The following is a 69670-nucleotide window of genomic DNA, read 5'->3' on the forward strand; positions in this document are numbered from 1 at the left end:
ATCAATAATTTTTTAATATGAAATATCTTTTTCAAATTAGATACTCTATCAATTATTGTAACTTTAACTATTTTCTTCTATACAAAGTATTTATTTATACTTCATCTTTACTGTTATCTTGATTATTTTAATTAACATTTTAAATATTTTTAAATTTCTCTTTTAGTATAATGCTTTTGTAATACATTATATATGTTCATTGTTTTTATGAAAATTAATGTAGGTTTAATACTCTTGTAATACATTATGTCTTCAACAAATTATTGATATAGGATTTGGAAAATTCTATATAAAAAGTTAAGATAAAAATATTTAATTCAAAAGGTAGTTCTAATAATATTATTGTGTTTTAAAAAGATAAAAATATTACATATAACATAAAAATTAAGTAAATTTATTTTTTTAATTAAAAAACTTCTTTATACAAAAGAAAATTATATTTTGTTTTAGTTTTCCTAGTTATAATATTTTGCGGTATTTATCGTTGTTGCTCTTGTTCATATGAATGATGTGAGATCCACCTTAAAATTTTTCCTTTCTGCCCTAAATCTTAAGGGCCTATCTTAATCTGTTGGGCCTAAGGGTTGGCCCATAGGGTACCAAGGCCCCTAAAACAGCTAGGAGCCCTCATTTGGCTCTCATTTGCAAACTGTCCTCTCTCATACACTCACTCTTCCTTTCAGAACGCTCTGTTAAGGTTACTCACAGCTCTTCGTCAAGCTAGCTCTAAGCTCAACCCTTCTTCACGTAAGTTAAACCTCAACCCCTATTGGTTCTTTTCAAAGTTTCCTTTTTGTATTTTTCCGCTAGAGGTTCACTTTAGTAACCTCGTCCCTTTTCTGTGTCACTGTTCCAGTTCATAGATCTGCTCTTGGAGCTACTGGTTTTGTTGGTTTAAGAGTCGAAGTCCGATATTAGCTCCTTTCCAGGTAAGGGAAGCTAGGGTTCACTTGTCTAGTTCATTTTCTGCTTGCTCTACTTCTATTGTATGATTTTATGGTTTATATGCTACTGTGAGCTAATGAAAATGTCATTTTAGTCGTTAGGATTGCGTTTGTGTGACTGTTGCATGAGACAACAGTGGTGAGCACTGGTTTTCTCGCCCAAGCAAGCTGGTTTCGCCTAGGCAAGATTAACAGAGGCTCACCCAGGCCATTTCATGCGAGTTGTCACTCAGGTGACTAACCATGTTTTGAGTGAGCGAATGTCTCGCTCAGGCGAGGGAAGTCTCGCCTAAGCGAGAAAGAGCTGAAGGCCACTTTTCTTGATGTCGAGCTCTCGCCTAGGTGAAAGGAGCTCGCTTGAGCGAGAGTCCCTCTCGCCTGAGCGAGACCTTTCTGCTTGAGCGAGAAGTTGGGCGAGAACGTGACTTGCTCTGTTGCTTCTTTGTTCTCCAATGTTGGCTCTATGTTTGTATTGATCTTGCTTTTAAAGTATGAATTGGGTGATTATGTATGAATGAGATAGTCTATGGTTTATGATGAATGAGTTTAACATGATTTGGATATGCTACCTGCATGATTGTTCCCATGGTTTGAGGATGATGAGTTGGTATGGATTTGACATGGAATATGAATGAGGGTTGGTTATAAAGGTTGGCATGAGTCTTATAAACATGACAAGTATTACTCAGTTGGTTGAATATGAATTGTGTACGGTTAGGACATAATTCCTTGAATCTTTAGGTGAGATTTCAGGGTGGTGCCTCAGTTGGTTGGGACGTAATTCCATGACCCATGTTAGTGGGAGTTCATGGTAGTGCCCCATCTATATAATTTAGTAAGGATTCAAGGTAAGGTTGCATCCTAACGCTCTAAGGAGTCAGTTAGTCTCACATAGAGCGGACTGACTCTTGTGGTGAAAGTAGCAGAAGGCCTGAAACTCATTAAGGGCTAACCTTAAGTGTGTGGGATTGAGACATTGTAACACTTAGCTCAGGGGTGAGCAGCTTGGGGGTGAGCAAGGAATTCCACCACAAGTGCAAGCATCCGTTGAATCCGACTAAATTATACGTATTAGGATGAGTCGTGTCGAGTCTTAGTGTATTGTTTGGAAGGTCATAAGATGCTTGGGTGATATATGTATAATTGACTGTGAAAGTGTATACGATTGCATGATAAAACTATTTCTTGGCTCTAGCTTACCCTTTTGTTGTTTGTTGTATGTCCTGTATGTGTGGTTTTCTCTTTTTGCGATGATCATCAATTTATTGGTTTGAGCGAAAGCGAGAAACACCCGTGGTGTATCTTGTTTACTATTGAGCCTTGTATCTTGTTTGTTTTGGCATTGTGGTGTACCTCGAATATTGTAAGGAGTAATGTTTATGCTCCAAGATCGTGCTACTATGTTATCCTGTGTGACATTTCCTTTAATTAGGTTTATTGATTAAATTGGACGTTACATTTATGGTATCAGAGCGGTCTTTCCTTAGGTTTGTGGATTGGAGGTCCGCTTAGCTTTCTCTGTGTCATTTTTAGTGTCCTCAGTTAAGTTGTGTCTTATCTGGTCTAACTTTTGACTTTCTGTGTGCCAGTGACTATGGCACTACTTGTAGGAACTCTCAATCCTCTCAAGGCGATGTACTTGATATCGCCAGGGCAATAGAAGCAATGGTGGCTGCCATGACGCAACAGAGTACAACCATGATGTAGCAACATGAGGTATCAATGCAGCGACAGGCAGCGTCGCTAGAACAACAACAGTTGGTGATGCAGCAGATGGAGGCTGCAAGAGTGGCTATTGAGCATGCTCACCGACAACATATGGAAGCCTGATAACGCTGTCGTTGACGCGATCAAATTAATACTACTTATCTATAACAACTTCAGTATTATTAAGAAAGTAGTCAACAAAATAGAAAGGGTAAAGTAACCCAAAGTCGTCTCCCAACGAACACGGAATTGATTTTTAACAAATTAGTTCTTATAAATTCTATACAAAAGAGTTAGTCAAATAAAATAATAAAAATATGGGGATTAAGATAAACACAGATAGAAATAAAATTTAAAAGATAAAAAGAAATAAAAACAATAGTAAAGAAAATAGATTGATTCCATTGCTTTTTCAAAATAGATTCATCATCGGTTATCTAAAGATTATTGCTCAATTAATTATTGTTATAGATTTACAAATTAATCAATGTAAAGTCTCAATTAATTTGTTGGCGTTCTCACTTTTAACCAAAGTACAGTCTCAATCAAAAGTGAGAACTTTTAGATTATCCACAGTAAATTCAACCAAAGTACAGTCTCAATCAAATTTTACTATGCCTAATCATGTCTATTCTTTTATCTCCTCACCAAATAAAAAGCTTAACTAATCAAAGTAAAGTCTCAATTAATTGTAATTAGAGTAAATACCTTTAACCAAAGTAAAGTCTCAATTATTGGTAAAAACTCATTTAATCATATGAAAGTTTCTAAATAAAATCAAAGTAAAGTCTCAATTAAATTTAAAAACCCTTGGACTCATATGACCATCATGCATATAGATTTAAAATCATTACTTCTTAGTGATTCAAAGATAAAAGACATAGATGAATGAAAACCTCAACAATAATAAAAAGAACAAAGAAATTAATTGATTCTAACCTCAGAATCCATAATGAAATTACAATGGAATCAACGAAAGAAGTTTAGCAATCCATGGAATACAAAATAAGAATAAAAGAAGAATAAAGAGAAGAAAAGAGAGAGAAAGGAAATGAAATTAGGCACCCCTAAGGGTTCCAAAACTCCGAAGTCCCGAGCTTGTCTTCTGCTTCTCCCTTGGTCTCTTTATATAGGAATTGGACTGGGCTTTTCTGTTGCTAAAATCTCTCAAATATCTTTTAAAATAAAGATAAATATAAATATTTAAAAATATTTAGAGAGATATATACTATTTGACAAATATAGTTGGTTGATAATATCAATATCTAATATAATTAAATTAATTAATTACTTAAAGATATATGATAAATTATCACTAATTAATATTTGAATTAATTTTCCAAATCAACCCTTTGCAATCTCCTCAAATTATCTTCTAAATCATCCAATATCTTCAAGATATATTTGTTTGTTGTGGATCTAAAAAGATTCCAGAAGATCTTGTCATATTTAAAAAGATTTGGTAGTTAATATCTTTTAATATTTTGATATAATTAAATAAGATAATTATTTAAAAATATCAAATAAAATATCTAAAGATATATTTTTCCCAAATTATCTTCTATCATAAAGATAAAGAAAATCGCAAGGTCCAATTTTTTTGTTCCTCTCTTCTTGGTTTAGCCAAACTTCTTCACTTTTTCAAGTTTTTCTTGCCGTCTTCATGCAATGCTTGGCTTGAATTTTTGTGCTTTTGATAATTTCTTATTCTTGGATTTATCTTTAAGGTGTCATGAAGCTTTAATCAATATATTTCCACACCTCCATGAGCTCAACTTAGCTGCAGCTGCACTAACACACCTCAAAATATCCAACGAACATTTATGCAACTAAAAAGCTATTTTTAACATGTTTTTGTATCTCAAGCTCAATAAACCCAATTATAGGAAATCCCAATTAAATCAATCTTTAAACACACAAATTCAATTAAATACCCATAATTAAACATTAAATGACAGGCAGCGTCGCTAGAACAACAACAGTTGGTGATGCAGCAGATGGAGGCTGCAAGAGTGGCTATTGAGGATGCTCACCGACAACATATGGAAGCCCTCCGCCAATTGGAGGAGAACAAGGTAGTTGGCCCTGAATTTGGTCCCGAGCCAAGACCTATAGTCAGGAAGTGGAGCTTGAAAGACTTTTTGAAGCACCACCTAGTGAAATTCAACGGGAAGACTAGCCCTGATGCAGCAGACCAGTGGCTGAAAGACCTTGAGAGAATCTTTGATGGAAAAATGTGCCCCACGGAGAACAAATTAGCCTTCACAGTATACATGCTCATCGGGGAAGCTGAGCATTGGTGGATCAGCAAGAAATTCATCATGGAGGAACAAGAGAAACCAGTGACTTGGGAGGCATTCAGGGGAAATTCCTCTCTGATTACTTTCTAGACAGTGTGAGGTATGACAAGGAGGTGGAATTCCTCCAGTTGACACAGCGGAGCAAGACTGTGACAAAGTACGCTGAGAAGTTCAAGTATCTCAGTCATTTCTACACCTTGCCACTCGATGATGAGTGGAGATATTGGAAATTTAAGAACGGTCTTAGGGGAGACATCCGCTTGATGGTAGCCCCTCTATCCATCAAGGATTTTGCTGCACTAGTAGAGAAGGCACGAGTAATGGAAAAGATGAAGAATGAGGTAGAAGGTCAGTGCCTATCACAACAACAACAAAGGTTTATTGGACCATCTGAGTCCAAACGAGACATGAGGAGCAGAGAAAACCATATGACAGACCCCACCATCAGTCTTAAAGGTCTAGGAGCTTTCTTTCCTAGTAGGGCCGAGTGTAGTGTTTCATATGTGGAGGCCCTCATTTAAGGAATGTCTGCCCACGCATGGAGGGCTATCGTAGGTGCAACAACTGTGGCAAGGAAGGCCACTTTGCCAAGGACTGTCCCACTCTTGCTAGGGCAAGCCAGACTCCTACCAAGCACTAGTAGAGGAACATAGGCAACATACCTAAAGCGACGGGCAAGGTTTACGCCATGACTATAGTAGAGGCTACAAGTGCAGGTAATCTTGTTATGGTTCGATGCATGATTACTGGTGAATCTTTGTGTGTGCTGTATGATTCTGGAGCGACATACTCTTGTGTCAGATGCATGTGTGAAAAGATTGAGTCTGTCAGTGTGTGAGCTGCAGTGTGAACTTGTAGTATCTACTCTAGCATCGGGTTTGGTCAGGACATCGTCCTTATGCGCTAGATGTCCGGTGGAGGTGGAAGGGCCCATATACAAGGTGAATCTGATATGCCTGCCTCTACAAGAGTTGTAGGTGATCTTAGGGATGGATTGGCTCTCTGCCAACCGCATTCTTATAGATTGACGAGAGAAAAGGTTGCTATTTTTCGACTTAGAGGAGCCTGAGTTGGTGTCTTCTCAAGGGGTTGTGAAGGAGTTACAAGACGACGCACAATGCTATATAATTTTTTCACATCTAGAGGTAGAGAAGGAAGGAGCGACGTTAGTGATACCGGTGGTGCACGAGTTTGAGGATGTATTTCCAGAGGAAGTGCCACGGTTGCCACCTAGTAGAGAGGTGGAGTTCTCTATTGACTTGGTACCAGGAATCGGGCCGGTGTCGATGGCCCCATATCGTATGGCCCCGGCAGAATTGGTAGAGCTCAAGAAGCAGATAGAGGAGTTATTGGGAAAACATTTCATATGACCTAGTACTTCACCTTGGGGAGCACTAGTGTTATTGGTGAAGAAAAAGGATGGGAGTTCACACTTGTGTGTGGACTACAGGCAACTGAACAAGATGACGATCAAGAACAAAAATGCCCTTCCGAGAATTGACGACTTGATGGATTAGTTGTATGAATCGTCGGTGTTCTTGAAGATCGATTTGAGGTCGGGATACCATCAAATCCTAGTGAAGGCAGATGATGTGCAGAAGACAGCCTTCAGGTCCCGGTATGGACACTACGAGTATGTGGTTATGTCTTTTGGTGTGACCAATGCTCCAGCGGTGTTCATGGACTACATGAACAAAATTTTCAGGCCTTTCTTAGATAAGTTTGTCGTAGTCTTCATAGACGACATCCTCATCTACTCTAAAACTCAGGAGGAACATGCAAAACACTTGAGGTTGGTACTTAGTGTCCTGAGGGAGAAGCAACTATATGCCAAGTTATCCAAGTGTGAATTGTTGATGAATGAGGTGCAATTTTTGGGGCACATGATATCTGCACAAGGAATAGCGGTGGATTCAGCAAAGGTTGAGGTAGTGGTAAAGTGGGAAAGTCCCAAGTTAGCAATAGAGATTAGAAGCTTTGTGGGGTTAGCTAGCTACTACAGGAGATTCATAGAAGGATTCTCCGAAATAGTGGCGCCTTTGACACAGCTTACCCGAAAGGATCAACCTTTCACCTGAACGGATACGTGTGAGGAAAGCTTTCAAGAGCTTAAGCTGAGGTTGACGAGTGCTCCCATATTGGTCATCCCGGATGTTGGGAAACCTTTTGAAGTCTATTGTGATGCCTCTCACTTAGGGCTGGGTTGTGTGTTGATGCAAAAAAAGAAGGCGGTGGCCTATGCTTCAAGGAAACTTAAGGTGCATGAGAGGAACTACCCCACTCATGACCTGGAGTTGGCGATCATTGTGTTTGCCCTGAAGATTTGGAGGCACTATCTCTATGGTGCTCAATTTTGTGTGTTCAGCGATCATAAGAGTCTCAAGTATCTATTCGACCAAAAGGAACTGAACATGAGACAAAGAAGGTGGATGGAATTCTTGAAGATTACAACTTTTAGCTACTATATCACCCGGGGAAGGTAAATGTGGTAACAGATGCCTTGAGTAGGAAGTGGAGTTATTGGAGAAATTCAGAGACATGAAGTTACAAGTGGAGTTGGGGTCTGAATTCATTAGGTGTAGTACTCTGACTATATCTAGTGACTTCTTGGACTCAATTAGGGAGAGGCAGTTGTTAGATGCCAGTTTGAACAGAGTGAGAGAACAGCTTGGGTTAGATGAAGCGAGGGATTTTTCCTTGGGTAATGATGGTATATTGAGATTTCAGGGCAGGGTGTGTGTACCCGATGACGTGGAGGTAAAGAGGTTAATACTTGTGGAAGGGCACAAAAGTCATCTTAGCTTACATCCTGGCATGACTAAGATGTATCAGGACCTCAAGGAAACCTTCTGGTGGCAGGGAATGAAGAAAGATGTGGCTTAGTTTGTAACAACCTATCTAACATGTCAGAATGCAAAGGTGGAGCATTAGAGACCTGGTGGAATCCTACAACCTTTGGAAATACCAGTGTGGAAATGAGATAACATCTCCATGGATTTTGTGACCCATTGCCACGAACTTTTAGGAGGCATGATCTGGGTTATAGTGGATCGACTGACCAATAGTGCTCATTTCTTGGCGATGAACTTGAGGATGTCCATGGCCAAGTTGGCCTAGTTGTAAATTAAAGAGATAGTGAGGTTGCATGGAGTACCTTCGAGCATAGTTTCAGACAGGATCCACGGTTTACTTCGCGGTTTTGGCAGACCTTGCAGACTGCCCTAGGTAGTAAATTGATCATGAGTTCAGCATACCATCCCAAACCAATGGTCAGTCAGAGAGGACGACTCAGTCACTTGAGGATTTTTTGAGGACATGTGTACTGGATCATCTAGGTGCTTGGGATGAAGTCCTACCTTTGATAAAGTTCACCTACAACAACAATTTTCATGGGAGCATTGGCATGGCGCCATATGAGGCTCTATACGTCAGGAAGTGTAAGATATATGTTGGAACCGTGGAGATATTAATTAGATGTTTGTAGCTAGAGATATATATTACTCATTATTGTTTGTTTGAATTTCCTAAGAGTATGATTAGTAATGAATGCTTAAGTATACTTAAGTGTTGGTATGGCCTTGATTGGTGAATGTATGTGTGTGTGCATGTGTGTGTGTGTGTGTATATATATATATATATATATATATATATATATATATATATATATACATATATGTGTGTGTGTGTGTGATGAGTATGTTTTTGGTAGTACTTGTTGAGCCCTGTTGAATATATAAATCTATATATGTTAGCTCGAATGTATGATGTTATAAGTGTTAAAAAGGTCACCATTGATGATATCATTATGACCGAGTGTTGCATGATCATGATGGGTTTTGGACAAGTATGGAAACATGATAATCATGCTTTAAATGTAATGGGATTGTGGGGGCATGCAGCATAAGTATATTGCTTTTATTGTGTCTTAAGTGGTGTATGAGTTGTGTAATTGTGCAATTGTATCAATTCGAGTATATGTAAGTTTAAATGACTAAGTGTTAATGTTAATCTTAATTTGACATAAGGAATTGGTAAAAAGGGGGTTCTTGTAGTTACTGATTGAGGTAAGAGTTATGCTTTGTATAAATAAATGAGTTATGTGCTTGCTGCCTTATTATTTCATAATTTTATATGAGCATGGTGATGAGTGCGTATTTTTGCCCTCATTTAATGTTTAATTCTGGGTATTTAATTGAATTTGTGTGCTTAAAGAGTGATTTAATTGATAATTCTGATAATTAGGTTGTTTGAGCTTGTGTGATAAAAATGTCTTAAAAAGTGATTTTTAGCTGCATAAATTATTTTTGGATATTTTAACGTTTGTTGATGCAGCTAAAGTTAAGTTTTAAGCTCATTTAGAGGTGTGGAAATAAATTGATTAAAGCTTCCTGACACCTTAAAGATAAATCAAAGAATAAGAAATTATCAAAAGCACAAAAAATTCAGGCCAAGCATTGCATGAAGACGACAAGAAAAACTTGAAAAAGTGAAGAAGTTTGGCTAAACCAAGAAGAGAGGAATAACAAAATTGGACCTTGCGGTTTTCTTTATCTTTATGATAGAAGATAATTTGGGAAAATATAACTTTAGATATTTTATTTGATATTTTTAAATAATTATCTTATTTAATTATATCATAAAATATTAAAAGATAATAACTACCAAATCTTTTTAAATATGACAAGATCTTCTTGAATCTTTTTAGTTTCACAACAAACAAATATATCTTGAAGATATTGGATTATTTAGAAGATAATTTAAGGAGATTGCAAAGGGTTGATTTGGAAAATTAATACAAATACTAATTGGTGATATTTTATCATATATCTTTAATTAATTAATTAATTTAATTATATTAGATATTGATATTATCAACCAATTATATTTGTCAAATAGTTTATATCTCTCTAAATATTTTTAAATATTTATCTTTATCTTTATTTTAAAAGATATTTGAGAGATTTTAGCAACAGAAAAGCCCAGTCCAATTCCTATATAAAGAGACCAAGGGAGAAGCAGAAAAAAGACAAGCTCGGCACTTCGGAATTTAGGAACCCTTAGGGGGACCTAATTTCTTTCTCTCTTTTCTTCTCTCCATTCTTCTATTTTTATTTTGTATTTCATGGATTGCTAAACTTCTTGGGTTGATTCCATTGTAATTTCATTATGGATTCTGAGGTTAGAATGAATTAATTTCTTTGTTCTTTTTATTATTGTTGAGGTTTTAATTCATCTATGTCTTTTATCTTTGAATCACGTAAAAAGTAATGATTTTAAATCTATATACATGTTGATCATATGAGTTCAAGGGTTTTTAAATTGAATTGAGACTTTACTTTGATTTTATTTAGAAACTTTCATATGATTAAATGAGTTTTTACCAATAATTGAGACTTTACTTTGGTTAAAGGTATTTACTCTAACTACAATTAATTGAGACTTTACTTTGATTAATTAAGCTTTTTATTTGGTGAGGAGATAAAAGAATAGACATGATTAGGCATAGTAAATTTGATTGAGACTGTACTTTGGTTAAAAGTGAGAACGCCAACAAATTAATTGAGACTTTACATTGATTAATTTGTAAATCTATAACAATAATTAATTGAGCAATAATCTTTAGATAACCGATGATGAATCTATTTTGAAAAAGCAATGGAATCAATCTATTTTCTTTACTATTATTTTTATTTCTTTTTATCTTTTAAATTTTATTTCTATCTTTGTTTATCTTAATCCCTATATTTTTTATAATTTTATTTGACTAACTCTTGTATAGTTTTATAAGAACTAATTTGTTAAAAATTAATTCCGTGTTCGTTGGGAGACGACTTAGGGTTACTTTACCCTTTCTATTTTCTTGACTACTATCTTAGCAATACTGAAGTTGCTATAGTTTAGTAGTATTAATTTGATTGCGTCAACGATAGCATTATCAAATTTGGCGCCGTTGCCGGGGAACACGGTTAGAATTTTTGTCATTTTAGTTCTTATTTTTATTTTTTATTCTTTTGATTTTATTTTTTATTTTTTATTTTTTGTTTATCACTAACATTTTCTTTTCTCAATTTTTGTTGTAACATTTTTTATTTTATTTTCTTTAGTTATTTTATTTTATTTTATTTAGTTATTTTTTTTAAGCATAATTTTTGTTTAAGGATTTTTGTTGGGAAATTTGTGAAACTAGTTGGAAAAAACTTTGGCTAAGGAAAGATAAGGTACTTAAGTTGTCCATTGAGACGCACCTCTCTTTCTTGGAAGTCTACTCAACAAGCTTTCAACTTATTTCTTTTCAGAAAACCTCTTTCAAAAATGCAAAATAATTTTTCATATGAAAATAATCAACAGTGTGATTTTCAAGTGAATTATGATTACTATCCACAACAACGATGTGATTCATATGATTATCAACAACAAATTGTCACACCTACTTCTGCACCTGATATAAGTGGATTAACTTTACGACAATTTAATGACTTATATCCTAGATCATCTTTTTTGGGACATGAGCAACAACCATATTCTGAGTGTCCACCTCAGCAATCATATGTTCCAAATAGTTTTCAGCAAAAATATGTACCACCACAACAATTTGAAGCAACCAATGGACCATCCTACAAAGAAGTTATGATACTAATGGGTGAAGTTATAGAGAAATTAGAGTCCATGGATTAAAGGTTGCGAGTTGATCAAAGATGCAGAAATATTGAGCAAGAGTGGTATGAAAATAAGCAAATATTGTCTGATATGTTGAGGGATGCAAGTAAGAACAACTTCATAGAATTACTTGTAACTGTTAATACCACCCCTTAACCCCATCAGAGATTTCCTGAAAATCCAGATTTTAATGCACTTCGTCATGAAAATCCAGAATTACTTGAATGCTTACTAAATGACTTTTATTTTTCAAGAATTATGATCATCCCAATTACTGAATCAAATCCTAAAAATCCAATGTCAATATGTTTTATTGAAAGCAGGGAAATATTTTTTGTGGATTTCTTATGAGACATTGTTTAAAAGTTTCACTTAGTAAGAAGTTAATACTTTCACAATTTTCTCAAAAAGAAATCACAATTTTTTTCTTTTTTAAATGAAAACAAAAACAAAAAATTGAAAAACAGAAAAAAGAAAAATCCTACCTACAGTTTGTCTCCCCCACACTTATTTCAAAAAAAAAATGTCCTTGACGGGCTTATTTTGGGGAGGAAATGAAAAATTTTATGACTTTTGGCTCAATCTGGCCATATGTCAAAATTTATTTTCTTTAATTTTACAAAGTACAAATCAGCTTGTACAATTTTATTAAAGAAAACAAAAAAAAAATATTTTTGAATTTTCTTTTAATATTTTTAAAATTAAAAACATAAACAAAAAACAAACATGCATGCAAATTAACTTTTTTATCAACAATGTTTTCAAAAGAATATGAATCTAAGCTTTTTACCTGTTGCAGCAACCTTTCTTCTTTTTCTACAGCCATGTCAACAAAGATAACCACTGAAAACTTATTTGCATATTTCACATCAACAAACTTGATGTGTGGAGTGTGTGGCTTCAACTCAACTTGAGCATCATTAGGTGCATTCGGATGGTTAAGCGGATCATCAGTAATCCTCATAATCTCATCTTCTGAGTAAATATTTTCACCTAATGTTGTTGACTCTACTGCTTCATCATTAACCAAGTCAGTTGCAATAGTAGATGCTTCAGCTGCATCTTCGAAAATTGTTGGCTCTTCAATTGCAGTTGGTTCCTCCATTGTATTGTTCTCACAACTTTGCTCTTGAAAATGATCATTTGTACTCATATCCTCATCAACGGGTACAACTTTATATTCACATTGAGCATCATCAACATATCCATCAGTAGATATGTTTATGTGAGAATCTTTAATTTCTTCATCAGCAACATCTTTAGAAAAATTGATATGTCCATCAGTATACATATTACTATGAGCATCATTATATCTATCAGTAGATATATCAGTGTGATGTGATTTCGCTATCAATTTTTCAGATTGATTCTGCAAGCTTTGTGTGGCGGCATTCATCATCTCTTTCTGATCTGTCTGATTCATCTTCATCACATGGTTTACTCTTGTGTTCAAATTGAATGTTGGCATTGATTTAAGATGTGAGCATATATGAATTTATAAATGGATAGATGTGTGCTTATTATTGAATGGTGCATATGAGTTATGATGTTGTAAATTTTAGTATATGAAGTGTATGAATGTGTATTTTGGTTTCTGAATGTTTGAGAATTGAATTGTTGGATGCTAGGGATATGTCACATTATTGGATGTGTCACATTACTGGTGTAGCAGAGTGAACCGCCAGGCGATAGCAGGAAATAGGGAAGCCCTGTGTGTCATGGCGGTCAGCGATGTTTTGGAATCGCTAAGCGGTCTACACTGCCATTTCGCCAGGCGGCGTTTAAGTTGTGCTGGGCGATAGTGCAATTGGCAAGGTGTGTTTATGATGCGTTTTGCATGGCTTGTTGTGTTAGGTCTGGTTTGAGATATGCTTGACCGTATCACGAGCGTGTAGGTTTGTCATTGGTGTTGGAACGCATGATTAATATGAGCGGGGAAGGTCATATTAATGATGCTCTCGTGTGAGGATACGAGCGGGGAGGTTCGTATGTTCTGTGCTCAAACTTGAGGGGTGTTGCAAGTGTGGAGGTTTGTAATTGGATGGATCATGCATGTTGGACTATGGGCGGGGAGGTTCGTAGAGTTGGACTACGAGCGGGGAGGTTCGTAGAAGTTGGACCACGAACGGACAGGTTCGTGGAAGCATGATATATCCTGGGTCCATGGTCAAGTAATTGTATGGGTAAATGGATTAGTAGTTTCATTTGTATAATAAGACGATGATTTGAAATCCTTGGGTATCGAGTGTTAAGATTAAGCAATTTAGATGAAATAAAGTAGTTTAGGGTTAATCTCTATTTTGTTAATTGTATATTTGTATTGTTATCAGCTTACCCTTTCTGTGTGTGTTTGACGATAATCGTGTGACTTGTCACACGAGAGTAGTTGATGTTCTAGGTGATGTTGGGGATACATAGAGATGGAGAAAGGGCTTTCTTAAGAGTTTTATTATGAATTGTTTATAGTTATGTTATTTACCTTCAGTTAGTTTTTGGAACTTGTAATATAATTCATGGATATGTTCATTTGAATTTATGCGTGTCGAACAAATTTTAAAGATTCCTGTGTTTTGGGAAGAGTATTTTATGTTATATATTATTTCTTTTATTAAAGTAATTTCCAGCTAGGACGTTACACACAACGCTTTTGCTATAGTTGAAATTTTAGCTATATATGACATAAACATAATTAAAACTAGATAGCCTTCAATATAAGATTAATGCTCATTATTTTTTTGACTCAGACTTACTTAACTTGTAACAATTAGGTGTGATTTCAAACCAACCAATTTATGAATCAGTGGTGTTACATATATACTATAACTGTGTGAATTTGAAAATCACATTTCAAATCAAGAATAAGGTTAGTGAATTAGAGACTACTTTGAAGTTGTGTGATGGAATATGGAGTCTCACCAAATATAAATGTGTCTAAGTTGCTATATGGCATGTATGCATAAAGTAAGATTTTTTCATTCCCTTTTACGCAGTATCCCCTCAATCTTACAAGGTTTTGATGTTGAAGTTTGGCAATCAAAATAACCTCTTTCTTAAATTCTTGCAGCCTTTAAGTGGAAACACTTGAAAGTATCTTTACAACTATTTCTTGTCCTCTAGGAAATGTTCCCTGAATAAAAAGTTTCGATATATCATGAGAAGATTTTGCATGAATTCAATGCTTGATAGGTAATAAAGTTCAATGAACTGAACAGGATTAGACGATAAGGACTTTAATGATTTGAATGTGGATTCACCTCCATTAAGCTAGAGAACTAGATGCGTTGAAGCAGGGTTGCTTTGTCTTCAACAAAATGGTAAAAAAGAACTCTATGACTAGTGTGTCCCTCTCTTTTATGTTATAAGGACACATACATTGGATTTTCAGATTTTTTATTTGCATACTATATAGTCAAGTCAATACCTACAGTAAAAAAAGCTTGGGAGAACAGAGGAGTAACATATGGAAATGATAAAGTCATCAGCCATGAATTGTAGTGAACAAAAAAATTATGAATAAACTTTCTATTTTCATGTTAGTATTGAGCTGAACTCTTTCTTCACCAAAATTGAAACAAAAATTTATATCTGAATGGTACTGGAACCAAATCTGCTTCCCTAAATTATTGAACCATAACAACTATCAAGGCTATACTCTAACAATTAGAGACTAAGTAGTTTTTTAGCTTCATGTGGTGTTCTACCCTTATGCTCACGGTTACCTCTATCTTAAGCAATTCCTTTCTTACCAAAAAAGGAAATTATAGTGTCATAGGAGTACAAATTTACATGAGAATGATCCTGTTAGTTTTGAAATGGTTGAAATGCCAAGAAAGGGGGTTGAATTGACTAGTTAAAAATTTAGGTTATCTTTGAAAGCTAAAAACCACCTTTAATTGAATCAATTAGATCACCAAGTTAGGATGCAAACAATACTGAACTGTACACTTTCAATTGGTCAAAAATAGAGTTAATCAATTGATTTTACTAAACAAATTTTGTTCTGGTATAATCAACCGATTGAAACAGGAAAAGAGTCGACTGAAATACTGGGAAAAATGCAGAAATGCAGATTTGAGTTTTAAACTAGAAACAATGCACAAGAATGATCAAGACAGGTTCTAAATGATTATGCAAACATGCTCAATACTACAAATGTCATGAAAACGTGCAAGAACATGAAAAAGATGATTAAAATACAAGTTCTTGAAACTTTAAAATGAAAATGCAAGAGAGAAAGGTTAGAGAATTGAGGAGACCACGAGATTTTTATACTGGTTCACTCAAACATGAGCTACATCCAGTTTGTCAAGGCAACCTGAGCTTGACTTTGCACTATTTCAAAAGATTTAAAAAGTATCCACCCTTACTTTCAAAATATGCAAAAACACCACAAAAGACTCTTGAATCACACAAGAATCACACCAGCCCAACAAGAACCCTCTTGTAGACCTAGAAAACCACCAGGCACACACACAAAGCTTGAGAAAGATCAAACATTAGTGGTAGCACAACCCAGCCTACCACAAACCACTTTCTCCAAGCTTCAAACCAAGCTAAAAGCTCTAAGAATTGATCCAAGATCAATCTTCAACTGTTGCAAACTGTATGATCACGAAGGAGAGAGTTTCCACAAGTTTCCAGAATAAATTCGCGCTCTAAAATGATCAATAGACCTCTCTTTCGAAAATCACAGCTTTTATAATCAAACTGTTACGAAATTCAACAGGTTGATTTCCAAATCAATCGATTGATTTCACTTGACTTAAGTGAAATCAGTCGATTAAAAAATAAATCAACTGATTGAATTTGTTGCAGTTTAAGACTACTGCAGCGAACATTTTAACCTTTTAAAAAACCATTCAACAGATTAAAAGAGACATTTTAACTTGTTGAAAGACCATTCAACAGATTAAAAGACACACCTAAGACCAAATACATCTAATTAATGCTACAAGGTCTATAACATGAATTACAAACTTAAAATACAGTTTCTAAATGATGTAACTATGTAGTGAGCACACATTCCAGCCTTGATCAACATGCATATCATCAAATCTTCTTTCGTTCATCAATGTACGCTTCATTCCAATGGTAATGACTTCAAGATAGTTCAAATGAGCTTCATTAAATCTTCATCAAATCTTCAAGAAGCATACCACCTTGGCTTCTCATGTCAACAGATCTTAGACTATGTCCTTGTGAAAAGCATAAACAAAATTTACTGAAAGAAAATCACTCTCACATGATAAAGGCCATGAAACCAGAGGGGAAAAACTCTATATCTAATTAATTGGGGAAGAGGAGGAGTGTATAAACATTACACCTAGTGATTAACGTAAGCACTACAATAATATATATATATATATATATATATATGTCAATGCTAATGTATTCACAAATAAATGATAACACAAAATAAAATACCTTTCAAGCTTATCATTTCATATCAACACTGTCTATATGAAAAATGAATCATAATTTGACAATATTCTATCTTGATATGCATGAGTTATGATTATAGAACTCTTACCACAAAATGCATCTGGAAGTTTATCAATGAGATAGGGTTTCCAGCCCTCTGAGATTTTTTTGGAACCATTATACGATCATCAACATTTTTCTCTATTAAATTTCCAGACTCATGGTCAATTATTGTAACCTCATTTTCTTTGGCCACAACTTCCATAGTTGGGTTAGCTCCCACAACATATAGTATCCCTACAATCAGTCAATTAATCTATAATATTAATATTAATAAAGACACATTTAACTCAACAATTTTATATCATAAAACTACAAAAGCACACTTACAACACTTGAAGCATGATAGCTAGGCTCTACAGACTTAAAAAGAAATCTTGAGCCTCTCGATCATATAAAGAATTTGTAAATCCTTGATTTTTCATAGCAAAATCAATTATTCAATATATTTATAGGAATGCAAATTGAAGAATAATTTAAAGCTTCAAACGACAATTACTTAAGTAAAAGTAAAAATAAAGCCCATTAAGAAAACAAAAGCATTGAGTAAAACCGTAAGCTCCTCTTTTGTTTCCTTGTTTTGTCAATTTCAATCGTATTCCCTTGATGTCTCTCTAAGTAATCAAACAAACAAATGAAATGAACTAAGAGTTGCAATTCACACAGAATAGATTACCATATGGTGGAAAACCCCATTGAAATCAACAAAATCAAAACAAATTAAACCAAAGGTACACACCGATCTAAAACCAAATAAAATCAAAGAAAAAGTGAAAACCTAAACTGAATGAAAGCAAAACAAGAACAACAAAATCCTAACTATATAACATTGAGATCCAAATGCCAGTTGAGAATCATACCGACAACGATATGGCAAGAGTGAGCGAGAACGAGAGAGGGCAAGAGCGATTGAGATCCAAATGCTAGTTGAAAGCCCTATTGACATCGAAATGGCAAGAGTGAGTGAGAATAAGAGAGAGAGACCAAAAGAGTGAAAACAAGATAAAGAACGAGAGATCGAAAGAGCGTTACTGATTGAGAGTGCGAAAGAAAGATTCAGTGAGAGTTTTGGGTTTGATAAATTCAAATTGAGAAAAAAATCGTTGCTTAATCTTCTTTTTCCTGCAAAAATAGTTCTTAGAAAAGAGGTATGTATTTATATAGTTAATAATTGTAGATAATTTCGCAAGTATTAAAAATATTTTTTTACTGATAAATTTACACAACAAAATTTGCATGGATTTATAGTGGAATTCCTTTTAAAATGTATTCCGTAAATATTTCTTGCGAAAAAATATTTTACATGAAAAACTTCATGTTTTTTGCCAAAATTTTTCAGAAATAAAATTTGCATGTAATAAGTAATTTTCTAGTAGTGTTAAGCCAAAAGATAAAAGTTGTGCTGTCAAACTTTCCAATTGGCTTCCACAGGCCACTTTATTGTTTCTTAAATGTTAAGCTTCAACATTAGAAACAAGGAAAGCATAACCAAAATGAAAGGCCCTTTTAGTCTTTTAAGTTAACAACTTTTATAATTTTTATACTCTAAAATTCTAAAGAGTTTATATTATATCTTGAGACAATTTAATTAATAAAGACTTAGCATTAGTTAAATGTATTTAGTAGAAAATAAACTATTTTATGTTGTCGAAAATAAGTATCATGAACAACTTTTATTCCCTTCCTAAAGAATGTGGTATATTCTCATGGGAAAGGGGAAGTTACTCTTTAACCTCTATTATGACTTCCAACTTTTTTATTTTTTCTTTCTACATTTTATCTAGAATTTAAATGAGTTGTTGCTAAGTTGGTTGCATTCCTTATTTCAGGTAGTCATTAATTGCAGGAAAACTTCCAAGAAAGACTACTAATGATGTGAAAAATTATTGAAAATGTTATCTGAGCAAAAAACTGAATGCTCAAGAAGTAAAAGATAAAGGTGGAAAGGAGTGAAGGGAGTCTCCAACAAAGAATACAGTTGAGCAAAAAAGTAGTTAAGCGTCCTTGTTTTAGTTCACTTTAAAGTGTGGAAATGAAAATTCCTTTTTAAATAAAATGTCTTGTTTTTGTGTTAATTTTTTTGAGATGTAATTGTGAAGATGGTCAATATAGAATTATGTGACCTTTATTTTTTTTAGAATGTTGAAAGTAAATAGACCAATTTATTTTGTTGTTGTATTTATAAAATTATTCTATATATATATATATATATAATATTTAAATTATTTACAAAAATTTTTATAAATATGTTACTCACTAAAATTTTCGTAGGTATGTTATCTACAAAATAGTTCGTAGATAACTTAAATACTGGTTTTTGACAAATATTTTCAAACATAATTATGAACGTTCCGATTTCGTAGATAATAATCGTAGATAAATTACCTATGAAATATATGTTTGTAGATAAAATTACTTAACAACATATTATTTACAAAATTTACTTTGTAGATAAATGAAAATTACCTACAAAAAATAGTTATTATCTACAAAATATTGACGTAAATAATAATCATATTTCTTGTAGTGTCATTATTTTTTGTGATTCTCAAAATCTATTTTCTCATTCAATTTGTACTCATATACTTGTTTATAATATTTGTTTACTATTTTCATACCTTAAATCAAATTACGAATCAGATTTTTTTGAAGTAGTTAATTTTGGATAGTTAGGTAGCTTTAAAATCTTGTACAAGACATAACCTGCACACTTGATTCCAGATTTGCATGTTAAATTAGACTTTCATAATCAATTTTAGAAGTTAGATTTTCTACATAGGTAGTTTGACTATTTTTTGGATTTTTTTTACACCTATTCTTTTGTAGTAATTCTCTGTTTAGGAGTTAGGTTTTCAATTTGGAGAGTTTTTCTATTTTAGTTTCTTTGTTTAGTTTTCTCTTTTATTCTAAATATTATTCACATATTTTCCAAATGAATAGTCAAAATAATAACTACTTAAAATTTTTCCTTGGATAGATACCTTTTAAGGCTTCCTTGGATATATACATACTATACCACATAAGAAGGATTTTGAACATTTGTTTCAATGTTATGCAACTATACGATTCAACAAATTACATTTTATTGTTTGTTTTTCTTTTGATTTTCTAATTTAATGGAGTTCTTTCGTACCGACAAAATTTTATAATTTTATATTTAATTTTATAAATTCATAATTTCATTACAAAGATTCAAACAATTTCAATTTTAGTTGCAAAGCACATTCATTAGGATAGCCACAAACTAAAAGATTTTTTTTTTCAATAGCACGTTTCCCAAACAGAAGTCTAGATCCTCTAGAACTCGAATCTGGACACAAGTAACTGTTATGGTATTGTAGCATGCGGAAGCACATGATCGTGACAATTGGAAATTAAAGAGAAGTAAGTAAAAGAGCAAGAGAAATAACACACAAGGATTTACGTGGAAAACCTCTTTTGAATGTAAGAGAAAAAACCATAGGACGATAAAGAACAAAGTTCCACTATGAAAAGAAGAGTACAAACCTCTTGAATGGGAACAAGAATCCTCACCAAAATACACTCAGGTGTATATTACAAAATGTGTCTCTCTAAATGTTTTTCTATATATTTTTCAAGTCATGGAGATGTTATTTATAGGCTTCAAAGTTAAATCAGTCAATAAGCCATATGAAGAGTCTTCAGAAACTGCACTAGTAAATAGGCCATATAAAGAGTCTTCAAAACTGAACCAGTAAATAGGCCATATGAAGAGTCTTCAAAACTTAAGCAGTAACTAATTAATAATTAGTGTTTAAGTAACGTGTGGTATTAGGAATTGAATGGGAACCACATATTCTAACAATCTCCACCTTGGTTCGAATTCTACAAGTGTTCATCGTCCGATAAAGCCCCAAAGGGCATTCAAGTGTTGTATAGACCAACCAAGTCAAAACAATGTTCAAACTTGGTAATTGGAAGCGACTTGGTAAGCATGTCTGCTGGATTCTCAGAAGTGCGAATCTTTTCAACAATAATTTCTCCAACAACAACAACATCTCTAATAAAGTGATGTTTTATATTGATGTGTTTGGTCTTGTCCTGATAACTATTATTCTTGGTTAAATGAATAACACTTTGGCTATCACAAAACACAGTAAGAACTTTCTGTGTTAGACCAAGTTCATTTACCAAACCTCGGAGCCAAATAGCCTTCTTCACTCCCTCTGTGGCTGAAATATACTCTGCTTCGGTTGTAGATAGTGCAACAATGGATTGAAGTGTAGCTTTCCAACTGATAACACTATTACAGAGGGTAAAGATGTAACCTGAGAGAGATCTTCTTCGATCAAGATCACCAGCATAATCTGAGTCAACATATCTTACAACATTATCAGTTGTAGCCATTTTTTTTGTCAAATACCAAGCCAACATGAGAAGTACCTTTTAGATACCGAAAAATCTATTTTACAGCACTCCAGTGTTTCTTTCCAGGATTATGCATATATCGGCTTACCATGCTAACAGCATATGCAAGGTCTGGCCTGGTGCATATCATGGCATACATAAGACTGCCAATAAAATTAGCATAAGGAACATGTGACATGTACTCCATATCTTCCTTTGTATATGGGCAAAGATCTGAGGATAACTTGAAATGTGCAGCAAGTGGAGTAGAAACAGGTTTACAATCATTCATATTAATCCTATCAAGTACTTTCTCAATATACCTTTGTTGAGATAAAAACAATTTACCAACTTGACGGTCCCTGCGAATCTCCATACCAAGAATTTTCTTTGCTGCACCTAATTCTTTCATTTCAAACTCATTGCTTAGTTGAGTTTTTAATTTCCTGATAGAAAACTTGTCACGTGATGCAATTAACATATCATCAACATATAGTAACAAGTATATGAAAGATCCATCTTGGAATGTTTGAAAATAAATACAGTCATCAAATTGACTCTTGTAGTAACCTTGCCCAATCATGAAAGAATCAAACCTCTTGTACCATTGCCTGGGTGCTTGCTTGAGGCCATCTAAAGATTTCTTCAAACGACAAACGAAATGCTCCTTTCCAGGAACAATAAATCCCTCTGGTTGTTCCATGTAAATTTCTTCTTCCAGCTCTCCATGTAAAAATGTTGTCTTTACATCTAGTTGCTCTAACTCCAAATCAAACAAAGCAACAAAAGCAAGCAAAACACGAATGGAAGTATGACGAACAACAGGTGAGAATATCTCATTAAAGTTAATACCTTCCTTTTGATTAAAACCTTTAACGACTAGTCGTGCTTTGCATCTTGCATTTTCAACCCCGGGAATGTCATCTTTTTTCTTATAGATCCATTTACACTTTAATGGCCGTTTGTCTTTAGGAAGTTCTGTCAGAGTCCAAGTATTGTTTTTATAAAGACTCTGAATTTCTTCATTCATAGCCCCTAGCCACTGAGAAGACTCAACACAAGAAACAACTTCAGTGTAGCTGACAGGCTCAACACCATCATTTACCTCTTGTGCAATTGATAATGCATAGGCAGTTAAATAATCATTAGAGTATCTGGCTGGCTTTCTGATTTGTCTTCTAGCTCTATCCCGAGCAATAGAATAATCATCTCCTATTTTTTGAATAGGAGAAATGGTTCTATCATCACATTCACCATCATCATGATGATCGTCAATATTGGATTCATTTGTAGAGGAAGATGGGACATCAATACCAGGAACTGCAGATTTTAATTCAAACTCCACCTTCTCATTAGTACCCTGTATAGTACTTGTATTGGTAGAAGAAGACACAAAAGACAGTTTTCCAGAAGATAATAATGCATCCTTATTAAAAATTACATCTCTACTAAGAATTAGCTTTTGAGACTTTGATTCAGAGCACCATAAACGATACCCTTTAGATTCAGATGCGTAACCTAGAAATATGCACTCAATAGCTCTTGGAGCTAATTTGCCATTATTAATATATGCATATGCAGGACATCCGAAAATTCTTAAATTAGAATAATCAACAGGATTACCTGACCAAATCTCTTCTGGAACTTTGAAGTCAAGTGCTAAATGTGGAGAACGGTTGACCAAATAGCATGCAGTAGATATTGCCTCGGTCCAAAGATCATGTCGATCCTATACAACGAGCTCTCTCAAGTAGAGTCTTGTTCATTCGTTCTGCAACACCATTTTGTTGGGGATTCCTTGGAATGGTTTTGTGTCTAGCAATACCATGATTTGTGCAGAACTCATTAAAGTCACCACTACAAAACTCTAATCCATTATTTGTTCTGAGCTTCTTTAGTTTCTTCCCTGTCTGAGTTTCAACAAGAGTTTTCCATTTCTTGAATGTCGGGAAAGTCTCATTTTTATGTCGCAAAAAATAGACCCAGACCTTACGAGAAAAGTCATCAATGATAGTCATCATATAACGACGTCCTCCATATGAAGGAACTTTAGAAGGCCCCCAAAGATCAGAGTGAATATAATCAAGAATACCATTTGTATTATGAGTTGCTGTAGAGAAACTAACCTTTTTTTGTTTCCCAAAAGCACAATGTTTGCAAAACTCCAACTTACCAATGACATGCTTACCAAGATATCCTTGCTTGCTTAGAAGATGCATGCCTTTTTCACTCATATGGCCTAGGCGCATGTGCCATAATTTAGTGACATCATTTTTAGCCACAGAAGATGATACAGCTACTGAACCTGTCACATTAGTCCCTTGCAGGACATATAAGCTTCCAATTCGGTTAGCTTTCAAGAGAACAAGAGAACCTTTTGATACCTTTAAAACTCCACCTTCAGCTAAGTACTTGCACCTGAGAGATTCAAGAGTGCCAAGTGAAATTAAGTTTCGCTTTAATTTGGGTATATAGCGAACATCAGACAAAGTCCTAACGACACCATCATCAGTCTTCATTTGAATTGTACCTATTCCTACAATCTTGCATTGGGCATCATTACCCATCAAGACAACACCACAATCAACAAATTCAAGAGTAGTGAATAAGTCCTTATAGGGACACATATGAAAAGTACATCCAGAATCAAGGATCCATTCTGTTTTACTCCTCTTATTAGAAGAGATAATAGACAAAGTAATGTCACCGTCAGAGTCAGCTTCAATATTGGCAGCTTCAGGGGATTGTGTGGCTTTTCCTTTTTCTTGTTTTTCTTGTTTTTTCTTCAAGATAAAATAATCAGAAATCTCGTGTCCAGGTTTCTTGCAATAACGACAAAATTTGTAGGATTTGCGTCCCCTAGACTTGGATCTGAACTTTTTGTCACTTGTACTCCTTCTTTCTTGAGTTCTATTTCTAACACTTAAACCCTCACCCTTGTCCACATAATGAACTTCAAGATCAAATTTTTCTTTGGACAATAAATTAGATTTAACATCTTCAAAGGATAAGGTATCATTATTTCCATACAACATAATTTCTTTAAAGTGGTTATAGGTAAAAGGTAGAGAGACAACCAACAAAACAACTTTATCTTAATCATCAATTTTAATATCAATATTTTCAAGATCCAAGAGAATAGAATTAAACTCATTAAGATGAGATTGAATAGGAGTACCTTCAACCATTCGAATGGTATATAAGCGTTCTTTAAGACGAAGCTTGTTTGCAAGGCTCTTGGTCATGTATAAAGACTCTAACTTTAGCCATAATTCAGCAGTGGTTGTTTCGTTTGCTATTTCACGGAGAAACTCCTTTGATAAGGAGAGTTGGATTGATGATAGCGCCTTTTCATCCAACTCCTCCCACTGCTCATCAGTCATGGAAGTTGGCTTATTTTGTATTCCATCTAAAGCCTTCATTAATCCACTCTGGGTTAGAACGACCCTCATTTAGACTCGCCAAATAGAAAAACTAATCTTGTCGTCAAACTTCTCAATGTCAAATTTTGCAGACATTTTGGAATTTCCAACTAAGAGCTCTTATACCACTTGTTATGGTATCGTAGCATTCGGAAGCAAGGGATCGTGACAATTGGAAATTAAAGAGAAGTAAGTAAAAGAGCAAGAGAAATAACACACAAGGATTTACGTGGAAAAACCACAGGACGATAAAGAACAAAGTTCCACTATGAAAAGAAGAGTACAAAACTCTTGAATAGGAACAAGAATCCTCACCAAAATACACTCAGATGTATATTACAAAATGTGTCTCTCTAAATGTTTTTCTATATTTTTTTCAAGTCATGGAGATGTTATTTATAGGCTTCAAAGTTGAACCAGTCAATAAGCCATATGAAGAGTCTTCAGAAATTGCACTAGTAAATAGGCCATATGAAGAGTCTTCAAAACTGAACCAGTAAATAGGCCATATGAAGAGTCTTCAAAACTTAAGCAGTAACTAATTAATAATTAGTGCTTAAGTAACGTGTGGTATTAGGAATTGAATGAGAACCACATATTCTAACAGTAACAATCTACAGTTGTGATAGAGTTTTACAGGATAATTGAAGATAAAATGAGAAATTAAATAGATATTTAGATAAACTTGTAAACTGTAGAGGAAATATGAGATGTACTTATGTAGTTTTGTTCGAAAAAAATTTGATGGAAACAAATTTACCTTGGATGGACATGTACAAACATAATTCATTACCAATTTCATAGCATCGTCTGACTTGCCTTTGGCTTCGTGATACTTATGAAATACAACGAGGAGATAACGTAACACCTTCTTTAACTAATAAAGCTAATTAAAGGAAGCGTCACACAGAATAAAGTAAAAACGCGGTCCAGGAGTTTAAACCTTACTCCTTACAAATATTCGAGGCACACCACGATGCCAAAACATAACAGAATACAAGGTTCAACAGTAAACTAAAGTAATGTAAAGGCCAAGCAATACATGGGCCACAACCCTATAATAAAACCCAAAGCAGGAGAATCAGTCCAGGCATACTATGCAACGGGATCATCCCTTCCCTATTGACCACGAGTGCCTCTTGCATTTGCTCACATCAATAAATTGATGATCATCGCAAAAGAAGAAGAACCACATACAAGACAACCAACAAGCAAACAGGGTAAGCTAGAGTAGAAATAGTTCATCAAGCAGTCACATGCTATTTCGCAATACAAGCAGTACATATATCATCCAAACATGTTATGACTTCTCAAACAATACACTAGACTCTGACTCGACTCATCTAGATACATATAGTCTAGTCGGATTCAACGGATGCTTGCACTTGTAGTGGATTACCCTGCTCTTCCTGAGCTAAGTGTTACAAGTGTTACAATGTTTCAATCCTCCACACACAAGGTTAGCCCTTAAATGAGTTTCAGGCCTCCTGCTACTCTCACAACAAAAGTCAGTCCGCTCTAAGTGAGACTAACTCACTCCTTAGAGTGTGAGGATACAACCTTATCTTGAATCCTTACCAGACCATATAGATGGGGCACCACCATGGACTGCCACTAACAGGGGCCATGGAATTATGTCCCGACCACTGAAGCACAACCCTGAAATTCCACCTAGAGATCTCAAGGAATTATGCACTGACCACCGACCAATCATGCTCAATCAATCAAGTAATATTTATCATGTAGATAATCTCATGCCAACCTTTATAAACCAGCCTCATTCATATCCAAATGTCGAATCAATATCAACTCATCCCTCCGAAACCATGAATATCGATTTGTGTTTCATATCATTACCATGTCTCTTTGATACCAACCATCTCATTTAAATCACATGCCAAGTTCATACCAAAACCCATCATTCACAATCCATGAATCACATTGCTCATGCATAATCATTTGTCTCATGCTTTTAACACAATAACTAAATTCAAGCAAGTAGTAACCCTTCAAGATCGAAGAAACAACCAAACAACACACTACCCCCGCCCAGCTCCTCGCTCTGACTGAATGGTCTCGCTCAAGCGAGAGACTCTCGCTTAGGCGAGGGCTCAAAGAGGGGAACTATGGCGTTGTCACGCACTCTCGCTTAGGCGAGACCTCCTCGCTTGAGCGAGATGTGCTCTCACTCAAAACTAGAGCTCGTCGTCTGTCGCGTAGGCAGGATGATCAAGTTACTGCTGATCTCGCCTAGGAGAGACACACTCGCTTGGGCGAGAAAACCAAAACCCTCCACTGTTCACGCAGGCAAACACCAATATTGAACCGAAATAATGCCAAGTACATGTTCATGTTATTTTAAACAGCATACAATCACCAAGAGCACTAAACAGAACTGAAATCAAACCATACACATTAAAACTTGAAACCCTAGCTTCCCTTACCTAGAAAGGGGTTAGTAGAGGACTTCGACACCATAACAGTGAGCACAACAGCTCCAAGAACAGTTTAGAGAGCTGGAAAACAGCGAAACAGACCTTAAATTGAGCTGCCAACAGAACCCTAGTTGGGAAAATACGAAAATATGCTAAGGAAAAGATGGTACGAGAAGAAGGATAACTTACTTTGAGCATGAAGGAGCTTGAGCGAACTTGACAGTGGTGAGGAATAAAACCCTAGTAGAGAGTGCAGCTCCTCAAGGAGGCAATGAGAGACTGTTTTTTGAAAGTGGGGGAAAATGGAAACGTTAGGGCAGATTAGGGTCTGGTTTTACTCTTTGGGCCAACCCTTAGGCCCATTAGATTAAAGGCAGCCCTTAAAACATTAGGGCTTAAAACTGGGCCTTACATTCTCCCCAACAACGAAAATTTTCGACCTCGAAAATGAAAACTTACCAGGTAAAGAGATGCGGGTGTGATTTCCTCATATCCTCCTCTAACTCCCACCTAGAGTCACCTGTCCTCCGATCCCATATGACTTTGACTAGACGGACGATACTTCTATGGTAAGATCTTCCCTGATCTGCACATCCTTAGCTTCTAACACATGAGAGGGATCAAAGACATACTTCCTCAACTGTGACACGTGAAACACCAGATGAAGATTTTCCAACTAAGGAGGCAAGGCGATCTCATAAGCCACTTGCCCAATCCTCCTCGATATCTGATAAGGGCCAAGAAACTTAGGAGAAAGTTTCCTAGAGCGGAGAGCCCTTCCCACACCAGTGGTTCGGGTCACCCACAAGAACACATGATCCCCAGCTGCGAATTCTAAAGGTCTTCTCATGCAGTCTGCATAACCCTTCTACCTACTCTGAGAAGCCTGCATTATGTCTCTCACCATTCTCACCTTCTCAGTGGTCTGTTCTAACAACTCTGGTCCAACCAACACTACTTCCCCATCCTGATACCAACACAGAGGGATTCTACATTTCCTACCATAAAGAGCCTCACACAGTGCCATGCCAATGCTCGCATGAAAACTATTGTTGTAAGTGAACTCAATCAACAGTAACACTTAATCCCAAACACCCAAGTGATCCAGTATGCATGTCTGTAACAAGTCCTCAAGTGACTGGATCGTCCTCTCAAACTGACCATCTGTCTGAGGATGATAGGCTGAACTCATCGTGAGCTTGTTTCCCAGAACACTCTCCAAGGTTTGGCAAAACCGAGACGTGAACCGTGGATCCCTGTCTGAAACTATGCTCGAAGGCACTCCATGCAACCTCACAATCTCCTTAATGTACAACTGGGCCAACTTGACCATGGACATCCTTAAGTTCATCGCCAAGAAGTGAACACTCTTGGTCAGTCAATCCAATATAACCCAGATGGTGTCATGCCCTCTAAAAGTTCATGGCAAATGGGTCACAAAGTCCATGGAGATGCTATCCCATTTCCACACTGGTATTTCCAAGGGCTGTAGGATCCCATCGGGTCTCTGATGCTCGACCTTTGCCTTTTGACAAGTTAGACATGCTGATACAAACTGAGCCACATCTTTCTTCATCCCCTACCACCAGAAGGTTTCCTTGAGATCCTTGTACATCTTAGTCATGCCGGGGTGCAGACTAAGGCGACTCTTATGTCCTCCCTGAAGGATTAACTTCCTCACCTCTGCATCGTCAAGTACACAGATCCTACCCTGAAACTTCAGTATACCATCATTACCCAAGGTAAAATCCCTCGCTTCATCTGACCCAAGCTATTCTCGCACCTGGTTCAAGCTGGCATCTAACAATTGTCTCTCCCTAACTAAATCCAAGAAATCACTAGATATAGTTAAGGTACTACACCTAATGGACTCAGATCCAAACTTGATGAAGGATTATCTTGTTCCTTTTTAAGATTATTGAATATAGTGTGAGTTGATTAAGAAAGCTAAGTGACATCCCACTGGACATTAAGATAGCAAGCTATCTAGATGTGAAGGTTCCTTTCACAAAGCTTAAGAGAAGAAGATGATGGATTGATTCAAAATGAAAAGGAAATGGAAAGCACATAAATCATAGAAAACCAAGAACAATTAAAGGTAGAAGAAAACATAAAATGGAAAGGAAAGAAATGGTAAAAATATGAGAAGCACGCCACTACAAGGCTAGGCTAGAAGTCATGGCAACCTTGAAGATGAGTGGATGTGTGCCGCCACTTGCTATGCAAGATAAGGCTTAAAGTATTCACTCCTAAGGGAGGAAACTCTCACAATTGGTTGAGACATAAGAGTGTTTTTACTTCAAAATGTTCAACCATTTTACATGTCTAGGAGCACCCCTTACATAGAAGAGTTTAGGGGCTTCTAAGCAAATAAAAGATACCTAAGGATGTCTCTACAAAAACCTAACCCTAGCTTCTAGAAACTAGGTCAAATAAGGTTACAAAAAATGAGAGACAAAAGAGCTAATAACTATGGTGTGTGCAAGGCTAATTTCGTTCTAACACAAAAGGAGACAGAATGTGTCTCATATGTCTCCAAAAAGTGGCCAAAGTGTGCTAAAATCAAAGGAGACCAAAGGTACATAGGTACACATGATGTATGCCTTTTTCTTTATGCTTTATGCCTTTACTTTACTCTCTCCTCCACATCATTTATGCTCCCCAATCACCATGCGCCACCTAGCATTGCTTTCTTACTCCTAATTAACCTACAAAGCAAATAAACATAGATTAGCATGTTGGCTTAAGTCAAGTCAACTATAGTCAACAAGTCAAACCTAGTCAAAGGTCAACAAGTCAACTAAAGTTGATTCAACTAAATCAACTTAGGGAATAAAAAATAACAAACACAAATGAAAGGGATGAAGGATTAGTGAACTTCCTTTCTAAACATGCTTAGTCTTCTTAAGCATGTGCCTCCATCCTTAGTTGGGGTCAATCCTTCATCACAACTCCACCTGCAGCTTCATATCCCTGAACTGCTCTAGTAGTTCCACCTCCTTTATCATAAGATGCGCGGCGTGCACTGTCTTCCTACTCAAGGCATCTGCTACCACGTTTGCCTTCCCCGGATGATATAAGAGCTCAAAGTCATAATCTTTCAGGAACTCCATCCACCTCCTCTACCTCATGTTCAACTCCTTCTGATCAAATAAGTACTTGAGGCTCTTGTGATCACTGAACACACGAAACTGAGCACCATAAAGATAGTGTCTCTAAATCTTTAGGGCAAACACTATGGCTGCCAACTCTAAGTCATGAGTGGGGTAGTTTCTCTCATGCACCTTGAGTTGCCTCGAAGCATAGGCCACCGTCTTCTTTTCTTGCATTAATACACAACCGAGTCCAAGGTGAGAGGCATCACAATAAACCTCAAAGGGTTTTCCAACATCAGGAATCACCGGGATTGGGGAACTCATCAACCTTCTCTTCAGTTCCTGGAAGGTTTCCTCACACTTATCCGTCCAAGTGAAGGGTTAGTCCTTCCGGGTAAGCTGCGTCAATGACGCCACTATTTTGGAGAATCCCTTTATGAATCTCCTATAGTATCTAACCAACCCCACAAAGCTTCTGATCGCGGTTGTTGACTTGGGACACTCCCACTTTATCACCGACTCAACTTTTACCGGATCCACTGCAATCCCCTGAGCGGATATCACATGCCCCAAAAACTATACTTCATCCATCCAGAATTCGCACTTGGATAGCTTGGCATATAGTTGCTTCTCTCTCAGAACACCAAGCACTAGCCTCAAGTGCTCGGCATGCTCCTCTCGAGTCCTGGAATAGATAAGGATGTCGTCTATGAAAACTACAACTTATCTAGGAACGATATGAATATCCGGTTCATGTAGTCCATGAACATCGTCGGGGCATTGGTCACACCAAAAGGCATAACCACATACTCGTAGTGTCCATATCGAGATCGGAAGGCTGTCTTCTGCACATCATCAGCCTTTCCAAAAATCTAATGGTACCCTGACCGCAAATCTATCTTTGAGAGCACTGACGACCCATGCAGTTGATCCATCAAATCGTCAATTCTCGGGAGAGGATACTTGTTCTTGATGGTCATCTAGTTTAGCTGCCTGTAATCCATACACAGGCGTGAACTTCCATCCTTCTTCTTCACCAACAACACTGGCGCTCCCCAAGGCGAAGTACTGGGTCGGATGAACTGTTTCCCCAGTAGCTCCTCAATTTGACTATTTAGCTCCACCAGTTCTGCTGAAGCTATACGGTATGGATAGAGGTCGTACCCCACCAAATTAAAACAGATAAAATGCAGTATATGAAAGTGAATCAAGTCGTCTCCCAACGACCAATATTTTTGTCCAAAGCTTCAATTTCCAGATTCAAACACAACACAATAACACAGGGGGGGTTTGGCAGATTCCGATTCATAACAAACTTCAATTCGCAGATAAATTTAACAGTTATATGAAAACGCAATGATTCCTTTATTCAATTGAAAGTCCACCAATCACATATTACCAAATAATTGTTCTATTCGAATTTACTCTCATGAATCCTAAGTAATCAACTAAGCGAAAATTACCATGGACTCATTGTCATTAAGCACAACAAATTTCAGGCAGTTAACACCCACATATTGAAGCAAGCTGTGACAGAACTCATAAACATTAAGCATGAATACGAGCCACTAATGTGCACACACGAATTTGAGATTAAGCATGCATCAAAAACGTGTTTATCATCTAAACACAACTTGAAACAGAGGCAATTTTAAATGGAATCCCAAAAACGACCAATAATCTCATGGTTTCATTTCAATTTCGTCAAGGAATCAATGCAATGGGGTTAGCTAGACATCAAAATGGAACAATCAAGCACTTCAAATTTGAAATAGAACATCAAAAATACAAAACCCTAACTTATGAATTCTTAAAATGCAAATCAAGAGCAAAAGAGAGATTTCAAGGCTTCAATGGAATGTAAAACGGTGTTGTGATATATAAATACGAAAACCCCTTCAATGGATGTTGTTCCAATGGATGTTGTTCCAAGTCAATAAATTCCAAAAAATGAGCTGCCCAAGCTAGAAACAAATTCAAAACGTAAAACCCTCATTGGGAGTTGTCAAATGTGCAAAAAAACAATAAAAACTATGCAAAAACGTGCAAAATCGCAAGGAGCACCTCCATGGAAGCTTGGAGAACGAAAATGGAGGCTGGAGAACAAAAATGGAGGTTGGAGAGGAAGAAGGTGCGGCTGTTCTCATGCATCCAGACCTAATCCTCGTGGTCCCATCACCCCTTGCCATAGTATTTACAAAAATGTCATTCTGCCACTCAAAATTACAAAAATGCCACTATTGGGCCTCAAATGTTGGCCCATTCACTAAGATGACATGGAAATGATGTGGCAATGATGTGGCAAGTCTCTTCAACTAAATATTAATGTCCAAGTTCCAAAATTGTCTCACTCAAATACCTAAAAATAATTAAAAACGAAAATTAGGCCAAATAACACGAAATTAACCCAAATTAGGAATAATGGCCCAATAAAGCCCAACAGATGAAAACACACTAAAGGTGAACAATTAAGCACTGAACAACTGTCAAATGGGTACACAAAGACTAGTGGAATGGAGGAAAATAATGACTCATCATCCATCAATATCGGACATGTTCCTAGCACCAGGTCAATTGTGAACTCGACCTCTCTATTGGGAGGCGACCCTGGTACTTCATCTGGGAATACGTCTTCAAACTCATGCACCACAGGTATGACTGATGTCCCCTCCTTCTCCTCTATCTCCATACGAGCGAAGATTATGAAGCATTGCGCGCCACTTTGAACCCCATTCACAACTCTATGAGTAGATATCAATTCAGCCTCCTCTAAGTCGGGAAATAACAACCTCTTCTCCCGACAGTCTATAAGAATGCGATTGGCAAAGAGCCAATCCATCCCTAAAATTACCTCTAACTCTCGTAGAGGTAGGCATATTAGATTTACCTTGTATCTACGCCCTTCTACCTCCACCGGACATCTAGCACACAAGGATGATGTCCTGACTAAACTCGATGCCGGAGTGGATACCACAAGCTCACACACTAGCGGACCCAGACGTTTCACACAAGCATCTGACACAAAGAAGTGTGTCGCTCTAGAATCATACAATACACAACACCTCATTCCAGCAATCACACAATAACCAATAACAAGGTTACTTGAGCTTGCAGCCTCTGCTCCTGTCATAGCGTAAACTTTGCCCGTCGCCTGAGGCCTGTTGCCTCTATTCCTCTGCTGGTGCTGGGTAAGAGTCTATACTAGAGGTCGCACCACTGCTCTAGTAAGGGTGGGGCAGTCTTTTCCAAAGTGGCCTTCCTTGCCACAATTGTTGCATCGGCGCTAGCCCTTCATGCGCGGGCAAAGATTCCTCAGATGAGGGCCTCCGCATATGTAACACTATACTCGGCCTTGTTGGGGAGGAAAGCTCCTAGACCCTTGAGACTAGTGGTGGGGTCTATCATAAGGCTTCCTCTTCTCCTCCTGTCTCGGCTTGGACACAGATGGTCCATCGATCCTCTGTTGTTGTGGGAGGCGTGACCTTGTACCTCATTTTTCATTTTCTCCATTACTTTGGCCTTCTCCACCAAAGCTGCAAAATCCTTGATGGACAGAGGGGCAACCATCAGACGGATGTCCCCATGGAGACCATTTTCAAACTTCCTGCATCGCCACTCTTCATCAAGTGGCATGGTGTAGAAACGATTGAGGTCTTTGAATTTCTCAGCGTACTCTGTCACTGACTTCCCTCCCTGGGTCAATTGGAGGAACTCCACTTCCTTGGCATACCGGATAATATTTGGGAAATATTCAGAGAGGAATTTCCCCCTGAATGCCTTCCAAGTCACGGACTCGTCTCTCTTCTCCATGATGGATTTGGTGCTGATCCACCAATGCTCAGTCTCACCAGTGAGCATATACATCGTAAATGCCAATCGGTTATCTGCCGGGCACATCTTCGCATCGAAGATTCTCTCCATGTCCTTTAGTCATTGGTCTGCAGCATCAGGACTGGTCTTGCCGTTAAACTTCACCGGATTGTGTTTCAGAAAGTCTTCCAAACTCCACTCCCTGACTAGTGGTCATGGCTCAAGGCCAAAGACAGGTGCAACTATCCTGTTCTCCTCCAACTGGCGGAGGGCTTCCATATGTTGTCGGTGAGGATCCTCAGCAGCCACTCTTACAGCCTCCATCTGCTGCATCACCAACAGCTACTGCTCAAACGACGCTGCTTGTCGCTACATGGATGCTTCGTGTTGCTGCATCATAGCTATACTTTGTTGAGTCATAGTAGCTATAATTGCTTCAATTGCCCTGGCGATATCAGGTACATTGCCCTGGGAGGATTGCTGAGTCCTACGAGGAGGTGCCATAATTCACTAGCACAAAAAAAATCACTTGGTTAGGCTTGATAAGACAGGAATTTAACTAAGAATACTAAAAAAAACACAAAAAAAGTTAAGCGGACATCGAAGTCCACAGACCTAAGGAATGACCGCTCTGACACCATAAATGTAACACCCCATTTAATTAATAAAGCTAGTTAAAGGAAGCGTCACACAGAATAAAGTAGAAACGCGGTCCAGGAGTTTAAACCTTACTCCTTACAAATATTCGAGGCACACCACGATGCCAAAACATAACAGAATACAAGGTTCAATAGTAAACTAAATTAAATGTAAAGGCCAAGCTATACATGGGCCACAACCCTATAATAAAACCCAAAGCCGGAGAATCAGTCCAAGCATATTACGCAGCGAGATCATCCATTCCCTGTTGACCTCGAGTGCCTCTTGCATCTGCTCACATCAATAAATTGATGATCATCGCAAAAGAAGAAGAACCACATACAAGACAACCAACAAGCAAACAGGGTAAGCTAGAGTGGAAATAGTTCATCAAGCAGTCACATGCTATTTCGCAATCCAAGCAGTACATATATCATGCAAACATGTTATCACTTCTCAAACAATACATAGACTCTGACTTGACTCATCCGGATACATATAGTCTAGTCGGATTCAGCGGATGCTTGGACTTGTGATGGATTACCCTGCTCACCCCTGAGCTGCTCACCCCCGAGCTAAGTGTTACAAGTGTTACCATGTTTCAATCCCCCACACACAAGGTTAGCCCTTAAATGAGTTTCAGGCCTCCTGCTACTCTCACAACAAGAGTCAGTCCGCTCTAAGTGAGACTAACTGCCTCCTTAGAGTGTGAGGATGCAACCTTACCTTGAATCTTTACCAGACTATATAGATGGGGCACCACCATGGATTCCCACTAACAGGAGTCATGGAATTACGTCCCGACCATTGAAGCACGACCCTGAAATCCCACCTAGAGATCTCAAGGAATTACACACTGACCACCGACCAATCATGCTCAATCAATCAAGTAATATTTATCATGCAGATAATCTCATGCCAACCTTTATAAATCAACCTCATTCATATCCAAATGTGAAATCAATATCAACTTATCCCTCCGAAACCATGAATATCGATTTGTATTTCATATCATTACCATGTCTCTTTGATACCAACCATCTCATTTCACATGCCAAGTTCATACCAAAACCCATCATGCACAATCCATGAATCACACCGCTCATGCATAATCATTTGTCCCATGCTTTTAACATAATAACTAAATTCAAGCAAGTAGTAACCATTCAAGATCGAAGAAACAACCAAACAACACACTACCCTCGCCTAGCTCCTCGCTCAAACTGAAGGGTCTCGCTTAGGCGAGGGCTCGAAGAGGGGAATAGTGGCGCTGTCACGCACTCTCGTTGAGGCGAGACCTCCTCGCCTGAGCGGGAAGTGCTCTCGCTCAAAACTAGAACTCATCGCCTGAGCGACAGCTCGTGCAGGCAGGATGGTCGAGTTACTGCTGATCTCGCCTAGGCGAGACATGCTCGCTTGAGTTAGAAAACCATAACCCTCCACTGTATACGCAGGCAAACACCAGTATTCAACCAAAATAATGCACATAACATGTTCATGTTATTTTAAACAGCATACAATCACCAGGAGCAGTAAACAGAATTGAAATCAAACCATACACATTAAAACTCGAAACCCTAGCTTCCCTTACCTGGAAAGGGGTTAGTAGAGGACTTCGACACCACAACAGTGAGCACAACAGCTCCAAGAACGGTTTAGGGAGTTGGAAAAACAGCGAAATAGACCTTAAAATGAGCTCCCTATAAAACCCTAGTTGGGAAAACACAAAAATATGCTAAGGAAGGGATGGTACGAGATGAAGGATAACTTACTTTGAGCATGAAGGAGCTTGAGCGAACTTGACAGTGGTGAGGAATCAAACCCTAACATAGAGTGCAGCTCCTCAAGGAGGCAAGGAGAGATTGTTTTCTGAAAGTGAGGGAAAATGAAAAAGTTAGGGCAAATTAGAGTCTGGTTTTTCTCTTTGGGTCAGCCCTTAGGCCCATTAAATTAAAGGTAGCCCTTAAAACATTAGGGGCAGAAAACTGGGTCTTACATATATAAATAAGTTAATTTTTTATAGTTTAATTATGTCTTGAGTTCTCAATAAATTTAAATTTTTTTAATTAATTTCTTATTAAATTTTTTTTTAGTATAGTGAGTTTTCAAAATATCAAAATTCTTTTATTGAGTCTTGCCGATAAATTTTATTGTTAACCACTGTCATTTTGCTTAAATGTTTTAAATAATACTAAAACACTTTAATGGATTGGGATTTTCCTCCATGATTACTATATTTAAAAAAGATTATTTTAAAAGAAAATTAAAATTATAAAATTGAAAGATAAAAAAATTATAAAATTATAAAATATGAAATTAAATAATAATAGAATTATGAAATTATTTAATGTAAAATAAAAAAATATAGTTTTATAATTTTAGTTTCATAATTTTTTTAATTATTTAATTTTACAATTCATATTTTTATATTTTTTAATTTTGTCATTTTATAATATTCTAATATCATAATTTCAAAATTTAAAATTTTTAATTTTTAATTTTTAATTTTATATTTTTTTAATTTTATTATTTTTCCAATTTCACAATTTCCTAATTATATAATTTTATAATTTTTAAAAATTTATAATAGCTTAATTATAGAATATAAAAATATTAACGGTAAAATTAGATAATTAAAATAATTATAAAGTTATGAAATTAACATTATAAAATCATATTTTTTATTTTTTATTTTTTATTTAATAATTTAATAATTTTATTATTATCTAATTATCTAATTTTATATTTTATAATTTAATATATTTCTAATCTTTTAATTTTATATTTTCTAATTTTTTAATTTTCATTTCTCTTAAGAATAATTTTCAATAAATACAGTAAACTCTTAAAGAAGATCCTCATTATTAAAATCTCTTGTAATAAAAGTAACGGACATAAAAGAAATAGAAATATATGAAGTCAAAACTTAACAATTACTCAATGATCACACTTTTTATTAATAATTTTATTTTGATTACTTGATTTAAAAACAAATATTCGTTGAATACCATCATATCGCACCCATCAATATTCATACCCATTATTCCATCCACGCATATCTATTAAAGACATTTAAGACATCTTATTTAATATGCATAACTAATTTTATCCGATATCCAATTTACCGATCATCATCAAAATCCACGAGATGAGATGCATCATTTCATACTATCATTCAATCATATAGAATGCGATTTTTTATTGGTAAATCGGAGAAGAAAACTAAAATTATGTAGAGTTTCGCCAATTACTATTACTAACAAATGAATAAGACACACAAAATAGTGTAGTTGAAAGCTTAGAAGCCCGTTTCCACCGTTAGACCCTATTCATGCGCTCTCTTCTTCCATTCCTTTCTTAGTCTACACATAATGACATAATAACCACAACTACGACAATACACTAATATCTTTCCTTTCTTTTCTTTTTTTTCTTCTTGTTATTGTTATGAGTCAATGTGAGATTTGCAATGGTGAGATGTTAAGCTTGGTGGATCTCCTTTCAATTGGGTTTCAAATAACAGGCACAATGTTTATTATCATATAGTAAGCATTCAACATGTTTATGGTTGATAATTTCAATGAATGATCTTTAAAACTATTCACTTGCCGGGGTTCATATTGAATTGATGTGTATGATCATCCTTCTTTGCCTTTGTGGTGTTTGTACAATTTCCCTCAAGCCGTTGCAAATTTAACGATGGTTGTTATGATTGTGTTAAATAGAGGAGGGCACAGCGGTGTGAAGTGCTGAAATAGTGGTGAATAATGGCTGAGAGAAATGGGCCTTCTTCGTTCAAGGTTGGTTTTAGAAAGTCATTGTTTTCGTTCTTTACAATGACATCGCTTCTGTTCGTGTTGTCCTGGTTCTTTGTTATGCAATCCACGTATCGTCCTAATCCCATGGAGTACAATCTGATGCCCAATTCAAAGCATTTATCTGCATTAGATGAATCAGAGTACGAGATGCTGAAGCAAAATGTTCAATCCTCATTTGGGAACATAAAACTAGTGAAACATGGAGGGAAATGCCACCAAAATGATGAACTTGTTATCAAGGTTTACATGTATGATTTACCCCCAGAGTTCCATTTTGGACTCTTGGATTGGAAACCAAATGGGAGTAGTGTGTGGCCTGATGTTAGAAATAATATACCTGGTTACCCTGGGGGCTTGAATTTGCAACATAGTATCGAGTTTTGGCTTACATTGGATATTCTTGCATCAGAATTCCCTCAAGCTCCTAAGGCTAGGACTGTAATCAGAGTTAAAAACTCGAGTGAAGCTGATATTATATATGTACCATTCTTTTCATCTTTGAGCTATAACCGCTACTCCAAAGGTAAGAAGAAAGAAAAGAAAAATGGGAACAAGATACTGCAGGAAAAGTTAGTGAAACATTTGACAACTCAAGAGCAATGGAAAAGATCAGGGGGAAAGGACCATTTGATTTTAGCACACCATCCCAACAGTATGTTAGAAGCAAGAATGAAGTTGTGGCCTGCTACATTCATTCTTTCAGACTTTGGGAGATATCCTCCAAATATAGCCAATGTGGAAAAGGATGTGATAGCACCTTATAAACATTTAATCCCTTCCTATTTAAATGACAACTCCACCTTTGATAGTCGTCCAACATTACTTTACTTCCAAGGAGCAATATATAGAAAAGATGTATGGCCTTCTTGCTCTTTAATATTTTGGTTGCTCTGGCCTTTTTTTGCTTTTCAGAGAAGATACTTTTCATTGACATCAATGTAATTTAGGAGGCAGAAAATGGAAGAAGCTAATGTTTTAGAGATGGTCTTTTGTTTATGAGGCAACACTTGGCACATCAATATGAATTCTTTGCTGTTATGTTTTTAAAGTACACTGACATATACTAATTTTGATGGTATAAAGTATATTAAAAAAAAAAAAAATTTAGTGTATGAACATCAATGTATTTTGAAGGTCAAGCAAGTGCAGGTACAATACCAAAAGAATAAGCAGAAAATTTGGACTTGTTGACACATGCTACCGTGCATTTATGCTTGAACCCAAGAAAAAGTTGATGACCTATCCCAATTATCCTCAAAGTGACAAAAGGGAACAATATCTCCTAAATATAATAAAAATATATAGAATCTCATGCAGATAGAGTTCTTTTATAAGAATGTCTGATAAAAGAAGTTCAACATTTAGCTAACTCAGCATTATTTCCTTCTCTTGCTATTGCATTATAAGTGTATGTTTTCCTTATGATCAGGGAGGTTTAGCAAGACAAGAGCTATTCTATCTTCTGAAAAATGAAAAGGATGTGCATTTTTCCTTTGGGAGTATTCAGAAAGATGGAATAAAGAAAGCAACAGAAGGCATGCGTGCTTCCAAGTTCTGCCTCAACATTGCTGGTGACACCCCTTCATCAAACCGTTTGTTTGATGCCATTGCCAGTCACTGTGTCCCTGTCATCATCAGTGATGCAATTGAGCTACCATATGAAGACGTGATTGACTACTCTGAGTTCTGCATATTTGTCCCTACTGTTGATGCCATCAAAGAAAATTTTCTTATAAACTTCATCCGGGGTATTAGCAAACAAGAGTGGACCCGGATGTGGAACATGTTGAAAGAGATTGAACATTTTTTTGAATTTCACTTCCCTTCTAAGGAAAATGATGCTGTCCAAATGATTTGGCAGGCCGTCGCACGCAAGGTTCCTGCCATCAGATTAAAGCTAAATCGGCATGGAAGGTTTTCTAGGTCCCCTCCAAGTACAGACAAAGGACTTATGTCAATACCAACACCAAGGAATTTTTGGTGATCAAATTAATATTCAACAGGATATGACAAACGTGGTAGTTATATTTAGGCTTATAACAATTTTTTACTTTTATATTTATTCATAGTAAGATGTAATGATTTTCCTCTATTTATTTATTTCTGACTTAATGTGATTTTTATATATTTTTTAAAAGATTTAATGTTGTCGCTCTTATATTTTGTTTTTGGATGTAAAAAGATTGGATGATTGTATCATCTGATACAACCCAACGTACTCTAAATAACATTAAACAACGTTAATGTCGATTTAACACATGAAATCATATCGAGTCTTCTTCAGATTATATGAGTAAAAATTAAATAGAGAAAAAAATATTAAATTATTGTTATAAATGTTGGGACCAAAAGTACAATTAAGCTTTATATTTACTATCTTGACAACTCTCTTGTAAATTTAAATGTTTCTTTAATTCTTCGTCTCGGTTCATCTATTCTTCATCCAAGCTACCTACGTGTAGTAACTCCTCTCACACCATGTTTGCTCCTTTCAGGAATAGTCAGGTTCTTCGTTTTCTCTTTGGCTTACTTCGCTTTCACTTTGTCTATGACCGACTTGTACTTCACTTTCACTGTGACCAACTTGTTCTCTACTCTCTTAGTAGCCGACTTGTCCTTTGCATTCTCGTTGGCAGACTTGTTCTTCTCTTTGGCTGATGATGAAGGATTGACCCCAAGTAAGGATGAAGGCACATGCTTAAGAAGACTAAGCATGTCTACAAAGGAAGTTCACTAATCCTTCATCCCTTTCATTTGTGTTTCTTATTTTTGATTCCCTAAGTTGACTTAGTTGAATCAACTTTAGTTGACTTGTTGACCTTTGACTAGGTTTGACTTGTTGACTATAGTTGACTTGACTTAAGCCAACATGCTAATCTATGTTTATTTGCTTTGTAGGTTAATTAGGAGTAAGAAAGCAATGCTAGGTGGCGCATGGTGATTGGGGAGCATAAATGATGTGGATGAGAGAGTAAAGCAAAGGCATAAAGCATAAAGTAAAAGGCATAAAACAAGTGTACCTATGTACCTTTGGTCTCCTTTGTTTATAGCACACTTTGGCCACTTTTTGGAGACATATGAGACACATTCTTTGTCTCCTTTTGTGCTCGAACGAAATTAGCCTTGCACACACCATAGTTGGCTCTTTTGTCTCTCATTTTTGTAACCTTATTTGACCTAGTTTCTAGAAGCTAGGGTTAGGTTTTTGTAGAGACATCCTTAGGTATCTTTTATTTGCTTAGAGGCCCCTAAACTCTTCTATATAAGGGGTGCTCCTAGACATGTAAAAGGTTTGAACATTTTGAAGTAAAAACACTCTTGTGTCTCAACCATTTGTGAGAGTTTCCTCCCTTGGGAGTGAATACTTTTAAGCCTTATCTTGCATAGCAAGTGGCGGCACACATCCACTCATCTTCAAGGTTGCCATGGCTTCTAGCCTAGCCTTGTAGTGGCGTGCTTCTCACATTTTTACCATTTCTTTCCTTTCCATTTTATGTTTTCTTCTTCCTTTACTTGTTCTTGGTTTTCTATGGTTTATGTGTTTTCCATTTCCTTTTTGTTTTGAATCAATCCATCATCTTCTTCTCTTGAGCTTTGTGAAAGGAACCTTCACATCTAGATAGTTTGCTATCTTAATGTCCAGTAGGGATTTCGCTTAGCTTTCTTAATCAGCTCACACCATATTCAATAATCTTAAAAAGGAACAAATTAATCCTTCATCAGCTGACTTGTTACATACCAGGTTTTTGTCAATAGACCGAATCCTTTTTGAGAGATCGAACTACTCCCACGTATTGTTGCACTCAATTGCACCTATCTCCTCATCCATTTCAAATATCCATTTCTTGTCCTGCACCTCCTGATGACTTGGGCCCAAGCCCATCAAGCCCAACACAGGGTCTAAGCCCATTTGGCTTAATCACTAGAAGAATGCTTAAGAGAATTCAAGAAACTGGTGAATCTCAAAACCTCTTGATGTCCAAAGCTAATCAATTGTTATTGAAATGGGCCAAGGAAGACATCAAGATTTAGATAGCTAATTTTGATTAGTTTGTATTTCAGCCAATGTAATTGGGCCATCTTTTAATAATGTGTGCATTAGCATAGAATGGATCCAAATTCACCAAGACTAAGTTCAAGTGGGCTCTCGGCCTTATTAAGCTTAGCTTTGGCCGAATGGCAAGTGTAGGTCCTCCCACACTTAAACACATTTAGCATATGCTACAATGTGTAAAGTGTGAAGTGCCACATGTCCTTTTATCCACCAAATAAGGGGATCTAGATCTAGATCTAGAATATTTCTGCACATGCTTAATTAGTGTGGTTGGCCGAAATACTTGGCTATATAAGCAAAACTCCACATTCTTTGTAAGGTTACTCTTGAATTTAGTGCAAAGCTACATGTTGAAATTACTCCATGACCTTGCCTTTGAGAGTCCAAATTGCTAGAGCATTCACTTAGTGTTCTCCTTTAGCCCTCCTCCCTAAGTTGGCCTAACCTTTTAGGAACCTTCTCTAAACCATTTTCGCTACCAATCATCAATTCATCTTCGGTGCATCTTCACTCACCTTGCAAGGAGCTTCATTCATTTATCAAAATGCATCCATGGAGCTTCATTACCTCTTATGCAACTCTAAAATTCTTCTCAACCTTTAACTGTTCTTACAATCTTGAAACATCTTGTTCTAGTTCCAAGTGTCTCTTATGCAATACCTGCTTTCTTCTCTCTAAGCTTGCATGTATAATTTCATTAGCTTTAACATCCTTCTCAATTCCATGTTTCAAATCAGATTTTGCAAGCTCCAACCTTTCGTACATGTCTAAGTTATCCGAGTTGTACAAATGTTCCATTGAGCTTTCCAGATGCCTCACCAAGCTCTCAGAGCTTTCTAATTGCTTCACCAACATATCTGAGCTATCTACATGCTCCATCAAGCTACCTGGACTCACCCCGAACTTTCTAAGTTGTTCACTCGCTCCATCGAGCTATTCGGGTTGTTCACCTGCTCATTGACTTATCTGATCTTTTTGAGCTCTCCATGCCTTTGGCCAAGCTTTTTGCACTCTTCATGCACCTTACCAGGGTATCCAAATGCACCATTGATCTATCAGGATGTATTACCGACTTGTTGACACTACTCGATTGTCTTGTCGAGTTCTTCATGTAATTTGACTTTCTTGTTGAATTCTCCACACTACTCGACCTTCTTGTTGAGTTATCCTCTCGCTTGTACTCTACCTCCAAGCTACGTGCCACAATTAACATCGCTTATTCTTCAACTTCTTCTACAAGGTTGGTTGTCTCTTATCTTTCATTCTTAAACCGACAATTAAATGACTGACCTTACCACAACTGAAACACTTGTTTGAGTAACAATTCTTTGGATAATGGCCATACTTGCCACACTTGAGGAACTCAACATTTGAGTTGCTCAACCAACCTCCTCTCTATGGACCTCGTCCTCTTCTATGACAATTTTGTTGACATGACTATTCTTTCTCTTCTTCTTATCCTCGACTTCTACTAATTTTGTTGACATGACAATTTTGTTGACATGACTAAGTATCTTCCTCTACCTTGAGTTTTCTGAGTCTCTCTCCCTTCATTTGGAGTAGTTGATTAATTAAGTTGCTTTGCCTTATTCTTCTTCTTCTTCTTCCGCTACCCATACCCATCAAGGGACTCGACAAGCTCTTTAACTGTGAGCGTTGACAAGTCCTTGGACTATTCAATCGTGCACACCATGTTCTCAAAGTCACTGGTCAATGACCTCAAAATCTTCTCCACAATTCGGTTAACAGGCAACATCTCTTCATTTCTAGCAAGTTAGTTCGCCACAATTTTAACCTAAGTTATGTACTTGACTACTCCTTTTGTCTCCTTGATCTTCATGCTCTTGAACTCGTCGCTAAGTGTTTTAAGCTGCATCTTTTTTACTCGGTCATCTCCTTTATACGTCTTCTCCATAATGTCCCAAACTTATTTTGAAGAATTTACACTAGCAATCTTCTCAAAGCTAGACTTGTCAGTAGCTCGGTACAATATGTATGATAAACCTCTTGTCGCATAGACATTTAATCAAAACTTGATTTTCTCACTAATACTATTATACAAACTCTACTCTATTAGTTCATTGTTTATTTTAGAAATGCAAAGTTAGAAAAAATTATCATTTTTCCGATTAGGATCGTATAAGGTATTATTTAAATCTTTAGTGTATTAATATATATTTTATACTATAATGAATGTTAGTAATTATGATTAATTTTTATGTTAGGTGTTTGATCAATGGAACATTCTTAATGAAGAAACAAATGATTCAGATCAAGATAGATAATTGAATAATGTTATTAGACTTTCATTACGTTTGAAAATTGATAATCCGTTAAGAAAAAACAAATCGTGAATAACTAGAAATGTCAAAAATAACATCAGTTAAAAGTTATTTATCCAGAAGTAATTGAACAAGTTACATGTTTATATCATTCATTTTCCGTTGTTATTAATAAAAATGTTTGCATCACCTTTGATTGACTAGATAAATTGTGTTAATAAACCTTTTGAAGGTTTTCTCGTATGGAGTTCGTACTACTTGATTGTCCTAATGGATATATTAGTTGTCGTTTCACATAATACACTCCTACTTATATTGTATTTGAGTTTATGAAACTTACGTTGTCTTCTTCCATAATTACATATTATAATTTTTTAACATGTTTAAAGAAATAAAAGGTCTAAAAGGTTTAAACTAATCATAACTTAAACAAAAAGAATTATAGGTAGATATAAATAGTATATACAGTAGAAAAAATATATAATATTCATTCAATTTTATCATCAACATAAAGAAACTAAAATGAAGATAACAAGTGAAGTCTTCGCGAAGCGAATATAACATGCATTTGCAAAGAAAAACATTACTTCATGAAGAATTTTCGCTTTACAAAAGGAAATTATTGGGGAGTACAAATTTAGATTAAAAGAATCTCAAAAGTAACATTGTATGACTCAAAATAAGTACTTTGTTATACCAATAAATACTTGAATCCTCTCATTGAATCCTGAACAAGATAACAAAGTTGGAATGTTTAGCTTTGATAATCACCATGGTGTAAATGAACAAATAAGATAGTGAATTATTCATTTTTAAAGGAAAACGTATGAAATTAAAACTTAACGATTTCAAACTAGAGAGTTAAAAAGAAATAAAAAAATCCAGAAGTTGAACTACTTATTTTCAAAAAGTGACTCTATCTAAAATCTTAAAACTAGAGAGATAGTAAAGAAAACAGTATGAACATTAAGAGGCATGTATTTTTTGAAACCTTTGTCACGGAAATTAAAAAAAAAAAAATACCTAAAATATTTATTCTGTGATATTACAACATAATATTTTATTTGAATCGAAAGTAATCTTTGAGATACTTGGGTTCTGAAACCCTTCTCTTGGGCCTTTCACTGCATTCAACTGGCTCATCTGCGAAATCTTCAATTTCACCAGTTTCTCCATTTTCCATGACAGTTAATTCATGCTTCTGTGGTGATGAAGGAACGACCATTACCTTCCCAAACAGCTTAAAAACAACACCATTTGTGGGTGCTATTTCTGAATCTGACGAACCAGGCCCATCAGTTTGTTCAATGTTTTGAGGCAAATCACTTGCTGTTGAACTGCTACTACAGCAAATATCCGCTTTCACTTGTCTTTCAAACGGTTCCTCCAATGAAATCCCAGGATTATGAAGTTTATCACTGTCATCTTGAGGTTGTAGAGTTGTTATCTCTTCCTGAACTGAAGTAGCAATGGTATTTTCAGAAACCAACATATCCTCCTCAGCAGCAGAATGAGTCTGGCTAGGTTCTACTGTTTCAGAACTAAACACCAACTTTGTAACCTCATCTTCCAATTCCACGCTATTTTGCATAATTATACACTCGTTACAATCCATGCTTATAGTTTCTGTTGTTTCTGACACATGTTCCACAGCTTGAGATTCCTCATGTTTCAGATTACTTTCTTCTTCATTTTTATTGGAGTGTGACTTTGCATTTGCATCCCTATCAACATTAACCTCATTCATTGCAAATTCAACTGTCTCAGAAGCACTGACTTTTTCTCCCTTTTCCACGATATCTTGCATAATTACATAATCACTAGAAACAGTGCTTATTATTTCTGTTGATTCTGGAACATTCTTATCTTCCACGGGTTGGAATCCATCATGATTTGTAACATTTACCTCCATTTCATTGGTGTCTGACTTTGCCTCCACAACATTTACCTCATCACTTGGATCATTTACTTCATTCACTAGAGATTCAGTGACCTTATCTCCCTCCTCCATGATATTCTGCGAAATTGTACCATCACCAGATACAATGTTTATTATTTCCGTTGATTCTGACACATTTCCGTCTTCCTTAGTTTGGAATTCATCATGGTTCTGATTTCTTTGATTGTCTATTTCATTGGTGTCTGCTTCTGCCTCCACAACATTTACCTCATTCACCGGAGATTCTACTATCACAGAAGTAGGCACAAACTTTGTGGCCTCATCCCCCTCGTCCATGGTATCCTGCATAACTACACATTTATCATAAACCACACTCACAATTTGCATTGCTTCTGAAACTTCCCCTTCTTCATTAAGTTGGGATTCATCAAGGGTCAAATTCCTTTGATCCCCTACCAACTTTTCCTCCACAACATTATTTACCACCATCTCAGAAGTAGGCACGAACTTTTTAACCTCATCTCCCACTTCCACGATATCTTCCATAATGATACAATCACTAGAAACCATGCCTGTTGTTGTTTCCTTTGATTCTGACACAATTCCATCTTCCACCAGTTGAGATTCATCATGGTTCAGATTCCTTTCGTCCTCAATTCTAATGGTGCATAATTTTGGCTCCAATATGTGTACCTCAGAAGTTGGCACAAACTTTGTGTCCGCATCTCCTTCTTCCAAGATATCTTGTATAACTATAGATTCATTAGAAACCATGCTTATTACTTCTGTTGATTCTGATGCATTCCTATCTTCCACGAGGTGGAATTCGTCATGGTTCAGATTCCGTTGATCCTCATTTTTGCAGGTGTTTACCTCAATCATTGGAGATTCTGCTATTTCATAAGCAGGCACACATTCTCTTACCTCATCTTCTAGTTCCATTGTTTCATGCATAGTTACACATTCATTAGAAACCATTGATGTTGACACATTCCCATGTTCCACAGGTTGGGATTCATCATTTTTATTGGTGTCTAACTTTGCCCCCACAACATTTACCTCATTCACAAGAGATTCTACTACCTTAGAAGTAGGCACAAACTTCATGGTCTCATCCCCCTCTTTCATGATATCCTGCACAATTATACTTTCATTGGAAACAGTGCTTAAAACTTTTGTTGGTTCCGAGACATCTCTGTCTTCCACATGTTGGGACTGATCATGGTTTAGATTCCTCGAATCCCCATTTTTATTATTGGTGGCAAGAGCTTTAGAGTTTGATCTACATGTGTTGATATCTTCACGTATTGATGCTTTTGAAACCTCATGTTTTCTCCAAAGGAAAAGTCTTCCTGAACGTGTTTTTCGGGTGCATGCAATGACACGTTTCTTCGGTGGAATTTCACTCATCTTCTTTTGCGAAACAACATTCACTTTTAAATTTCTTTCTCTACCTGATCTCCTAACGCCAATTTTTTTTGCACTCAACTTCTCATTCCCACTACTCTTTCGTTTCTTATCTTTCTCAAAGCAATCAAGCTTGTGACTTTTGTAGTAGAATTCAACACAATCAGCAGTTGTCTTGTGGTCAAGGAAAGAAGCAATTTTTCTAAAATCTTTTCCAAATACTCTAAATTTCTCCACGTAAATCTTTCTCTCCTCTGATGTCCAAGGGTTGATCATAACCCTTTCCTTCTCAACGGCCACCGGATCTTCAACCACTCCATTTCTAGATTTAAACATTGAAATCATTTTATCCTTTTCATCCAAAATCAATGATGGCATCTTCAACATACTTTTCTTAACTTCATTTCGGGATTCCCAAAGCAGTTGCCTTGTAAAATTTATCATTTCAGATGTTGGAACCAAGCTTAGCTTCTTTCCTGCTATAGAAACAGATCCAAACCAAGAAAAAAAGAAAGTACAATTATTATTATTACAACCTAAATATTAGAATACAACAACTATCAAATATAAATGTCACGGATGCATAATTAAAACGAGTAATTTATAGCATGTGCATGATAATGGCATGACAGATGACAATCTATGGTACCTTAAAAGTTAAGAAATGTAACTATTATTTTAGAAAACACTAAAAAATTGCAAACAATTAAACATTATCATATTTCTCTTTTTATTTTTGGAAAAATAAGAATAATTAATATTTTTAACGTTAAAAATATTAATTAAATAAAAAACTTTTTAAGAAGCCTAAAAAGCTTAGCAGGGAACTAAAGATATTAATCAATTTGTATTCAAACATATATTTCTATCCACTTTTTCTTCTAAATCAAAAATCCACCTTTCACTGACCAACAACTAATCCGTCTCTTGTATAATATTTTAGCAACTTTTAACTCCGTATATACCTATCATCTTGCGCCTCTCATTCATGCGTGTCACAAGATAACAAATAGTCAAATATGATCATTTTTATTAAATTAGTTTTGATATCATTTAAAGAATGACGACGTCGCACTATAAATAACAATGTGACATACGAAGGTGGAAAGGATTATCCAACATGATACCATGATTAGGCTTGTAAAATATCATGTGGTATTGATCCTATATCACATGTTATAAGAAAATTATTAAATAACAATCATTTTATTTTAGAGAATAAAAATAATTAGTTATTATAAAGACTAATCTAAAATTAATCTAGACACTAATTATTTTCATAACCAAAATCATAATTACTAATATTAGTAATTAATTTAATTTAATTTACAAACCTATTATAACTTTTTATTTATAATATTAAGTTTATAAATTAACATCAAAACTAGTTCAGTATAATTATTAATTTTATTTTTTACCCATAAAATTGATTATTATTTAAAAAGAAATTGTAGTGTAAACTCTAGACATCAATTTTATAAAAGGATCTCATTCACTTCTATTTTAACAAAAATAACATATGGCATTAAAGAATTATGAAGAAAATTGGGACAAAAAAAATTATTATTAGATCAAGAATTCTTTTTGTTTATCAATATTTGGGATATATCAATAATATTGAATAACTTTTTACTTTTATGAATTTCTGTGCATAATGTCAATCAAATTATTTATCTCATATCTATAATCTTCAGTTGCAAAGCATCTGTAGCCATATGTAAATGTACAGAAATCAACAACAAATACCTAGTGGTTGGTTGATTGCAGTAACTATATATGTAAGGAAGCAAAAATAGCAAAATTAATGGCATACTTTTAGCAGAAAGTCAAATGCAAAGAATTTTCATACCAGGGAAAGGAAAACGATGACGAGTAAACGAGCGATTCCATTCACAATCATTACTGCTATGAGATGTTGGCGAGTTTTTTCTCAGAGATCGTAAGAGCATATCCTTTTTCCATAGGTGATCCAAGGCTTTATATTTAGTTATTAAAACCTTTTCCTTAAATCTACCAAACCACTCTTTCTCTGCAAACTTCTCCTTTATGGCTGCATTTTCATGTGAAAGTGAGCCACTGCACATGACCTTGTGACATTTTTTTGGACAAAATTTGTCAAATACTGCATTTGATCCTTTTACTATTTCTCTATTGCAAGAAATAATTGTCTCACACTCACACAAAGTATCTTCTGTGTCAAAGTTAGGAGGAGAAAGAGGCATTTTCTCTATATTTTCATCATCAGAGGGTGCAATTGGCGATGCCTCTGGATTGTGACCAGATTGAGATTCGGACTCTATTGTCTTCAGTTCATTTTCTAGTGAACTAATTTGTGTCTGAGTCTCCTCCAATACTTTAGAAACCATGGTTTTCCATATCAGCACCTTTGTCATTGCATTGGATCTTCCTAAACTAGAGCTCAAATCAGCAGACTCTACCAACTTAACAACACAAGTAGATAAAATATCAACCTTATTTGTGTCACTCGTTGCAGTTTTTACATGTAAAACATCACCAACACCTGCTGCAAAGCGAAACCTAGGTTACTACAAACAAATAACACATAGAAGGACAAAAAATGTGTATTTGCATACATAATACATTTGGAATCTTGAATAAATCTGACTCGCCATATATATCAAAATTCTATTTATCATAATTCTATATGATAATGAACACTTCTACATGTTAGGTTTTCTTTTTATGTACAACTTTCTTTAAAACACTTATATTTTCATTTGCATTGCGTATCTAGGTACATGAGATCGATATAGGAACGTGTATATTATGGAAATGAAAGATTTTTGTCCCTTAATGGAAACTGAAAGTTTTTCTCTTTCCTAGTGATTTCAATAAATGAACGAAATTCATATTACTCTTTTTGGTAGATTATAAAAAAAAAACAAAAAAATATTTGAATACTTATTAACTCTTGTGACTTTTATATCTCTGTCTATCTATATCTATATGTGATAATATATATATACATGCTAAATTTAAAATAACCATACATAATATAAGTAGTTACTTTTTTAGTTTATACGAAAACCTTCTTCTAGTAATTTACATTATCATCTTCTTTGGAGAAATTTATCTCGACAATATTTTTATCATTTTAGTTTTGTTTTGTATTATAATCACTGTTGCAAGGATGTGTATTTTAAAAGACCTTAATTCATTTTTTTCTTTTGAGTTTTAGTACAATAAGTGTAAATAATTAAGATGTATTAAAAACTTTTTCTAAGGTTTACTAGAAGAAGCACCAAAGAGAATCCAGCAACATACCTGATAAGAAACTGCATGCAACTGAAGTTGAAGTTGGAGTAGCAGCAACAGCAGCAGAAGTAACACTTAAACCTTCAACCTCTCTTTTCTTTTTCTCATACTTGGTGAGTCCTTCACCCCAATTCAACCTACGCCTCTTCCCACTCTCTTCAATCTCATTATTACTACTTTTCCCTAACACATTTGTGTTATTGTCCTTTTCGTTACCCGTTTCTCCATGATATAATCTTTCATAATGACTCCATCTCTTAATCGGATTCAACACAGAACTCTCTCCCTCATTGTTCTTATTGTGATCTTTATCGTAATGTTGTTTTCCATAGGGAAACTTTCTCCAGCTGTTTAGAGAATGTATATGTGAGGAAGGTATCAGCACATTATATAATTGTTCCTTTCTGACATTTTCCCAGAAACGGGGTCTAGGATCCCTAGGGGCTCTAGTGTTTCTGCCATTGGACCCAGAGCCAGAGCCACCTGTCCGTGTTCTGAGACCTATACAGAAAAAAAAAAATGAGATTTTTTTTGGTGTTTAATTTTCATTTCCATCCAATATAGAATTTTGATTCAGACTTGAATTATTTAAAGAAAAAAAAAATTTGATACAAACAGTTCTAAAGAATCCATGAATGTACCTGACAAGGAACCATAGCCAACAGAAGTTGTTGGAGTAGCAGCAGCAGCAGCAGAAGTAGCACTTTGGCCATCACTCTCAATTTTCTTTTCCTGAAGCTTAGCAATTCCCTCACTCCAACTCATTCTGGGTCTCTTCCTGGTTTCTTCAGTGATTCTTCTTCCGTAAGAATTCCATTTATTAAATGGTTTCAAGTCCATAGAACGCTCCCTCTCATGCTTCCTGTTATGATGTTGTTCTATATAGTGAAGCCTTTGTTGAGTATTCATAGAATGTGCTTGAGAGGGAGATGCTAACAAATCATCAAAATATTTTTTGGTAACATTTTCCAAGTACAGGGATCTGCGATCTCTAGAGGGTTTAGTGGTTCTGACATAGGAGTCAGACCTAGAGCCATGGCTAGGATCCTTCAGAAATTGGTTCCTAGCACCACCACCTGATGCTTTGGGACCTATATAGGAAAAACAAAATAACTAATCACCCTTGGATACAAAAAAAAAAAAACTAAAAAATAAAAATAAAAAAAAAATATATATATATATATACATATATATATATATATATATATATATATATATATATATATATATATATATATATATATATATATATATATATATTCTAGCAAAGTATAAACTATGATTTCCATAGAAGAAGAAAATTTGATGGCATTCACTTATACCAAATAATATATATGAATATATATTTATATAATATGTTACATATAAGTGATGGAAATAAAGATCAATTAGTAATCTTATTTCTATGTAATAGAGTTTTTAAGTTTTTTTTTAATTAAATAAATAAAAAATGTATTATATTCATTTAACTTCACAACAAACAGTTTTTAATACAAGGGTATAAAAAAAGTTATAATATTTTTAATTTTAAAAAATACAATTAAATATAGTATTTTCATTAAAAAGGAATTAAAATATAAAATATTAATATTAAAAAATATATTTAATAATTTACATTAAATACTAGTTTGACTTTGGACAGAGGATATGTATGAGTTGTACATTGCGCTCTAGCATCATGTTCACAGTTGAAGAAAAAAAAATTGTACATATTTGTTATATAATTTATATATTTACAATATTGGAATTTAATTAAATTATAAGTTATTCAAAATCTAAATTTGGTTCATAATTTGGAAAATTGAAATTTCTTTTTCGCAGAATGAACCTGATGATAAAATTACAAGTCCAAAACTGTGATGAAATATAGTTTGTATGATAAAAAATATCTAAAATTAAATGAAGAAAGAATTTAATTATTCACACATATTTATTACTTAAATATTAATGTAATTCTTAATGTTATTAATATAACACTCAATGCTATTAAATAATATTGTATAAATACTTAAATAAATATTTTTAAAACGCATTTATGCAATTTATATAATTATATTAAATGCACAAATTTTCATTAATCGTTATGAAGATTAATTTAATAGTATTTTGTTTCACAGGTTAATAATTAAAAAGATTTAAAAGTATGCAGTTAAATTTGAAATGATAGATAACATTTTATTTATTAAAATGTGTATCTATATGTTTAAATAAGAAATTAAACTAATATGATCCGTTGAAACTTAATTTTTACATTAGTATTTATAAAAATATAATTAAATTTAACTAAATAAATATATTTTATCTACTCAAAATTAACGAATTTAGTTATGTTAAAATATTTTGTAATAACCTTAAAACCAATAACGAAACTATTTTTTTATAAAAATTAGCATAATTTTTTTAGCTTTTGTTATTTGAATGATAAAACATATTTAAAAAATATTCGTTTAATTATTATTGTTCATATAAATGCAATATATATATATATATATATATATATATATGATAGTAATATAATTAAAACAATAAAAAATTAATGCATTTTATAATTCTCATTAATATATAGTACTTTTATAAATATAACTTTTTTTGTAATGTTATTATACTAAATGTACAATGGATAATTATTAATTATACATTTATAGTTTTAAACAAAAAATGTTTCTTGATGTTTATTATTTAATTTTATTCACAATTTAATAATGACAATAATATACTATTAATTTTTTTCAAATAAAAATCATAATGTTTGTTATAATTTTATAAATTTTGTAATAGTATCTTGTCCATCTAAATCTGTGTATTTAAAGCTTACCTCCACCACCAGCTTGTTGAAACCTAGTAAATCCATGCTGTCGGGTAGGAAATTCATTCCTGTGGTGCTTCTTCTCCTCGTACAAACCTTTATGTTTCCATGTCGGTTTTGGAGGCATAGAATATCAATGATAATATAATTCAACAGCCCACAAGAAATCTGAACACACAATGAAATCAATATAAAATTTAATTAACACTAATGTATATATAACATTAAAATCATGAGAGAAATAAGAAACTCATCTAAAAGATTAGAATTCACCTTGAAAGAGAAAAAAATAAAAGACACATATCTTACACAGAATATGAAATCAAACAAAAATCTTCATCTTGTAAGAGAGAAAGATGAAAAAGAAAAAATCCTTTCAGAGAAAAAAATGTTTATGATAAATCACATTTTTTCAATGGTAGATGCAATTGAGTCCCGCGATTGTATCTTATGCATACTGTACTAAATTTATTCAACACCCAAACAATTTGTTTAACTAAAACATTAAATTACAAACTAAAGAAAAATCTTTGAATTGAAAAAGTGAAGCTTGAAATCCTTAAGAGTGATGAAATTAAAATTAGTATATAAGCTTCTCAAGAAATTTTGATTGCAATTAAGACACTAATTAAAAAGTGGATAACGAGATGACATAGGGCAAAATGCTAATCGGGAAGAAAAATAAGAGAAAAAAACTAGTAGATAAAAAACGAAAACAAGACATAAAATTCTCACCTTTAAGGAGAAACAAGAGGCACAAACACAACAAAGAGAAATGGGTTAGAAATAAAAGGAAAGAGTTTTAGGTTAAAAGAGAGAAATATGAAAGAGAGGTAAAGAACTGATGAGAGAGAAAGATAAAGAAGGGATATTAAAAAAAGAATGAATGTTATTCTGGACCACCTTTATAGTTCCACTATGCCTAACCAGTTGTGAAGATTGATCCATTTTACTCTCATTAAGACATCTTAAAAGAATATTATTGTTTGGCTTAATTCTTGAATTATGCACTTGTACTTGAAATCTTAAGTTTTCTAGAAAATTTTGATTGTGATTAAGATAATTATAAAATGGTTCATGGACTGATAAATGGACAAAGTGTTAATGAAGAAAGAGAAATAAGTGACAAAAGAGAGTTATGTGAGAGAGGGAAAGAAATATGCATATCTCACCTTAAGAAAGAAAAATAAGAGACACAATCCTAGGGAGAAATAGAAATGAGAGAAAAGAAAATCACCTCAAGAGAGCAAAATATAATAAAAGACAAAGAACTCAACGTGGGAGACAAAAAAAAACAAATAAATATAAATTGGTCAATGTTATATTTTGAACCATCTTTATAAGTGTCTTTGATGCACTACTTTCTTTTGAATGTTATAGATTAATTTGAATCTTATTACAATATGTTATCCAAACCACACCAAAGTATTAACAAATTTGTTTGACTAAAACCTTGAATTAATTGCAAAGTAAAGTTATTAAAATTTCAAATAAACTTGAAATGCTTAAAAGTGTTGGAAGTTTATTTATTCGATTATATTTTGTTTGAAAGAAAAAAGCTAAAAATTTGTATCTAAGTTCTTGAAGAATTTTTTATAATTAATATAGCTAAAGTGTGTTGTAGGAGATTAAAATGTACAAAAACTAACTCAAAAAGAGAGATAACAAAAAAGAAATGAGATTACTCGAGAAAAATATAGAGACAAGAGATAAAGATCTTTCTTTTGAGAGCTAGAAATAAGAAACATGTACCTAATATAGAGAAAATAACAAAAGAAATGAGTATGAAATAAAGACACATATCTCACCTTGAAAAAAAGAATAAGACATAAACATGCACTAAAATGAGGATAAAGTTAGTTTGGACCACCTCTAATTAATGTGATTCTCTCTCCTCTGCCACGTGGATAATTGAGTCATTAAAGTCATTAACAAGTTTAGTCAGTTTTTCAATCTTTCTTTTGTAACCGTTGCCTCCTCCTTAATCACATGTGAAGTCTTCCGTGTTGCTGTTACATATTAATTTTTTATAATGTATGTGACTTAAATACCGAGGTTGTGAATCTTATACCGATTTACTTTGTGTTGAAAGTTTTGGAAAATACAAGATTTTGTTTTGTTTCATATTTGAGTTCGAAACCATAAATCATGTACAAGAAATTGTACAGAATTGATAGTATGTTTAATATTGTAAGATTCGATTACTTTAATAATAAAATCTTTAAATATAAATAAAATTTTCATAAACGAGTTTTATTATTTTGAAACTCATCATTTATGTAGAAACCACTTTTCTAGAACTATCTTACTTCTTTCTAAGTTATCCCACTTTTAGTTTGTTTGTTTGAATAACCTACATCGTAGGATTACTCTTGACGGTGAGCTCTTCAAGATTAACCCATCAATTTCTCAAATTGAGTAAGCTGATTTTGTGTCCATCTCTAGGTCCAAACTATCTTGCTTGTGAATGTTAGTTGCATGTGTCCTTTTATTCATATATATATGTCTTTGCTGATGAGTGATCATATTGGTATGTCTTGATCATTTTTGTGATATTTCTATGAGTAGATAGATCATCTCATATAGTTAAAGGGGTTATGGTCTTATTAGAGCTTATGAATTGTTTTGCTAAGGTAAGGGAAGCTAAATTTCTAGCTATTGTATATTGAGTTGGTTAATTGTTGTTGAAATGTGAAGTTGATGTTTTAGAATGGTTAACTGATGATTTTTTGAATCTGTGATAAAAATTGTATTTCCGAATTGTTAAATTGATCTTGAACTTTTATGGCATGTGGAATTGTGCAAAATTTTGTGTAATAAGTTTTATGATAGTAAAAAGCTTGAAATTGATCAATGTACTATTGAGAATGCCTTTTTGAGAATGAATTGGGTAATGTGGCACTGGTAGAGTCAAGAAACGTGATTTTTTGTGATCATTGAAGTATTTGAACATTTAGAATTAGCTCAAGGAGAGTTAAATTACCCAAATCAAACTCAAAAAGAGAAGTAGAAATTTTCTGATAGCGTCGCGTGTCATTAAGGTAGTGACTCCTCTGAGTTGGCCATCATTGGGCGACACCAAAGTAGAGAGCTAACTAACTCCGCGTAGTTAGCCATCAATTATGCTTATCGGGCGCTAGAAAATCAAATAAAACCTGGGAGTTCTAGGGGTCGTTTCGTTGGGAGATATAAGATCCGCAAAATTTAATTAATTAAATAATTAATTAATTAATAAATGCAGGTAGTGGAAGCCTTTATGGCATTAAATATTGACTGTGACATGGAAAAGTACTAGCTCAAATGGTTGAGAGTACTTAGTTATGTAAGAGGACTTAGGTTCAAGTCCTATGTATGCCATTTATGTGTTAATTTGACATTGGCATTTATAGGTTCCATGAAACATGAGTTGGTTGAATTGGTTGTGCATTGATTTGACATTGGCATGGTTAAGGGTTCAAACCTTGGTAGATCCAAATTAAGCTTTCTTTTTGCTAAAATTAGTTTTAGCGTGGATGTAAAAGGGTAGAGAAACCCTAGCTAATAATGGGCAGTCAAGAGGGGCTGGAAAAACAACCACTAATGAACTTTGAATAACAATTAAGTTCAGCCTTAATACATATTTTTGTTTTCCTCCCTTCATTGCTAATTAAGACAAAAATTTAGTGAGAATTAAGGGTGAGAGAGTGGATTTTTGCTAAGGCTGCCATTGGTACATGTTCATGCGGAGAACAAATAAAAGATGTCAAACACGAATGTTACCTTACCTCAATTCGCAATCTCCTCAGTAGGCTTCTTTTCGGCTGGCGTATGCTATCTGTTGGTATCTCGGTTTGGACCGGTTTGGACTCGAGAGGGGTTACCTGCGGAGAAGACTCTGACGCTCAAGTCAGCAAAGAACTCTTAGAAAGTCAAATCTCATGATTAAGGGATTAATGAATGCGTACCTTTAATTGCTGGGGTCCATGCATATTTATAGATTATTAATTATGTCTGGCCACGTCATTGGTCGGGCCCCTCTTTGGGCAATAGGTGGGCCTGGGCCTTAGCCCAGGCCCCTTAGTTCAATTATCGTGGGCCTTAGGGGTTTTGCTGGTAATGCTCTAAATTTGTCAAGTTCTCGCTTAATTTTCTTAAGTTAGCGGCTTAGGTCGGTTGCTCTTTAGCGGCTTAGGCCGGTTACTCTTTAGTGGCTTAGGTCGATTACTCTTACTCTTATCCGCTCAGCATATATATGGTGATTATTTGTGTCCTTGGGAGTTATGTAGACGATTTTTACGACTATAGTCAAACTAAGTCGCCTAGGTGTAGTACACTAGTTCCCCAGCCTTTGTCGGTGTATCTATATCGGCAAAGGATGAGAAGTGTTGGTGTGTTTTTTGTTAGGCCGGCTAGGTGTAGTACACCAGTCCCCCAACCTTTAAGTGTGATGAACAATGTTAAGGCTTGGAATCTGAATAGGTTTATGGTAGGTGGAGGGGTGGCAGATGTCAGAGGTCTAGTCAAAGGGGTTGTGCACCGTCATTTTAAGGTTGGTGAGCCTTGGTGTGCTTTGAGAAGCTTCGTATGGCTTATGACTTTTGGCGGGAAGAAGTTGTAGCATTTGGGAATCATGTTTATAAATGAGGGTGTTGTTAAAAGTGTGCTCACGTTGCTTCATTTGTAAGAAATATGAGATCACTTATTTGTGTGCGTTAGAGTTGTCCGATATCTTCCTTATTTCCACCGTCATCCTAAAAAAGAATAGGTATGTCTAGTAGTAGTGATAGGGTTTCCTTGTGGAGTTCGAGTAGTGAGCGGTCAGGGGGAAGTGGGAGTAGTCAGTCGGGTAGTAATGATAGGGAGCAGCCAGGAAATATGGGGAGGATCCCGATGGAGAGAACAGTTGAAGTTAGGGAGGATCCGCCAAAGGAGTTGGTGGAGAGCAGTTGGCCGGCGAAGGTGGGATACGAGTGGGTTGCAGCGGATGTGCGGACGCAATACTCAATATTCTGGTGGTCGCGATTGCTGAAGTCGTGGTTGAATTATATTCCTATCTTTGAGAAGGGCGCTCGAAGGGATACTATGGTGCCAGAGAGGGTAAGTGTCGTAGAATCTGTCTACCACGGCCGAGATGGAGTTGTCGAGGAGTTCTTTTATATGTACATGTGTCATTTTTCACAACTGCACTTTCGATTGCCGTTTGACGAGTTCACCCTGGGAGTATTGCGGTTGTTGAATGTTGCTCCCACTCAACTGCATACTTGCAAGCGTTCCGGTTGTTGTGTATGGCCTTGTAATTGCAACCATCTCCGCGGGCATACCTCTACTTCTTTGATACGAGGCCGAAAAGTCTGACTACGTTGTTATCGCTTGTAAGTCGGCTTGGAATTAACAGATTGGATGGTTTTACCCAATCTTTCAAACATTTTAAAGATGGGTTCTTTAAAGTGGTGGTAAAGGAAGTTGGATGTTCACATTTTTACACCAACGATGGGAGTTTTAAATTTCCATTTTTCTGAACCGGCAACCCTTGGAGATATAAGGGGATGGCGAGGGAGGAGTTGTCGGTGGCTGACTGGGAAGTGGTGGATGCGGTGATGCTTTTTAGCGATAAGATGCCCACTAAGGGCTTAGTTAGGGTTTATAATTTGGTTCATCCGATTATTGATATTGAAGGTATCTTTTTGTATTTTTCAGTGTTACACTGTGTTTGAGTGGTCTGATGGATGTGTGTTGTTGTTTACAAGTCACATGGTGCAGATGGGAAAAAAGAATCTAACACTTTTCTAAACACTGCAAAAGGAGAAATTGGCTATAGCCAAAGCCGCTGGGAACACTGAAGTTCCTAATTTGTAGGAGTCGTTGGTGGATGTGCACGTGCACGGTGGGACGAAGAGAAAGGCCGAGTTGTCGGCTAGGCCTGGCAGAGCCAAAGATGTGAAGAAAGTGCGGGCCGCTTTGTTAGGGCCGGGGTCGTCTAGTGGCATAAAAGGACCGGAGGCTGGCTTGATTGAGCTGCCAAAAATGACTATTCGGAAGGATATTGAGATCAATATGTCGGAGACGTTGATTAATTCAATTGATAACATGGAGCCTAATCATCTGGTGAGAACTATGGTGGAATTTAGTAGCAAGGCGCTGATATTGGGGCATCGGGTTGGGTCGTTATATCAACGGGACTTAAAGGAGGGAAACTGGGATAGGCTGGCGGAATTGCAAGGTAAAGTTGACAAGTTTGCGGAGGAGAAGGAAGCGTGGGAGAAGGAAAAGGAAGAGTGGAAAGAAGAGAAGAGGAGGCTTGGGACCTGGAAAGTACACTGCTTGGATTTAGAGGAAAAATTTAAAGTGAATATTGCTGACCTTGAGGCTGATTACAATGAGTTGAAGGAAAAGCATGAAGGCCTAGAAGTTGAGCTCGAGGACCTTAAAGGTTGCATCATCCAAGAGCATATTAATGGGTTCCATAAAGGCTTGAGGCAGGCGTCCTTTTTCTATAAAGACGTGGATGTGGCGGATCCCAAGTTCGATGTGAATAAGGATGTAGTGGACGACCAACTTATCAATGAAGCCGGAAGCAGTCCTGAGGAGGAGGCAGAAAAGACGACAATTGATGAGGATATGATTGCTGGAGAGGTCGTGGAGGGTGGTGATGACCAAGTAGCTTAGGATACAATTTTTATTTTTTCTATTCGCGATTAATCCTAAGTCTGTAATAACTTGTACAATATTTTTCCTTGCTTTTAATGTGATGCATATTCTGGATATATCTGTTGTGTGGGGTTGACGATAGTATATGTGATAGGAACGCGCTTGTTAAATGATGTTGTTATGTATTCGGTATGTTACTCCATATGCTGCTTCACTTGGATGAGTATTATTGACGTTTGTAGGGTAATGAGAGTACGTTTGTGTGTATACTATGTGAGTTATAGTACTCGACCTGATCCACTTACGTGTGGTAAGGGTGGGAACTTAAGCAATTGAAATTAAGTAACAAGTGTTCGACCCAAGTTGCTTACTTGTGATAAGGGTGAGGAACTTAAGCGATTGAAATTAAGTAACTAGTGTTCGACCCAAGCTGCTTACTTGTGGTAAGGGTGGGGAACTTAAGCGATTAAAATTAAGTAACAAGTTTTAGACCCAGGCTGCTTACTTATGTTAAGGTTGGGGAACTTAAGCGATTTAAAATTAAGTACAAGTATTCGACCCAGGCCGCTTACTTGTGGTAAGGGTGGGGAACTTAAGCGATTAAAATTAAGTAACAAGTGTTCGACCCAGGCCGCTTACTTGTGGTAAGGGTGGGGAACTTAAAGCGATTTAAAATTAAGTACAAGTGTTCGACCCAGGCCACTTACTTGTGGTAAGGGTGGGGAACTTAAGCGATTAAAATTAAGTAACAAGTGTTCGACCCAGGCCGCTTACTTGTGGTAAGGGTGGGAAACTTAAGCGATTTCAAAGTGTGCCAAGGAGTAGACGTGAGATTAATAACCCTTTGTTTTATTCATGAAATTTGGGGTGCCTCGTTAAAAACTCCCTGGCCAAAACACTCCTTAGGGAAAAAAGACCAGGTGAGGAAAAAGAGTACACTCAAGGTTACAAGTATTCGGTACAATAGTATCTTAACTGAAGTAAAATTTGAGATGGGACACATTCCATGTGTTGGGTATCTCTTCGCCTGATAACTGTTCAAGCTTATACGCTCCTCCTCCGGCATCTTCGCGTATTCGGTATGGGCCGTCCCAATTGGTGGAGAACTTGTCATCCTTCTTTCTTGCGTTGCTGCCCATTCTCCAAACTAAGTTTCCTCTAACGAATGATCTTGGGCATAAGTTCGCGTTATACCTTATGATCGCTCTCTGTTTGGCTGCTAAGTTGCATATTTGGGCCTTATCTCTTAATTCAGATAGGAGGTCGAGATGGGTGCTCATGTTTTGGTGATTTTGAACTGGGTCGTACAATTCTCGGCGCAGATATGGTTCACCAATTTCGACTGGTATCATGGCGTCTGCGCCGTATACTAGGTTGAAAGGAGATTCATTTGTTGTTGATTGAGGGGTACACTTGTAGGCCCACAACACTTCCACTAATTCTTCTAGCCATCGGCCTTTGGCGTTATCCAGCCGTTTGCGCAATTCTACTAGTATGACTTTGTTGGCTGCTTCGGCCTACCCATTGGTCTGTGGGTGTTCAACAAAGCTGGTTACATGTTTGATGCCTAGGCCGGTATAAAACTTAGTGAGTTCTTTGTCTGTGAATTGTCGACCATTGTCGGTGATGATCGTATGTGGAACGCCATATCGGCATATAATATCTTTCTAGACGAACTATTGGACTTGCTGGGCTGTAATGGTGGCTAATGGTTTGACCTCTATCCATTTAGTGAAGTAGTCGATGGCTACTATAAGAAATTTTACTTGGCCTTTTCCTAGAGAAAAAAGGACTGAGAATGTCCATTCCCCACTTTGTGAAAGGCCACGGGGATAGTATAGAGTGGAGTTGTTCTTGCTTTTGATGGATGAGGTTACCATGCTTTTGGCAGGGGTATGCATTTTTTGACAAAGTGTGGCAATCAACCTCCATGGTTGGCCAAAAGTAGCCTGCGTCAGAGTGATAGCTGCATATGCCTTCGTGTAATTCCTTAATGATGTACTGGGCTTGTTCGGCGGTGACACATTTGAGGAGCGGCTGGCCATATCCCCGCTTGTACAAGTCATCGCCTATCATTGTATACCTGGCAGCTTTAGCTAGCCAACTCTTGTTGGCATCAGGTGGGGGATTACCGATTCAGAGGTACTAGATGTAGGGAGTTGTCCAATTGTCGGGTTGGTGTTGGGTTAGGTTATGGCAAGTGTTTGTTGTGGAAGGTGCGGATAGTGTTTGTTGTAAGAGTGATCAGTGTCAGTTTTTAGCTTAATGCTGGCCAGTTTGGATAATATATGGGCTCTGACATTTTCAGATCTGGGGATGTGTTGGATGCACACTCGTTCAAAAGCAGATTGGATGACGTTTCAGACCAGGTGATAGTATTGTAGGAGGGTAGGGTATTTAATCTGGAATTCGTCATTTAGATGGCCTACTATGAGTGTTGAGGGATGGCCGGCCGAGAAGAACAATGTATGATGTAGGGCGTCTATGACAAGGAAGCGCAAAGGGATTGTCTTGGTTTGAGCGCCATCGCAAAAGACAGTATGGAGGTCGATGTAGCCGCGGGTGGAGACCTTCTCCCTCGAGAAGCCATATATGGGTTCATCGTATGGAACCATGGTGATGGTGGGAAGCTGGAGTTTCTGATATGTTGCCCAATAGAGGATGTCGACTGAATTGCCTTGGTTGATGAGAACTTTTTTGACGGCATAATTTTCCAATTCAACCGTGATGACCATGGGGTCATCCTACTGGTGATCAAGGCCATGGAAGTCATCGTCTATGAAGGTTATGGGAGGCATGCGGCGTCTGTGGTGGGAATGGGTCATGTGGTTGATGGATTATAGGTGGTGGAGATGTTTCTTTCTTGATGATGAGGTGGATCCTCCACTGGCCAAGCCACCAAAGATGGTGTTAATGGTGTCGGGTAGTGGGGGGTCGGTCGGGACAATATCAGTGCGAGCAGGTTAGGGGTCAAGGCTGGTGGGTTGAAGCGGCGGAAATGGCCAGCACGAACCAATTCTTCAATCTTGTCTTGGAGTCCTTTGCATTCTTCTGTGGTGTGGCCATTGTTTTGGTAATAGCGGCAATATTTAGTCATGTCTGTGTTGGGGGGAGTGGACGTCTTACATGGTGGTGGGATGAGGTCGGCCTGTAGAGCTTCATCAAGGAGACGGGATCGAGGAACATTTAGGGGTGCATATCTGGTGAAGCGAGGTTGTCGGGGTTCTGTGGGTCTAGGATCAGGTCATGAAGGTTGTTTAGGGGGGGTTGTCGCGGATGGTGTATAGTCGTTGGAGAATTTTGTGTGGAGAGTTTGCATCTCTTCCATGCGGACGTAGTCCGTGGCGCGGAGCTTTAATTCATGCATGGAGGCGGGTGGGTGTAGGTAGACGTTGTTGGCGAAGGGGCCAGGTTTGAGAGTGAGTGCCATACACTGAAGTATCATTTCCTGGTTAAGGTGTGGTGTGCAGAGGGCACCCTTACTGAAGCGGTCGATGAAAGCCTGGAGCGTCTCGTCTTGTTCTTGTCTGACGCAAAGAAGAGAGATGGTTGTAATTTGATGCAGGTGGCTGCTGGCGAAGTGAGTAGTGAACATGTGGGGGAGGGTGTCAAAGCAGTCGATGGAGTATGGTGGTAGGGTGGTAAACCATTCGAGGGCGGGGCCTTTGAGGGTGGTAGGGAAGGCCTTGCAGAAAATGGCATCGTGAGAAGTGTAGAGGGTGACATGAGTGATATAGACTTTGAGGTGCTCGTCTGGATCGGTCTCGCCTATATAACGGTCCAGTGTGAAAGGTTCCCACTAGGCAAGGAGAGGGGTGTTGGTGATGAAATCAGTAAAAGGGTGATGGCGTCTGGGTTGTGTGGATGGTAGCGAGTGAGGGGGGATAGGATGGTGGATGAGGGTGGAAAAGGTTGATGTAAAGTTGTGAGGTGGGATATGGGTGGTGGGGAGGGTGGGAGGGATGTTGTAAGGTGGGATATGGGTGGTGGGAAGGGTGGCGGCGGGGGTAGGAGCCGTAGTCTTTCCTGGGAGGGTGGGATGGAAGTGTGTGTGATGGGTTGAGAGGATGGGAGTTTGTTGAGTGGTGGTGAAGGTGTGCGGGGTAGGATTGTACTCGCTTTCTTCTTCAGTAGGCTGGAAAGCTAGGGACTTTGCGGCGTCAGATCTTTCCTTTGCCTTTCCTTTTTGAGTAGGATCGACTTCGATCTTTCTCCTGAGACGTGAGTTTTCCTGTCGTAGTGCCTCCATTTCATCAGCACTGCGCTTTTTCAAATCAGCTAGTTCTTGTTGCATTTTTGCTTGGCCGTCCAGGATAGCGGCCAAGTCCGGAGTGGTAGTAGTAGGTGCTACAGGACCTGCTTCAACTTGCTTGTTAACTCCTACTCTGCTGCGGGTAGAAATCATCTTCGAGAGAATGCGGGTTGGTCCGTAAAGTATTACTTTGTGCCCCACGGTGGGCGTCAATTGTTCCTACAAAGAACAAATAAGAGATGTCAGACACGAATGTTACCTTACCTCAATCCGCAATCTCCTCAGTAGGCTTCCTTCCGGCTAGCGTATGCTATCTGTTGGTATGTCGGTTTGGATTGGTTTGGACCCGAGAGGGGTTACCTGCGGAGAAGACTCTAACGCTCAAGTCAGCAAAGAACTTTCAAAAACTCAAATCTCGTGATTAAGGGATTAACGAATGCATACCTTTAATTGCTGGGGTCCATGCATATTTATAGATTATTAATTATGTCTGGCCACGTCATGGGTTGGGCCCCTGTTTGGGCAGTAGGGGTTTTGTTGGTAATTATCTGAATTTGTCAAGTTCTCGCTTAATTTTCTTAAGTTAGCGGTTTAGGCCGGTTGCTCTTTAGCGGCTTATGCCAGTTACTCTTTAGCGGCTTAGGCTGGTTACTCTTACTCTTATTCGCTCAACATATATATGGTGATTATTTGCGTCCTTGGGAGTTATGTAGACGGTTTTTACGACTATAGTCAGGCTAAGCCGTCTAGGTGTAGTACAATACATATTAAGGGAGTGAATCACAATGCAAAGAGGGAGAAGTGAGAGTTGAGAGGGAGTCTTGAAGGAGGAATCACAAGCTAAGGTTAATTGAAATCAAGGACCCAAAGATTTGCATACTTTTGGAGCAAGGAACTCAGGTTAGGGGAGCTAGAACTCGTTTGTTTTGTGTTTTAAGTTTAATTGCTTTATGAATAGCATGTATATGTATGAATAATTTCCTGTCACGTTGAAATTCTGGGTTTCTGGAAATTTTCCAGAAACCGCCTAGCGGGCATTCAAAGCCACCAAGCGACTCATGCTATTAAGACGGGAATTGAGGATGTTGCTACTATTAGGCATAGCCCTTGGAGTTGGGGCCACCACGCATGAATTGGGATTTGATTCTTTAGAGATTGTGGTATGAACCAGGAAGAAATGGAATGGTAATTAGGATTAACTTAATTGAGAACATTGAATAATTGGAGAAAGGCAAGTGTAAACCAATAAGTAAAATATGGAGCTCATGGAGTGTTGAATATCGGAGTAATTGATACCTTGGAGGTGTGCAAATGCATGATTGAGGATTAAAATGAGACCAAGTGTTGCAAAACCAATACAAGTTCACTGTATTGGTGTAGCGCCTGGGGTGAGGTTGGAACCTCCAGGCGAGAAGCTACAAAAATAGAAGAGTACTGTTACGTGTGACGCCTGACGGTGAGGTGTGTCTTGCCAGGCGATACCTGTAGTGGCAGAAGGATCAGAGGTGTTTGGTGCTTGGCGGCACGTATCCTTTGCTAGGCGGTCTGGAAGTGCGTTGCGCCTAGCGGCTTAGGGGCAGCGCCAGGCGATATTCCAGAGGCAGAAAATATGTTTTGCTCGCTTTGGAGGTGCGTGGTCTACAAAGCTTTAGTGATACCTCGAAGGTTGGCTTGTTGGTGCTCCTTAAGTTGTGGCTCGGAATGTATCCCTTGAGTTGTGGCTCGGGATAGGGGTTAAGCACGTGACATTCCTTGAGTTGTGGCTCAGAATGACATCTTTTAAGTTGTGGCTCGGGATGGCAGATGAACACGAGGAACTCTTGAGTTGTGGCTCAGGTTGGCGAGAGTTGCCGGTGTAAGTGTGCGAGTTATGGCTCGTATGGATGGGTCCAGATAGATTGTCCTCCTCAATATGTGGCTGACGAGTTTGGTAGTCTTGGGACGTTACGAACTATGTTCGTATTGGGAACTCCACCTGGTGTTACAGAGTATGGTCTGTAGCTGGTTTTCCGCACGTGCTCTAGTTGTGGCTTGTAGGTGTGGCAGCAAGACATCTTGAGGTATTCGTCTAAAGACATAGACCATGGATGACATGGTGGTGGCCATGTGATATGGAATCAAAGGATGGAATTCCTTTGGTGTGTTTGTTTATATATATGTTTTATATATATGTTGTTTAATTGTTAGCTCACCTTATTTGCTTGTGTTTGGCGATGATCGTGTACGCGGTACACGGGAGCAGATGATGTTGCAGGTGGATCTGGTGAGGCCTAGAACCAGAGCAGGGCTAGACAGGGAGAAAAGATTTATTAGAGTTTTTATGTTTTATGGTTTCAGAATAATTTTGTAAACATTTATGATCTAGACTTGGATATTGTATTTAAATTTTTTTATAAGTATGGATTTATGTTACTCTATGATGAAATAAAGTTTAATTTTCCCGTGTTTTTGGGAAATGATACTTAATAAATGACGTTTGTTTATTATTTCTGTTTTATTTTACTAAAAATCTGTAATATCCGGACGAGATGTTATAGGCGATAATTAGGCTCGTTGGGCGCCTAGGCAAGCGCTAGGCACTACTCTTCCAAGGATTTCTCTATTTGAGTAGTGTTGGGCGGTAGTAGGTCACACTGGGAAGTGTTTAGGGATTTGAAATCTATTTTCTAAACTTCACAATGTGTTATTTGATTTATATTTATGTGTAGATGTTTGTTTATTAATGCTATGAATTATCTAGAATTTGTTAAGTTATGGTTTGTGAAGATGAATGGACTTTTCAAGGGAAAAATCTTATGAATCTTGTTCTTTAAGGTGTTCATTAAAGTAGGGACTCAAATAGGAAGTTATTCTAGTACTCTACTAGTCATTCAAACTCACATAGAGGACAATGGATAAGGGTTGATAGTGGAAGAAGGTCTTGGTCAAGGGTTAACCCTATAGGTGTAGGGTACCCATCAGAAGTGCTAAAAATTTCTTGTAGTCTAACATTAATGTGTTTTATCTAGATGATTGAGTCTAGAAGAGTCTTTTGATGTGACTAGTTTTCTTAGATTGTATTATTGACTTAATTTATCAATCTCACTCGTGTTATGATTTTGTGGTAAATTATTTGTACATTAGTTTACCCTTTCTTTTACTTGTGTTTTCTCTTGTTGTTTCTTCTTTTGCAATGATCACCTTTATGGTGTGAACAAATGATGAAATAGGAGTTGAGCTACCTTTGGAGGGAGGTGATAGTGCACTTGTGTAGTATAGGATTTTATTTTTTCTATTTAGAATTCTTTTGAAAGACTCAGTTATGTTTTGTTTAAAGTTTCCATATCTTTGTATGAAAATCACAAATTCGTTTTAGACATTTAAGATGATTGTCATAGTATTCTAGAGTTTACGAGATTTCTTATAATTAGGCTTATTGAGCATATGAGATAAAAATGTCTTAAAAAGTGCTTTTTACTTGCATAAAATATTTTTGGATATTCTAATGTTTGTTCATGCAGCTAAAGTTAAGATTAATCTCATTTAAGGTGTGAAAATAAATTGATTAAAGTTACAAAGCACCTTCAAATAAGCATAAAATCGGCAAGTTCCAGGAAATTATGTTCAACACCCCTTACATTACTTATACGCCTCCTAAATTAGTAACTTTCACCCCTTTTACCTCTCACAAAATCAAACCCGATAACAGGTTGTCGCGTGTCTATTATCCTACACTCACAAATTTGTCCAAGCACATCTTGCCACGTGGCCATAATCCTTGCACACAAATATGCACCAATGACAAGATGCCACATGTGCACCATCTTCTTCCTCTCTCACAAGCCACAATCAGAACATTGTCGGCAAGGCATGAAGGTTGTTCAACATTGAGAACTTGATTCAAAGATTTCATGGTTAAAATGTTCTCATATTGAATGACCTTGGGAGAAGGAACATCAATCTCTCCCACCTCAAATTCATCTTTATTTAGCTTTTGGACATTTTGAGGACGTGTTTTTTGTCCTCATTTCTCTCTTTTTCTCTTTTGTTTTTCATTTGAAGTTGGTCCTCAACCACTTGAGATGGCAAAAGAGGATGAAGAACAAACTTTTTAGCCTTGTGAATGAAGGCAATCTCGTTGGTGATACAACTCCTTTCACGGTAGAGAAGAGGAAGAAGCTCTATGAGATGCAGCGGAAATAGTGAAAGCAAGTTTGAAGGCTCTTGCAGCAATGATGTGGCTTGGTGAAAGGTAGAAGTCTAGGAATAGAAGGCTATCCTAGTGGAAGGTGGCTAGAGGAAACTAAAGAGATTCCTAACCATGACTTAATAAGGCAAAAGTTTGGAGCGTTCTTAACAAAAGTCATTTACCTATTCAAATCAAGAGTAACCATTTAGAATGCATGGAGCC

At 36.3% G+C, this 69670-nt stretch overlaps 4 protein-coding genes across 4 annotated transcripts; 1 reads left to right on the top strand and 3 right to left on the bottom strand.

Annotated features, from left to right (window-relative positions):
• Positions 1–30529: 30529 nt before the first annotated feature.
• Positions 30530–33539, bottom strand: LOC146886916 (uncharacterized). Its single transcript, XM_085671938.1, has 5 exons — positions 32976–33539; positions 31873–31977; positions 31178–31269; positions 30992–31094; positions 30530–30751 (listed from the first exon to the last, which is right to left on the bottom strand). Exons 1-5 carry the CDS (start codon positions 33537–33539, stop codon positions 30530–30532), a joined length of 1086 nt encoding a protein of 361 aa, XP_085528064.1.
• Positions 33540–33721: 182 nt separating this feature from the next.
• Positions 33722–34330, bottom strand: LOC146886917 (uncharacterized). Its single transcript, XM_085671939.1, has one exon. The coding sequence runs from the start codon at positions 34328–34330 to the stop codon at positions 33722–33724; it is 609 nt and encodes a 202-aa protein (XP_085528065.1).
• Positions 34331–38109: 3779 nt separating this feature from the next.
• LOC114180578 (putative arabinosyltransferase ARAD1) lies at positions 38110–40758 on the top strand. The gene is made up of 2 exons (XM_028066887.2): positions 38110–39531; positions 40106–40758. Exons 1-2 carry the CDS (start codon positions 38626–38628, stop codon positions 40658–40660), a joined length of 1461 nt encoding a protein of 486 aa, XP_027922688.1. The 5' UTR covers positions 38110–38625; the 3' UTR covers positions 40661–40758.
• Positions 40759–45931: 5173 nt separating this feature from the next.
• LOC146886918 (uncharacterized) lies at positions 45932–54528 on the bottom strand. Its single transcript, XM_085671940.1, has 5 exons — positions 54411–54528; positions 52237–52686; positions 51605–52096; positions 50169–50840; positions 45932–48798 (listed from the first exon to the last, which is right to left on the bottom strand). Exons 1-5 carry the CDS (start codon positions 54526–54528, stop codon positions 46073–46075), a joined length of 4458 nt encoding a protein of 1485 aa, XP_085528066.1. The 3' UTR covers positions 45932–46072.
• Positions 54529–69670: the final 15142 nt, after the last annotated feature.

Source organism: Vigna unguiculata, chromosome 4 (genome assembly GCF_037176805.1).
Source record: "Vigna unguiculata cultivar grain cowpea cultivar isolate G323 ecotype 2 chromosome 4, ASM3717680v1, whole genome shotgun sequence".
NCBI lineage: Eukaryota > Viridiplantae > Streptophyta > Magnoliopsida > Fabales > Fabaceae > Vigna > Vigna unguiculata.

What these genes read in the sequence shown, in the direction of transcription:
- LOC146886917 (XM_085671939.1), bottom strand. Translation starts at nt 34,330, where the DNA reads ATGGAGAGAATCTTCGATGCGAAGATGTGCCCGGCAGATAACCGATTG.
- LOC146886916 (XM_085671938.1), bottom strand. Translation starts at nt 33,539, where the DNA reads ATGACAGGAGCAGAGGCTGCAAGCTCAAGTAACCTTGTTATTGGTTAT. An exon ending in TTAATGACAATGAGTCCATG is followed by an intron (nt 31,270 to 31,872) that starts GTAATTTTCGCT and finishes ATTTTTGGAAAG; the next exon opens with GCTGATGATGTGCAGAAGAC. An exon ending in GTGACCAATGCCCCGACGAT is followed by an intron (nt 31,095 to 31,177) that starts GTTCATGGACTA and finishes TATCTATTCCAG; the next exon opens with GACTCGAGAGGAGCATGCCG.
- LOC114180578 (XM_028066887.2), top strand. Translation starts at nt 38,626, where the DNA reads ATGGCTGAGAGAAATGGGCCTTCTTCGTTCAAGGTTGGTTTTAGAAAG. An exon ending in GAGCAATATATAGAAAAGAT is followed by an intron (nt 39,532 to 40,105) that starts GTATGGCCTTCT and finishes CCTTATGATCAG; the next exon opens with GGAGGTTTAGCAAGACAAGA.
- LOC146886918 (XM_085671940.1), bottom strand. Translation starts at nt 54,528, where the DNA reads ATGCCTCCAAAACCGACATGGAAACATAAAGGTTTGTACGAGGAGAAG. An exon ending in TGCATGCAGTTTCTTATCAG is followed by an intron (nt 50,841 to 51,604) that starts GTATGTTGCTGG and finishes GCTTTGCAGCAG; the next exon opens with GTGTTGGTGATGTTTTACAT. An exon ending in TCATCGTTTTCCTTTCCCTG is followed by an intron (nt 48,799 to 50,168) that starts GTATGAAAATTC and finishes CTGTTTCTATAG; the next exon opens with CAGGAAAGAAGCTAAGCTTG.